General features: G+C 43.9%; 6 protein-coding genes across 10 annotated transcripts in view; 5 read left to right on the top strand and 1 right to left on the bottom strand.

Moving 5' to 3' along the window:
- The first annotated feature begins 14,633 nt into the window (after positions 1-14,633).
- Positions 14,634-26,983, top strand: parn (poly(A)-specific ribonuclease (deadenylation nuclease)). Its single transcript, XM_076013353.1, has 26 exons — positions 14,634-14,764; positions 15,008-15,085; positions 16,082-16,161; positions 16,263-16,330; positions 17,061-17,142; positions 17,238-17,298; positions 18,015-18,183; positions 18,272-18,334; positions 18,461-18,499; positions 18,592-18,634; positions 18,739-18,819; positions 19,867-19,923; positions 20,024-20,101; positions 20,196-20,239; positions 20,339-20,381; positions 20,500-20,575; positions 20,677-20,787; positions 21,855-21,924; positions 22,120-22,175; positions 22,812-22,898; positions 22,998-23,072; positions 23,558-23,726; positions 24,692-24,822; positions 25,500-25,566; positions 25,653-25,852; positions 26,548-26,983. Exons 1-26 carry the CDS (start codon positions 14,746-14,748, stop codon positions 26,592-26,594), a joined length of 2,094 nt encoding a protein of 697 aa, XP_075869468.1. The 5' UTR covers positions 14,634-14,745; the 3' UTR covers positions 26,595-26,983.
- A 1,578-nt stretch (positions 26,984-28,561) lies between these two features.
- rexo5 (RNA exonuclease 5) lies at positions 28,562-37,616 on the bottom strand. 2 transcript variants are annotated; one of them, XM_076013190.1, is made up of 20 exons: positions 37,492-37,616; positions 36,443-36,697; positions 36,196-36,322; positions 35,987-36,107; positions 35,395-35,499; positions 35,068-35,156; positions 34,636-34,751; positions 34,372-34,510; positions 33,693-33,787; positions 33,505-33,610; positions 33,143-33,231; positions 32,051-32,162; positions 31,312-31,428; positions 31,031-31,168; positions 30,353-30,445; positions 29,993-30,257; positions 29,244-29,365; positions 29,076-29,201; positions 28,761-28,870; positions 28,562-28,681 (listed from the first exon to the last, which is right to left on the bottom strand). In XM_076013190.1, exons 2-20 carry the CDS (start codon positions 36,682-36,684, stop codon positions 28,627-28,629), a joined length of 2,367 nt encoding a protein of 788 aa, XP_075869305.1. In that variant the 5' UTR covers positions 36,685-36,697; positions 37,492-37,616; the 3' UTR covers positions 28,562-28,626. The 2 variants fall into 2 exon arrangements, with proteins under 2 accessions (XP_075869305.1, XP_075869296.1); XM_076013181.1 differs by having other exon boundaries at positions 29,076-29,365.
- A 140-nt stretch (positions 37,617-37,756) lies between these two features.
- On the top strand, positions 37,757-39,799 carry LOC142879874 (uncharacterized). Of its 2 annotated transcripts, XM_076013406.1 has the most exons (3): positions 37,757-38,057; positions 38,200-39,268; positions 39,351-39,799. In XM_076013406.1, the coding sequence occupies exons 1-3, from the start codon at positions 37,901-37,903 to the stop codon at positions 39,469-39,471; spliced, it is 1,347 nt and encodes a 448-aa protein (XP_075869521.1). In that variant the 5' UTR covers positions 37,757-37,900; the 3' UTR covers positions 39,472-39,799. The 2 variants fall into 2 exon arrangements, with proteins under 2 accessions (XP_075869521.1, XP_075869529.1); XM_076013414.1 differs by having other exon boundaries at positions 38,200-39,448.
- An 821-nt stretch (positions 39,800-40,620) lies between these two features.
- On the top strand, positions 40,621-44,428 carry eri2 (ERI1 exoribonuclease family member 2). 2 transcript variants are annotated; one of them, XM_076013334.1, is made up of 9 exons: positions 40,621-40,787; positions 40,980-41,044; positions 41,149-41,229; positions 41,325-41,452; positions 41,531-41,690; positions 41,946-42,046; positions 42,266-42,347; positions 42,450-42,538; positions 42,945-44,428. In XM_076013334.1, the coding sequence occupies exons 1-9, from the start codon at positions 40,765-40,767 to the stop codon at positions 44,355-44,357; spliced, it is 2,142 nt and encodes a 713-aa protein (XP_075869449.1). In that variant the 5' UTR covers positions 40,621-40,764; the 3' UTR covers positions 44,358-44,428. The 2 variants fall into 2 exon arrangements, with proteins under 2 accessions (XP_075869449.1, XP_075869457.1); XM_076013342.1 differs by lacking the exons at positions 40,621-40,787; positions 40,980-41,044 and having other exon boundaries at positions 41,151-41,229; positions 41,308-41,452.
- Positions 44,429-44,956: 528 nt separating this feature from the next.
- Positions 44,957-48,621, top strand: thumpd1 (THUMP domain containing 1). The gene is made up of 5 exons (XM_076013473.1): positions 44,957-45,499; positions 45,624-45,798; positions 45,907-45,992; positions 47,015-47,177; positions 47,993-48,621. The coding sequence occupies exons 1-5, from the start codon at positions 45,293-45,295 to the stop codon at positions 48,349-48,351; spliced, it is 990 nt and encodes a 329-aa protein (XP_075869588.1). The 5' UTR covers positions 44,957-45,292; the 3' UTR covers positions 48,352-48,621.
- A 13,341-nt stretch (positions 48,622-61,962) lies between these two features.
- LOC142879795 (axin-1-like) overlaps positions 61,963-69,414 on the top strand; it is a 14,000-nt gene continuing 6,548 nt past the window's right edge. For both annotated transcript variants that reach the window (XM_076013285.1, XM_076013278.1), the window contains exons 1-4: positions 61,963-62,172; positions 64,135-64,828; positions 67,379-67,572; positions 68,810-68,965. In XM_076013285.1, coding sequence (XP_075869400.1) covers positions 64,205-64,828; positions 67,379-67,572; positions 68,810-68,965 — 974 coding nt within the window. In that variant the 5' untranslated portion in view covers positions 61,963-62,172; positions 64,135-64,204. The remainder of the gene's footprint in view (positions 62,173-64,134; positions 64,829-67,378; positions 67,573-68,809; positions 68,966-69,414) is intronic.

Below are 69,414 nucleotides of genomic sequence, written 5' to 3'. Positions count from 1 at the left end.
GTGTTTTAATTTTGAAGTATACATTTGCACAATTGCTGTATTCTTTTATTATTCTTTGTTTTACATGCACTTTGCATCAATAATCACGGTTGCGAGATGCAAGTAATCCTTGCTAGAGTTCAGCCGCAGTAAAGATCGCAGTAAGACTGTGTGTGCGTCTTGGGTATTGTGTATCCATGTAACTTGGAAATAAAATCTTTACAAAATCTTTCGACATTAATCAACAGCGACGTTCAGGTCTTATCCTCTTCTTTCTGAATATCAACTTCAAACTGAGAGAAACCCTCAGTGCTTCTGTTAGGTACCAGGGGAGGCTGGAGGCTGGAACAGCAGCAGTAACAGGCAAATCAGGCTGGAGTGTCATGCAAGGAAGAGGAACAATCTGGCAAAGAGGAGGCTGCAGGGGGGCAGGGGTGGCTGTAACCTGGCTGGTGATCAGGTGTGAGTGGTACATACTGATTGCAGTGAGGATCGGCTGATTGGCTTAGGAGTGGAAGTGTAGTGGCGGTGCCTTCATGGGGAAACTGAGAAACCAGAGGAGATCAGATAGCAAACCGTGACATAGGCTGTGTCTCAGTTCAGGGTCTGCATCCTTGGAAGGAAGCGTCCTCCGTCTGAAGGAAACGTCCTCCCAAGGACCCGGCCGAGAAGGACGAACCAAACCCCGCCTCCCTGGTAACCACACGGGACGGTCTAGCCTTGGGTGTATTTCCTGGTTGTGTCACCGCCGGTCCCTCCTGCTGGCCAAAACTGGAAGTGACGTTTTCATAGCATCAAGCTAACCATTGGTTCGCCATCCAACCATGGCGTTGGATGTTCAAATAAGTAAAAACCCTGCATTAAAAACTGAATATTTTATGTGAAATTTCAATACTTCAATTTACATGTTGTGTCTTTGCCAGTAAATGGCGCTAATTTCAGCTGACTTCCCAGGATCCCAGGATACTTCGCAGCGGCACGCAAAGCATCCTGGGATACCGAAGGAAGTGAAGGATAGTAGCGGTAGAGCTTTGGAATCGGCTAACAGTAGGACGCATTTTCGAGGGCGCATTTGGAGCGTCCTTTGGACTTTTGGGAATCGGTTTCAAGCCTTCGCGCAGTGCTGTGACGCAACTGGCCTTCAAATGCAGCCTCGGAAGGATGCAGAGCCTGAATTGAGACGCAGCCATAGCCAGTCATTGCCATTCTGCAGAGAGAGGACTGTATTTTGTCTCTCATATGTACCATATGGCGATAAACAAGAAAATATGCCTTAATGAACAAAATGAAAATGAATCAATCACTCAATCAATTTAACTTTCATGGTGAAAGCGTTAGATCACAACCAGAGGGGTCTCAAAATGCTCTGCACAATCAGAGCAATCAAGAGCAGAGCAAGGTGAGACAGCGGCCAGGGAGAAACCTGGCGCAGATCCAGACTCTAGAGGGCGCTCATCTGCTTGGACCAGTTGGGGTGTCAGAGTGGCAGACAGGCCAGAGTGGGTTGCAGGGTGAACAACCAAATACAAAGCTCACACAGTACAGATATAGATATTAATACGAGTATAAATAAATAGTTCACAAATACAAATATAGAAAGACATGTATAACTACATGTACATATATATATATATATATATATATATATACATATATATATATATATATATATATATATATATATATATATACATATATATATATACATATATATATATACATATATATGTATATATATATACAAATATAAATATGTATATGTAAATAAACAAATGTTATTGTATAATTTTACCACACTACAGTTGTTCTAAAAACTTAAATGGACTTCAACGTATAATAGTGGACAGTTTTTTTACTGCTTGTGTTAATTCAAATTGTGTGTACGTACAATGATGTAACACATCATTCCAAAAGTCCTATTTAGCAGTGTTTTGGGTTTCACACACACAATTTTCTTTCTTTATCAACCTTCCAATGCAGAGGGATTAATCTGATTCCCTGTTGTGAAATCTGCTTCTCCTTGTTGAAAGAAAACTGCAAAGCATTTTTTTCTTTGAAAGTTGCTTTCAGCCGGTTGAAGTTAACCACCCTTTAAGATAAATGAAGTGGTAAGTGAACCCCCTGACAAACAATAGCACTTTATACAAACATATTTAACACTTCTCTGTCAATAAGACCAAGAGAAAAAAGAGAAAATATCAATCTATTCCTGACTGGCTGTGGTAAGAGCTCAGTTGTGACGTCCTGCTGTTACTCAGTCTGTTACTCCGTGGTGTAGAAATCTGTTTGTTGTGACAGTTACTGTCTTTGTGAATCACTGACTTTACACATACTTCCTGTCGGCACTCCCGTGGACTCAGTACATTCCTTAATTTGTAAAACACTTCGTGAGGTAAAAAATAAATGTCAGCAGAAGAAGAAGTCGTGTGGCGTGTGAAACTTGTGCCATTCGCTGGTGCGTCTGTGCAGTATGATGATGAGAGACACTGGGGGGTGTGTTGTGTCTGTTTAAGAGTCGACCTCACAGAGAATCACTATTATTAACAGACATGGTTTGTTTGCAGCATGCAACAGCAACTCAATGTCAGACAACATCTGTTTCTGTCAGTGTTGTCGGCAAACAGCTGGGGACAGAAGACAGAAAACAACACATGCACATTTGTCAGTATTTTGCAGGAGCTGAACCGCTTGCAGTGCGTGCAGCTATCAGCAAACTGGACTGAATCCAGCGTGGCTACTGGGACGACTTGTTTTTCTCCCCCTGCAACTGTTCCGGTGTCAGGGCGGTTTTCTCTCTCCACTGTTTTGTGATATCTCTGCAGATGCGAGATGACGCAACCGCGTGCAGCCGAAAAAGCTGCTGAAAAGCTGCTGTCACCGAGCCAACACGCCAAAACACACGTAGACTACGAGGGAGTGAGAGGAACGCAGATGGTGTGAAATTTATTTTTGAAAAATCGCCCTGTGCGTTTGTTTTTACCACTCAGCCGTCCACATGGTGAAGCGTAGCAACGTAAAGTCTTCAAGACAAGTTGAAGATTAATGTCTTTATGTTTTTTTTTTTTAGAATCCAATTATTTTTTTCTTTCGCTCATCCACTGCACTTCTTTTTATAGAGTCAAGGTTTATGTTTTTCAGCCTTCGTGCATCACAGCGCTTTATCCTACACTGATGCTGGCCTTGCATTGCATTGCATTGCATTGCATTGCATTGCACCGCTGTCTGGGGAACATTTTGCTGTGGCTTGTTCTATCGCAAACCAACTATCAAATGACATGAGACACGTGCGCGCTGTCATCGTGCGAACTGACATTTTAAAACACCTGTTTTCTATTCCCACTATGTGCTGTTTTTTTTTTGTTTTTTTTCAGCTTTCATGTGCCCCTGCAACAACATGATTGGCATCTGCTGCATAGAAATGCAAGAAAGCATAACATTACCTGAAGTCAACATCACTCCTATAATTATTGTACAGTGTACAAAGCAAAGGATTTATTCATTTATTTATTTATTTATTTATTTTCTGGCTGCGCAGCGTACAGACGGGTAAGTACAGCCAAAACAATTTCATTTCTTTTTTTGCATGTATCTACCCTGACTGGGACTCACTTTGACGCGTCTGACACTTAAAAGCACCGTATTTGCATATTTGCCTTTTGAGGTGGCGCTCACATCTCGCCGCGTACGACAGTTCACACAAATTTCAAGGTTCTGCCGGCTTCACCGTGCGTTTCCCTCTCGCATGTGCCACTACGCACGCTCCAGTTCACAAGCAGCGAGGGGAACGGCTGCTCCGAGGGGTGGGAACACGACTGGCGAGTCTGTGGGCACGAGAAAACCGAAATAGCGCGAGCGAAGAGAGGAGGGCGCTTCGCCGTTACTGAGCCCAGCCGGCCAAAGCTCAGCAAAAGTTTTGTACGTTTATATGTTTGCTTGTGTCAATGTTTTTGTTGGTAGAATAAAGCCGTTTATTAGTAGTAGTAGTAGTAGTAGTAGTAGTAGTAGCAGTAGTATTTGCTACTTGTATTAGCTTCTGCCTCAACCTGTTCAGTCAGAGAAAGACGCACAGTCGGTTGAGTTAAAACCATCCTCATTGTTTGTATCTCTGTGCTTGGAAACGACTGAATAAATTCAATCAATCAATCAATTGCAGTCAATAGTTATTCATCCTTAGCCACTGACAATTGACTATTGTTTGACTTTGTATCAATCTTCTATGAATTTAGTGGACGAGTGCAGCTAAATATAGTCAATCATGAAATAACTTTTTTTTTTATCAACCTTTTAAAAGGAAATTGCTTTTATTGAATAATTACAATTGTTGTTTTTTTTTTTCATTGAACCCACAACGATTCTTTGCATTTCATCAGGTTGTGCAAATAATTGCGCAATAGCTGACGGTACGGATGTGAAAGAGAGAATACAGAGGACAATGGGGGGAGCTGTGAAGCAGCGATGCCCTGGATGCAGCCTCTCATCAGGGATGAGAAAGCAGCCGCTCTGGGACTTCAGTCAAGCCCCGGCTTCGCTCACCTTCCACTGCTGTGAACAAGGACTCCTTTGTATGGAGGGAATTCAGAACTGCTCTCTGACTTTGTGTTTGCGTGTTTCCTCGCTCCCGGCTGCAGTTCAGCCTGCTCTCTGCACAGGCACCAGTGGTGTCATAATTAAAAGAGGCCCGAGCCTGAAGCCCTGGCCAGTGTGACTCGGACTGGGCCGAGCTGTGACTGAGGTCTGTGGCCAGTGGACTAGAATAGGTGCTGCTTTCATTCACAGCTAATCCTATAGCGCTAGTCTGTCAGGAAGTCATTGAAAGTGATGCTTGCAAAATTCCAATTTTTCTATCTTCACTTCAAGTTTATAGCACTCTGTCACTTCTCTGGCTGCGTTTCCATGACCCCCTAGAATTGCACAGAACCTAAATATGGCAATGGAAACTGGTGATGGAAACAGCTCAACTTGGAAGAACCTCTCACATATGGCTGAGAGGTGTTGACACTCTCACGAGGTGCTTTTTCATGCGTATCCATATAGGAGCTATAAAAAGTGTCATGGAAACACTTTTTTCACATTTATACGTCAGCGGACGTGACGTGCGGGGTCACATGACCAGTTCACTGGTCATGTGGTGAGATTGTGCATTTTTTTCAGAAACAAGTCAGTTTGTCTCTTCTACAGGTACTACCTAGAAAATTAGAATATCCGGAAAAGGTTTTTGTATTTCTGCAATTCAACTTAAAAGGTGAATTTAACATATTATATAAAGGAATATGCAGGCGTTTTGGATTACTTGCCTGATTAGAATTTGACTCTTTGAAGCTACAAAACTTAAGCTTTTCACAGTGTTCTAATTTTCTGAGTTTGTGGCTTTGTGGTTTTAATAAGCTGAATTTTTTAATCAGCAAAGTTACAACAAGGAACTGCTTGAGACGTCAACTTGCGTGCAATGGCTCAATCAAATGTGTTGCTTTCATCTTTTATGTTAAATTGCCAAAATAAAACAACTTTTACTGGATATTCTCATTTTCTGTGTACTTCCTGTATGTGTACGATCTCTAGTGTCACATGCGTTCCTGTGTTGGGCAGGCCACCGAAACACAACTTTGTTGTTGTGCTCAGCTCAGGGCTGCGTGTCAAGGTCCAGGTGTGTCAGGTGTCACAATCTATCACTCCTTCAATATGAACAAAAAAAGAAACTACTGCTGTGTTTGTGGACATGAGCAAACCAGCTGCTAATACACACAAGCAAGAGGCAGTGGCATGACGTCAGACAGCAGCACAATGTGTTTGGTTAAGCAGTGGTCATATTTAAAAAAAAAAAAAGAAAATGATAACAAAAAGAGCAGCCGAGACGCTCTCATGATCCCTTCTTGCTCTCCTCCTCTGCCTCCATCCCTCCATCTTCTCCTTTCTTTGCCTTCAAGGCTGAACTGAATCTTCCTCCCAATCCTTCCCAACAAGGCCGAACAAGATTAAGTGTCTGTTTGTGTGTGTGCGCGCGCGCGTGTGTGTGTGTGTGTGTGCATGCGCGCGCACGCCTGTGATGCTTACAATACATTCCCTCTGCTCTCCCCTCTCTCCCTCTGCCTCTGTTTTCATCACTCACTCTGATAGACAGATAGATGATCTTATTTTTAACTTCATCCGGACCCACAAACGCCTTTTTGTTGCACCTCTGCGAAAAATAAATAAATATGAACAGCTCGAAAAGACACCGTCTTCATGCTTTGCTCTTGTCTTTTATTTGTTTCCGTGAAAACTACTCTGACTGTGAAATACTTCAGTGACTTTCCTCAAAACTGCAGAGACGCTGACAAAAACCAATGGATCAATGGACTGTATTTTAAAGCAGATAAAACCTTGGTCCTATTGACCCCGATTCATAACACAAAGAGACGACAAAATCATGAGGCACAGTAGACTTGACACGACTGCATGTCCATACCCACAGAGTAGTTCTTCTTTATATATAAGAATATACATAGATCAAGGGTCTTGCTGCCTGTTAGCTGCCATCTTGCACCGGCATATTTCTAAGGAAGCCCGGTAGGGACAATCAAGCTGCGTTTCATATTTAGGGTGAGCGCTCGCGTCTTTGAATAAGCCAACAAAGAAGAAGGTGGACGAGGCCTCCAGGGTTGTGCTCACAGGCCAACGAAGTTCACCATCCTCATCATCACCACCATCATCATCTTCATCAACCATCATCATCATCATCAATGTTACATGTCAAGCAGATAGCGTGCGTTTTTGTGTCTTCCCTACCCCCTCCCCTTTGTGTTTTTCCTTTTCTTTCAGGTGCTTGCCTGCGGCAGCAGGCCACGCCTCCTATTGGCCTCCTGTCTTTCGAGCAGGCCTATCAAGACGGAGGCTACCTTATAAAATGGAGGAGGTCTGCGGCCTTCAAGCTCTCTTGCTCCTGCTGTTTGATTTGTTTGCTCAGACACATGATTTTTATTTGTCTGATTCGTGGTGGGAGGTTTGAGGGAGTAGGTCAGTTGGGGTACCCTATACATTTTGCACGCACGTAGTTGATTTGTTGTTATCCCACTAGATTTATTGGTTGTGCCACACTTGTACGTTTTTAGAGACCCTTTTTTAGATAAGCCAGTGAGGCATCTCTGTTTGTTTGTTTTTCTTTAGAGTTCAGCCAGGCAGGCCTACTTTTTTTATATTGATTTAATTTATTTAGGCACAGTCACCCTGCCCCGTCCTCCCCCACCTTGTGTTCATTCATCACAATAAATCCTTTGTTCACTTTCATTGAGACTCGTTTCATTTTCTGATTGTCTCATGTTTGTCCACCAACTGCGTTCACCAGGTGGACGGAACAATCAATCATCATCACCATCTTCATCATCTTCACATTATCATCATCATAATTAATTGACTTGGCATCTATGCCATTGGCAGAGCGCCCCCTGCTGGCATGCAAAAAAACAAACAAACAAAAAAAGAAACTTTTGGTTGGCTGTTCAGCAGGCAGGTGTGCCAGCAGGGGGCGCAGTGCCGAGAGCGGTGGCGCTAGTCTGCTTCTGTACAAGTCAATGAAACATGAAGACGACTTTACAACAACTGGCATCATTAAATGTGAGTGGGAACTAAAGTATGTAACAAAAAGCAATGAATGTGCGTGTTTACAGCAGGTGATGATGTTGGTGATGATGATGAGGGTGATGATGCTGGCAAGCTCGGGAGAGGGAGGGTACGGAGGCCCTAAAGGGACATAAGCCGAGAAGCGCTGCAAAACAACATTTTCAAGACAATTTGAAAAAGACAAAGTGCTGATGTTCAAACAGGAAGTGGTATCCTGACATTAAACCAGTCAAATCAGTAGCAGCAGTACATTTCCCATGCTAACAGCAGGTTTTAATTAGCTTAAGCCCAGAAGGTCATGCTTGAGTCAGAGGCATCAAACTTGTTGTTGAAGGGCACTGTGGACATGTACATGGCCTGTCTCAAACCGTCACTCTCAAAGGTTTATTGGCAATTTTGTATCACATACAACGGTGATGCACAGCCTATTACTGTGCATGCATCAAATGTTATGTAAGGCCGCACAAAGGGCAGAAGCAAAGCTGAAATAGAAAGTGAGGAGGAGAACAGAAAGATTGTCACAGACCAATGAAATAAAGTCAGAGGCTGATCTTCCATTCGCCCGTTTGAGATCCCATGGGGGGGGGGGATTTGTCCAAGCTGCCATGTTGTAAATTGGGAGCCCGGGCAGATATATGAAATGGACAAATTGGTTTGTACTCCAAAAAGAAGCACACAACTAAAGTGAAAGCCACTTTTTGCAGAGAGCATCTGTTTGAGTTGATATACCAACAGCATTCCAAAAAGCCCACTTTTGGATTGTTTTTCTCAGCTTGTCCACGGTGCCCTAAACACGCCGGATGAAATGTCCCTTAATTCCTTTGACTTAAATGTATCCATCTGCGGAAGCATGAATAAACAGTGCTTGGAGAACCAAGCAGACCAATCACATTGGTTTAACCAGCTGGGAGCCTCCCACTGGTCTGAAGCGTGACGTAGGCCATGCATTGGCAATCTGTGGGTAGGCGGTGTATACCAAGCAAAGCAGAAATGTTGTTAAATTGTTATTTTAATATGAAAACGCTGTCCAGTTATAATACAATGGGTAGCAGTACTACCGAACCCAATCTCTTCAAAATCATCCATCAGCATCCGTTTCAATTGGTTATTGCTTCTGAAGCCTGTTGATTGATTGATTGATTGATTGATTGACCGACCAGCTTGGAGTTTTAACCTTGGGCTCATCAATCTTTTTCTGTCAAGTAAGATGACTGGTGACTGGTTATGAAGACTATTGTCCTCATGTGTGAAGTCTATTGGTTCTTTGCTATCAAGTACACACTGTAGATATCAGTGTTGAAATCTACACAAGAAGGTAAAGGATAACCTAAGAAAGATAGAAGAACTCACATATATCCCAAAGACCGTCTGTATAGCTACAATTTCTTGAGCATCAAAATGTTGAAATAGCATAAAACTAGGACGTGGAATAACACGAAGTGACCCTTCCTCAGTTTCCGATGATTGCACCGTTGATCATCCCCCAGAATTGATTATATTGCTGAACAGTGAAACACCACCACCACTTCATGCCAGCTTGAGCGCAGGCTCCTTATCCTTGCTGACAGTCTTTTGGCAGCTCTTCTGTGCAGCCACTTATCTTCCTCCATATGAACTTTAGGTCCTCTCCATCTGTATTCTGGCTCATACGGCCAAGTGCGTTTGCCTTTTCAAAATTTGTTTATCTGTCCTTCGTTATGGGCAGGTTTAAACGTACGTATTGACTATATACTGTTAGGAAAAGCCTCATTTACCGTTTACTATTACTATTTCCAAGAAAATCATGAACATAGAATAAAACACTTGCAACTTGTATCACAGCAACTTTTCCAAAGGGGACAAATAAAATAAACAAATTAGCACAACAACAAAAAAAGCATTGCCGTGTGGCTTAACAATACACCAGTGGCATAAACGCCAACGGATGTGGCTGTTTCTGACAGACTTTATGTTACAAACAGCTCGTGAGGAGAAAGGGAAGTAAAATAAAAACCAGGTGTAACGTGGTTAAACAAAAATTATTTATTACAAAAAATAAGAATGGCGGCTATAAACAAAGGTTGAGGTCGACAAGGAACTTAATGAGTGCAGCTCAAAATAGGGGGAGAAGAAAGAACAAAAAGAGACTTCCTAGAAGTTTTTAAAGTAGCTTAGCTAGCTAGCTCGTCCAAAAAGAGGAAACCAAAAACCTAATTGTCTACCCCTAACTAACCTAAAAGGAAATACAGAACAAAACAGCACCCACCACTAGTGAGGCTAACAAAAGAGCTAAGGTGAGTGCATGAGGAAATGTGCCGATAAACTAAAAGTTCCCCTTGCGTCCTCAACCCACAACCAAACTAGTGCCTTAAAGTTTTAACACCCAAATGCGTTACAAAGTTACTGGGGCCCTCGAGCTCAGCCGCCTACAGCCAGCTCCAGAATGCAGGTCGGCCAGCCTCTTTATTTCCTCCCTCTTTTCCGGCGCCTTCACGTGATTGGTGGAGAGGACTCTTCGGGCAGGTTTGGCCCTCTGCAGCCCAGGTGCACGGCATCTGGGTAACGCATTCACAGCCACGCCCACACTCGTACACCCACACACACACACACACATACACAGAGCAAGAGAGAGAGACACACACACACAGTACCCCGGAAACGGCAGCGGCCGTAACACCTGACTTCATTTCTCTATTGTGGGAACAGACATAGAGTTCTCTATGTGTGAAGGTGAGGGTTTGTGTTCATTAGTACAATGGAAGAAAGACTGAATAAGAGTAAAATAGCTCGAGTGCATGTGTACATTGGACTTAGATTTTAGGGTTGACTATGTATCTATCTACAGTATCTATCTGTCTATCTATCTATGTCTCTGCCTTCCTGTGTCATTAAGGAGCTACATGGAGATAGTATGAAATAGGAATAACAGACAGCGTATTTATAAAAGGGTAATGCCTCTATCTTGTAGAGTCACAAGCCTGGGAATTTGGAAGTGATTCATAAAATGACTTTGGCAGCGAGGGCCATCGCAGTCGCATCGAGTGAGATTATTATCATCCTGTGTTCTGCAGTGTGTATGCATTTGCATTGGTGCATACTCATAGCGTGTGTGTGTGTGTGTGTGTGTGTGTGTGTGTGTGTGTGTGTGTGTGTGTGTGTGTGTGTGTGTGTGTGTGTGAGTGTGTGTGTGTGTGTGTGTGTGTGGGACGGGAGGATCTAGCAGCGCAGGCGACTGGAGATCAGTGCATATCCTAAAAAATGGACGGGAGCCAAAGAATTTTGCATACGGAAACAAAATCCTAAGAGCAATCCAGCAGACACAAAAATGTTTCTCATTTCTGCATAGACCGACTGCAAGTGTTTATTAATTCTTCCTTCAGTCAGTCAGTCACTCCACCGACACTCGTGCCTTTGGCTCTGTGTCTAAATGCGAGGCAGACAGTGAAAAACAGCTCTGTCTGCTTCTCCTCCTGCTGATGGCGAGCGCTGACCAAATGTCACACTCTCCTGACCCGCAGTCGCTAATAGCAGGTCACGTGCACAAAGGGACTGGTGGACCAAAAAAAAAGAAAAAAAAGAACCTGCTGTCATTGGAAGCTCCTGCTCAAATGCTGTGGATGTAAAATTATGACAGGATGCAGTCCAAATTCCTAAACTGATGTTTTCCCACCTACATTTACATGTAAATGTAAGTGGAAAAACAATCCACTTATGCTCAAGGTGACATATTCATTTTCCATATTCATTCAAGTGAAGGCGGTAAGTAGTTTGTGGTTTTATCTGGGCACAGATAAAGGTTGTATTTTTGTGTTTTGCAATTGCAAGTGAAAAACACTTCTGAAGTGAAAACTGTCGAATCTGTCAAGATTTTTGTGGCAAAATTCCAACGTGCTACACATAAATATGTTTGTGTGGAATCGCTGTAAAATAAAAGATTGTTTGGTTTTCGGGGGGGGGGGGGGTTCCTACCCATAGAGCAGTGCTTTTTACATATGCACTTTATGTAGCATGGGTCCTGCTCACATATAAGCTCCATCCAGCACCGCCATGGTCTACAGTAAGGCAGCCTGTACTGGCAATCCAGCCCTAGAGAGCCTTTTGCATTCAGGGTCTGCACGTTCGCATCGCCCTCAAATTAAGCAGACGCTCAGAACAAATGCTTAGTCATGATTACTGCTACTGCTAAATGCAGTGGAAACTTTTGCACACACATTTATGCCCAAAATACAGTGCTGACGGAAAGTGTAAAACCTATTTTTACAATTCACCTTTCACTGAGTCCCATCCCCTGTAGTTACTGTTGCTATGCCCAGCGAGATTTTACTGGCTGGGCCGAGAAACGGCACGTCAACCTGGATTTATCAGCGATTTTGGTGAAAGACATTACGATAGGGAGAGCTAGACAGGAAAGGGTTGAGAGGGCTGAGACAATATCTTCCTTGTGTGACAACGACTTCAAGTTTTGCCAAAAGGGGTCAAAAAGATGGTTGGAATAGGTGCATTCATGGGAAACATGGTAATTAAATGGAAAACTCAGCATCCTTTTTGGTTTTTACACACTACTACACCATTAAAGTTTGAGCGTGTAATATATAGAGCGTTTCAGAAGAAACAGCGACATCAAGTGGTTACATGTTAGGTTGCAGCGCTCTACGGCAGGGCTTGGCAAACTGTTTGACTGGTGGGGCCTCAATGGGAGTTGTAAAGAACGAGGGGGATATGCAGAAAAGACATCATGTTGTTTCAACGTCTATTGAAAATGAACCAATGCAAAGTTACAACGAAAATCAGTGTCTTTGAAGCCCCAAGGTGTTTAGCTTACGAAACGCACTGCCAGAGACAGCTGGATTGTCCACACCAGGCTTCCTTAGAAATATGGACCCTTTGCTCTATGTCTATTCTTATGCATAAATAAGAACTGTTGTTTGAGTAGGAAAACCAAATGACTTTAAATTCATTCATCTTTATATAGACCTTATATATACAGTATGTATGGTAAAACCATGTCTCGTTTTTTGCTTCATTGACATGACAGGGCTAAATTATTCTCGACAAAAACAAAAAACGTTAAGTTGAGTGTTTTTTTTAATTGGATATATTGCTTGTTTTTATTATTTAGTCAGAGTCCTGGGCGACTGACTTCCTAAGTTTACTAATTTTACAGCAACATTGTTTGCAACAATGTGATTTTTTTTTCCCCTTGGAGGTGAGAGTGTACAGGGGCATTTAACTAAATCAAGTTTTCTCCTTATTACACACAGATCAAATTTAAAACTGTTTGTTTTGTATTGGCAAATATGGCTTGTAGAATTCTGTGCATCAAGTCTTCAAAGTCAGGATTCATTGCAGTCCTTCCTTTCATCTCTGTCAAAGCCCTTGTCCTCCCACAAGCTCTTTATAAACAAAGAAGAAGACCAGAGAGAGGCAGGCAGGCAGGCCGCAAAGCCAATCTGCGTGTACGGCTATCGAGTCTTTTGTTTATTCGCGCTGATCTGTTACGCTCCCGCAACTCTGAGGAAACTTTTATGCCCCTCAGCTCTCAGCGTCTCAGTGTCTCGGCGTCTTCAGTTTCCGTTCATTTCCAACCCTGCAATCATGGAGCGATAACCCCCACTCAGCCCCCACAGCTAGCACCCTCTACCCCCTTTAAAGCAAATGAATTCTAAATTCTATATTGAGGAGAAGTTGACAGGCAGTGTTTTGAGAGAGCATAAATGTGCGCATGCCTGGAAATGCAATAGAATGAGGAGTGAACTGCAGCTTTCTTTTTTGCCACCCAATGTCACGCTTGATTACAACAGCAATGACACAACTGTCCGAGCAGGTTACAAAAACGTCAGCTGCTGTAAGTGTGTGTGTGTGTGTGTGTGTGTGTGTGTGTGTGTGTGTGTGTGTGTGTGTGTGTGTGTGTGTGTTTGCCCCTTTGACAGTCATGACCCACTGTCACAGTGCAGTTGCACCTTTTCTTTTTCTTTTTTTTACCCCCACCCAAGGCTCAAGTGTTCATAGTCGGAGATCTTGATGGGCAATCTTGCTCGATTTTCACTTGCATCCATCCTTTTGTCATTGCCATCGATCCTTTGCCATGTACGATCCTCCTTTGAGGGAAATGGCCTCATCTCACTCCATTTTGTCATGTTTTTGTACCGTTTCTCCTCCCCATTACAGTACTTTCCTTTTTTTTTTTTTACTCCTTTTGTTGGTATTTTTGCACTCTTTGACTTTCTCACTGTGGTCATTCCCATTGTGGAGCTGTGATGTATTGTGAAAAAAGGACTTTTTGTTGAATGTGTGTGTGTGTGTGTGTGTGTGTGTGTGTGTGTGTGTGTGTGTGTGTGTGTGTGTGTGTGTGTGTGTGTGTGAGAGAGAGAGAGAGAGAGAGAGATATTCACCAGCAGGGCGTAGCACCCCCTTGTGGAGACTAAAAGGGACCGCCTGCTGTATAAAATGTCTTCCCTACTAAAGCAAAGTTTTGTCATAATAAAAAAATAAATAAATAAATTTAAAAAAAAGTCGTCGTCGTCCTCCTCCTCCTCCACTACCACTGTGGCTGGGTTCCTTTCTATGAAAGAGCGAACCCAGCCTTTCCGTTAGTGTTGTGCTCATTAAACAGTTCGCGATAAGATGAAATTTGGCTAACTGAAAAAAATCGCACCAAAATAATGTAAATATGTCAAATCAGAGTTCAAACGTTAAAAAAAAAAAATACACCAAGGAATACATTATAATTTTATAACTCTCCATCTCACTCATAGATAGATAGATAGATAGATAGATAGATAGATAGATAGATAGATAGATAGATAGATAGATAGGGGTTTATTCTATTATTCTATCGGTACGTATATTAACTCAAAAGGTAAGAAATCCTGCAAAATAAAGAGCTAAATCCAAGGAAAAGGGGGCAGATGGTATTTGTCTGCGTTAATTGAGCTGAACATTTTATTTTATCATTTTTATAATTTAAAAAAAATATATACATACATTTTTTTTTTTTTTTTTTTTTTAAGTTTAAAGCCTGCACATATTGCCAATCACAATATGGTCCATGTGAATGGGAAATGCTCCCATTCTTCTCAAAGTCGGCATAAAAACTGGACTTGCACCGGAAGTGCTTGAGAAATGGTTAAAAGCCCGGTGACGGAGGCGAGCTATCGTTAGCTGTCAGCCGGGTTCAGTCATTGTTGAGGGATGGAAGTGACACGCCGAAGTAAGTAGGAAAGTGCAGTTTTGTCCGCGGGTTTCGCAGCTTGCACCGTGTGCCGTGGCCGTACACCGCAAAGTGTCCTCTGTATGCATGCGGTTCAAACGCGTTGAAACTGCCGTTGCTCGGCGTGCAACTGTTAGCTTAGCCTGCTAGCTCGGCGCGTAGCGCCAGCTCACTTTCTCGCAAGGCACGTTATTCTATTCTCGCGTTAATGCACGCGCCCCTCTCTCTGTCTCTCTCTTCCAGATTTTAAAGACTGTTTAAAGACAGTGTACAGCGCGATTGAGGAGGCCGACTTTCTTGCCATTGATGGGGAATTTTCAGGTAAGCCATGTCCATGGCTGACCCGGCGTGTCAAATTGGCTTGAGCCGCCAGACGCGGTGGTTTCTAGATCAGGTTCTAGAGCACCAACCCTTTAGAACGTGAGGGCTGCTTCATGGGTTCTGCATCATATGAAGGGGCAACCACTTTGCCACACGCTTCTGAATTATTTTTTTTGAAATCTCAGTTTGCACTTTGCTATTTATTAATGATACTGAAGACCTTAATGGGTTGTCAATAATTATAAACAGTGACTTAACAACGCTGAGTAAAACTGAATTATAGACGCAGCTCAACGAGTTATGCCATTTTTTTTCTAGAACAGGCATGTGGGCTACTCATGTGGTACTTGGGGGGGGTCTACCTGGTGCCTGTGGGCAATACAGGTACGACCCAGAACATTAGAATATCCTGAAAAGGTTGTTGTGTTTCTGCAATTCAACTTAAAAGGTGAATGTGACATATTATATAAAGGAATAATATGCAAATTAATTTTTTTCAAGTTTTTATTTCTTTGGATTTTCAATTTTCATATCAGGTCTTGCAGCTTAAAAAATAAAACCCTCAAATTTTATAATTTTCTGAGTTTGTGGTTTTAATAAGCTGAAAATCTTAATCAGCAAAGTTACAACAAGGAACTGCTTGAGACGTCAATTTGCGTGGAATGGCTCAATAAAATGTGTTGCTTTCATCTTTGATGTTAAATTGCCAAAATAAAACAACTTTTACTTGATATTCTCATTTTTCGGGTAGTACCTGTATGTTGGTAGCCCCTGTTCTAGATTGATTGATTGATTGATGTACTTTATTGATGCCAAATCGGGAAACTACACTGTTTCAGCACTAAAAAAAAAACAAAAAAAACATATATCCAGTAGTTGCAAAAACACTCAAATCAAACCATGTCCAATAAACAACTAAAGTAGAGGTTCTATCAACCATTAGTGCATTACTTGAGTTCTAGAAGGTTCTGACTCGTTGTCTGTGTGTTTTTAAAGGGATCAGTGACGGGCCGAACGTCAGTGCACTGACCAACGGGCTCGACACGCCAGAGGAGAGATACACCAAACTCAAAAAGGTTTACAGGCCTTGGTTATTTATTTTTTTTGCATTCACTTATTCTGGCCTGCCTGGGTCAACACAGACATTGAATCGATCTCCTGTTTATTGTCCCATCAGCACTCTATGGATTTTCTACTCTTCCAGTTCGGCTTATGCACGTTCAAGTACGACCAGGCGACGTCAAAGTGAGTAATGGCAGCATGGAAGAAGGCCACACCTTGGATTGAATGAAAACTGATGTATTGGGGTGAATGTGAAAGTACTGTGGTCTTACGAGTGGCAGTGCAGGCGTTCATATTTGCACTAAATAAAAGCAAGTCACGGTTGATGCAACATTTTCTTTCCTAATAAAAGTAGGACCAACATTTGGACTCCTTGGATATTAATATTAACTTTTGCTGAATTACCCGAGTTCATTTTTTTTTGTAATATGCTAAAGTCATGTGCCGGCCTATTTTGAAACGATAGCAGTTGTAGCCATTTGTCATCACTTGTCTTGCACTGCAGTCTGTTAAAGTGTGTTCGTGTGTCTGGCATGAAGGCAGAATTTTTCACACTGCACTGTTGGCTTTTAATTTGAAGGCCTCGTTAGTTTATTGGTGGCCACAGCCGTTGGTTTGTTGTTTTTTTTTAATGTTTTGTAGAAAAATTGCATTGTTGTCCCCTTTTTTGTCAGCACAAATCCAAAATTGTGATTTTTATATATATATATATATATATATATATATATATATACATATACATATATATATATATATATATATATATATATATATATATATATATACATATACATATATATATATATATATATATATATATATATATATATATATATATATATATGTATACATATATATATATGTATATATATTTATTTTTTTATTTTTTTTTTTGTCTTCCCCTTTCCTGCAGGTACATCATCAAGCCTTTTAATTTTTATATTTTCCCAAGACCGTTCAGCAGGACGTCACCTGACATTAAGTTTATCTGTCAAGTGAGTCAGATGGACGGCTTTTGATACGATCACGATGTTCCATGTGTTTGGTGTCACTGCGAGACTGAAAGAATTCATGCATTTTATCATTTCAGAGTTCCAGTATTGATTTCCTGGCCAGTCAGGGCTTTGATTTCAACAAGGTGTTCTGTTATGGTGAGTACTGCTGGAGTGTCCGGTCTCACAGGCAGCCTGAGGCATTACCAGTCCAGGATTTCACAGTTGGTTTTGTCATAGGGAATTAGACATGGAAATATTCATACTGACAGGGGTTAGGGCTGGGCGATTTTGCTCAAAAAATTAATTCCCGATTTATTTATTTATTTTTATTTATTTTATTTTTTTCTTCTCTGAAAACTCGAAAACAATCCTCACCGCCCAAATGTTTTGTCATCCATCCAACAAGTGGCATCCTGATTTGGGCTCTAAAATTGCCTCATCTAGTGTCAATTTGTGAAGTGGAATCAACGATCATGAATCCTCTTATTGAAGCTTCAACAGCTTGAGAGTTCCTGAGAGGATGTTGAAAATCCTCTCAACTCTGCAGTCTTGCTTGAAAGGACCTCCATCCAGCGCCGCGTGGACAACTCGCACCTACGAGGTTGCTGTAGGTTTCTGTTGGCCACGCCCTCTGGAGAAATGCAAAGTCCACTGGGCCGAACCTCAAGCAACAGTGGCACTTGTTACAAATTTTTTTTTTTTTTTTTTTTAGAATTTTTAATGATCTATTTCTGAATGTGTTTCAGGGGCGATGTGTTCTTGTGTGCATTTCTCTTGCTACTGGACACCTGCATTTCTCCTACGGGAGATTAATAACGAATCAATCAATCAATCAATCCAATACTATGTCACTGTTTGTTTGCCCACTCGAGGAATCCCATACTTGAACCAAGAGGAGGAAGCCCAGCTGAGGGAGCAGACGGAGGAGAGGAGGAACCAGCATGCCAACGGCATCGGGACGCCGTCCTTCATCTCCCCGTCCTCTTCCAAAGGCCCTGCTCATGTTCCAGAGGAGCACAGAGAATTCATCAACAGGGTTGTGTAGGTGTCGGGACACACTTTCTCGTGTCGAGTGTCGTTGTCGCTAGGTGTTTGTGTTGTGACCGTGAATGCTGGGTTTTGCCTCCAGCGAGAAGGTGGAGGGCCTCACCAGCAGCTCGGAGAAGACCTTGGACTTGGATCCGTGCACTGGGTAACTTCTCAGATTTACTCGGGCTTTGAAATGAGTGATGTTTAGTGTGTGTGTCTCTTCTCTGTACTGGCTTTGTGTTCCTGCGTTCACCTCCTATTGACGTCGTTCCGTTCCATTGATCTCCAGGTTTCAGCGGAAGCTGATTTATCAAACGCTCAACTGGAAGCAAGTACCCCTTTTATTTTCACCACCCGCCTGTAGATTGTGCGTCGGCTCGGCGTCGCGAACATTTTTCAACCTTGTGTTTTATTCCACAGGTTTCCCAAAGGGCTTCACGTGGAGACCATCGAGACGGAGAAGGTGAGGAGTGCGACCGCTCGTTTTTTGATGCGTTCGTGTGTGTGTGTCCCCTCACCCCCCAGAGGAAAATTTTAAACGTTGATGTGGGAACTGTGTGCACGCAGAAGGAGCGCTACATCCAGGTCAGCAGAGTCGACGACGACGAGCGCAAAAGAAGGGAACAGCAGAAACTGGAGAAAGAGCAGGTCGGTTTCACAGGAATTTAAGCCGTTTCATAGGAAGGAATTTCGTATTTTCCCGACTAAAGAGCCAAGTTTTGGTTTGTTTTTTGTTTTTTTTTAAATTGGAAATGTACATGTATAAGCCGCACCGGGCTATAAGCCGCCGATATCTAGGTTGTGAAATGAGATATATATTGGATAGATGGATGGATAAAGACACTGAAAGTGTCGGGAGTTGAACAGCCTCACGAGAGCTTCGTCACAAACCTTTGCTGTGTCTCAATTCGGGCTCTGCATCCTTGCAGTGCGCATTTTGAAAGGAAGTTGCGTCATAGCACTGCGCGAAGGCTCCTCCCAATTCCCAAGGGTGCTTAGGACGCTCCAAATGCGTACTCGTTTTAGCTGAATCGAAGGCTGCACCGCTACTATCCTTCGTGTTCTTGTGTATCCCAGGATGTTTTGCGTGCTGCTGCAAAGCATCCTGGGATCCTGGGAAGTCAGCTCAAACTCGCGCCATCTACTGGCAAAGACACAACATATAAATTTAAATATTGAAGTTTCGCATAGTAAAGTATCCAGTTTTACTTCTTTGAACATCCAACGCCATCGTTGGATGGCGAACCAATGGTTAGCTTGATGCTATGAAAACGTCACTTCCGGGGTTGGCCAGCAGGAGGGAACGGTGGTGATGCAACCAGGAAATACGCCCAAGGCTAGACCGTCCCGTGTGGTTACCGGGGAGGCGGGGTTTGGGTCGGTCCTTCTGGGCCGGGTCTTTGGGAGGACGCTTCCTTCAGACGGAGGACGCTCGGTCCGAAGGGTGCAGACCCTGAATTGAGACACAGCAAATCTCAGTGTTGCTCGCCGTGTCGCCGCTCATCTCGGGTTTTTTTGCACTTCCTGCTGAAGCGCCCCCTGGTGGCTGAAGTCAAAATCCACAGAAAAGCCGCACCTTTGCAATAAGCCGCATGGTTCAAAGCGTGGAGGGAAAAGAAGTAGCGGCTTATAGTCGGGGGGCAGGGGGGGAAATACGGTAGTTTGATTGTAAATGATTTAACGTCCACCCAACAGGAGGAGCTGAACGATGCGGTCGGTTTCTCCAGAGTCGTCCACGCCATCTCCAAATCCGTGAGTCGCCCTGGAAAAAACCCCGAGCCTCCCGTTTCAAAATGTACTGGTGGCGTCTGGCTTTGGCTCCGTTGTAACCCCTCGTTTTGCCGCTCCGCAGGCCAAACTCGTGGTCGGTCACAACATGTTGCTGGATGTAATGCACACCATTCATCAGTTCTACTGCCCCTTGCCGGAGGTATGAGCTCTTTTTAAAACGGTTGAGATGAGCTGTGTGTTTGCGGGGGGGCCGATGTCACTCTGAGTCGTGTCGTTGCACTTTTTGTGCCCAGGAACTTCAAGACTTCAAAGAAGTCACAATGTGTGTTTTCCCAAGGTAAAGACACCCCAACAGAGGCGCATCAGTGGGGTTTTTTGTGGGGCTGTTTTTTTTTGTTGTTTTTTTTAAACATTCTGATATTTTTTCCTTTTGCAGACTTTTGGACACAAAGTTGATGGCCTCAACGCAGCCTTTCAAGGTAGGAAGGCTTTCACTCCAGACATTCCTCCATCATGGGAGACGTTTTAGAAAACACAGACACCCACCCCCCCGCCAGTTGAAAGTGGTGTTGTAATCTTCTCAACACCACGTCTCAGGAGCAGATAACCAACACGTCGTTGGCAGAGCTGGAGAAGCGATTAAAAGAAGGCCCGTTCAAGTCGCCACAAGTCGGTGAGTCCGGCCGTCGACCCGACGTGTGTGTGTGAGTCTCTGTGCTCCCGCAGAGCCGCCCACAGCTTCCGTTTGTTGTCCCCCCCCCCACCCCCCAACAGAAACGGCGGAGGGCTTCCCCAGTTACGACACGGCCCAGGAGCAGCTGCACGAGGCTGGCTACGACGCCTACATCACCGGCCTCTGCTTCATTTCCATGGCCAACTACTTGGGTACGATCTACTGCAGGGGGAAGGGGGCTGAGGGGGTGGGATATGTTACAGCATGTGTAGAAAATGAACAAAAGCGTTGGAACAAAATCAGTGTGTTTGAAGCGCCAGGGTGTTCGGCTTGGGGCTGAAGGATGAATGAATGGCATTTGCGATGATATCGCGATAGGACAAGGTTTCTAACCGCAAACGCTGCGATTTGATTGACGCGAGTTCCGGTCACGTGACTTGCGAGCGGCACCAAGCAAAGCAAAGCAGGTAGTGGGAGGAGTCGATGCTGCGACGAGCTGGACGCACGGAGCGACGCGCCAGGAAAAGAAGGTCTTCCTGGTTGCCGCCAACTGGTGGCCGTAGTTTAGCAAAACAGTGTCGGGAGAGATAATAAAAAATAATAATACTGCCGAACGAACTACCGAAGCAACAAGGAGCACAACAGTCGGAGTTGTGTTCGCTGGCAGTGAACCGCTGCCTCGTAACTTCGCACCTTATAGCGGTTTTCGCGCTGCTAGCGTGTTAGCATCGGTTGAATGAAGCCGTCGCTGTTTTGTGCTTTGTGTGGACGCAAAACAAAATCATTCTGAGCCCGATTAAAATGTCTTGCAAAAAACAAAACTTAAACACTGGTAGATAAATAAAGGCTCTTTCATATTAATTCATGCTTCATTGCGTTTATCTAAGCATTAGCCTAGCCTATAAAAAATAACAATTTGTGTATAACAAATCTGATATGTTAATACATAAAAGGTTTGTTTGTAAAAAAAAAAAAAAAAAAATGAGAGAAAGATAAAAAATAATCGCAAATTAAATCGCAATATTGAGGGGGGGTGGGGGAATCGCAATTAGATTATTTTCCATAATCGTTCAGCTCTTTATTGAAATGACTCTCGTAGCACTGAAACTAATTGATTGACTATTAATGTCATTTCTTAAAGTTCAGCGGGCCGGATTAAAAAGCTTAAAAGGCCGCATATGGCCCCCGGGCCATAGTTTGCTCACGTCTGATCTGGACTGAGGAGTCTGTCTGTCTGCAAACATGTAGACCAATGTGAATTCTGCTTCCCACTTTCCAGGTTCTTTCTTGACGCCACCCAAAGCTTACATCTCATCTCGCTCCAAGTTGATTGAGCCCTTTTACAACAAGTAAGCCATGCAGTTTTATTTTCCTTGTAATTAACCATGGGGAAAAAACGTTTTTTGTTTTTTTTTTGGAATATTTTATTTTCGCCGATGGGAAAATGATGCAATACCCTCACAGTCTTCTCTCTCTCTCTCTCTCGCTCTCTCTCTCTCTCTCTCTCTCTCTCTCTCTCTCTCTCTCTCTCTGTGGTGCCCAAGGCTTTTCCTGATGAGGATAATTGACATTCCCTACCTCAACGTCACAGGACCAGACCGTGAGTTTGTCAATGCAACACAGCAGCAACCTGACGTTGCCGACAACACACAGTCCATGAATCACAGCAATGTGTCGTCGCTACAACGCAGGCTTGAAGTGTTTCTCCACTCACAGTCGGTTTGTGTCGACGTCCCAATTCCTTGCTATTTTTCCCATTCCAATACGATGCCTCGAATACACAAGTTGGTTGTTTTTTTTTTTTAAATACGACACGGAGTGGACTCCATTTTAAAAGCAGCATTCAGCTTTACAGGCGCTGAAAGGTGTCCTCGGCGTGCCCTACATCACTGACAGTTTAGAACACCACCAGCTGGCCAGTAGCAGATTAGATGAACACGACTGCTGCAGCCCGTTCACGTCCTGTCCTGTTGTGTGTATGGGAGCCAGAATCAGAGTCGTCCGAGGCTGCGCGATGCCAACACATATCGGCCTTATTGAAACGCAGCAGATTGGATTAGTCGGCGCCTCCTCGTTGAAACATTTCCCCCTAGATTTTAATTTTGGGAGTCGACGAATTTGAAACGTCGCCTTTTGTCCAAATGCTCTCCAGAAATCGCCTTTGCTTCATCCTCCCAAAATGTCTCTTGTTGTTGTTTCCCCCCCCCCCCCCCCCCCCAAAACCCGGTGTCTTCAGTGCAACCCAATAGAGATCACGTCCTGTACGTCACCTTCCCCAAAGAATGGAAGACCAGTGACCTCTACCAGCTGTTCAGTGCCTTTGGTGAGACGGCGGCGTTGCCCGAAAACACGCTGGAGTTCTCGCTAAACTCGCCTCTGACTTTTCTTTTTTTTTTTCCCCCCATTTGTTCGTCGTCCTCAGGAAACATCCAGGTGTCTTGGATAGACGACACTTCAGCGTTTGTGTCCCTGAGTCAGACGGATCAGGTCCAGATTGGTGAGTTTTAACTTGGCTTGACGTATACACAGGTGCTACCCAGAACATTAGAACATCCTGAAAAGGTTTCTGTGTTTCTGCAATTCAACTTAAAAGGTGAATGTGACATATTATATAAAGGAATAATATGCAAATCAATATATTTCAAGTTTTTATTTCTTTGGATTTTGCTGATCAGGTCTTGCAGCTTGAAGAAAACAAAAACTCATTCAAAATTTCAGAAAATTTGAATATTAAATAAATTCAAATCTTTATGAAAATCTTAATCAGCAAAGTTACAACAAGGAACTGCTTGAGACGTCAATTTGCGTGGAATGGCTCAATAAAATGTGTTGCTTTCATCTTTTATGTTAAATTACCGAAATAAAACAACTTTTACTTGATATTCTAATTGTTCGGGTACTACCTCTGCCTGTCAACTCTGGAACAGGAATCTGTTCCTGCTTTGCTATGTTCTTCTAATGTGCTTTTTAAATTGCCTTCAGCTATGAACACCAGCCGCTACGCCGAGAGCTACAAGATCCAAACGTACGCAGACTACATCCAGAGCAGGCAGGACAAGGACAAGTCGGGTCAGACGGCCAAGTCCTGGGGCGAGGACGGCTGGATGAAATCCCGCTACACCTCCTCCACCTCTGCTTTTGGATACCCCAGGTACGTCTGAGCCCACAGGCTCCCCCCCCCCCCCCTTTTGTCCCTCAGGGTCAAGCGTGTGATATTCTGAGATTTTAAAGAAGGAAGTGCGACGCTGAAGTGCCTCCATGTCAGACTGCAGCAGCTTTCACCCTCTTCCTTTCTTTAAATGTTGCCTATAGCGGCAATAATCAACACGATTGGGTGGTGCACTGCGGCTAGAAGTGAGAGTCTTTGCAGCGGCCAATCAAACACGTCTGTGTGGGGTTCGGGGGCGTGGCGTGGCCTTCCCCATTTCCTCCTAGGGAAAAAAAAATCTCTCTCTCTCTCTCTCTCCTCCGGAGCTTGCCGGCGAACTACGGTGGCCTGCGCACCCAAACCTCCCCTCCCCTCTCCTCGTACACCTCCTTCCTCGAAGACGCCAGCGGTCAACCTCAATACGAGGAGACGTGCTTGTCAGGCAGCTGGATTGTCCATGCCGGGCTTCCTTAGAAATATGAGGGTGCAGGATGGCAGCTAACTGGCAGCAAGACTCCTGCGCTGTGGAGATTCTCTTATTCTACGCTTATCCTACACTTGTACGCTGTTCCTCACGGCAAAAGTAATCCAACTGGATTGCGTGAATGTCATCCGGTGCTGCTGTGGACGCACAACAGACCAGCAAACTGAGATTGGCAGTTTGTGAGCAGCGAGCGTGGCGAGAAGTAGGAAACTGGAACTGTGAGAACCCTTCAGAAAAAGCTTTCTACTGCCATTACACTTTTATCAATGGATTTGTGGGAATTATAATAAATTATAAAAAATCTAAAAATCATAAATCAAGCCAAATATTTTTTTTTTCTCTTTTTTTTTCCCTTTTTTTCCAAGCCAAATATTATTACACGCTGGACCTTTTAAGTACAGCAAAAAAAATGTTTTCATTTGCCATATTTAATGCATTGTCTTCCGCTCCCCGCCACCCACTCTCCCCCTCACCCCCCACACAGATGTTTGAGGAAGCGCAGCATCAGTCCTGTCCAGGGAGGAGAGCCGGGCACTGGAGAGGCTGCGGTCACAGATGGCTGGAGTCATTACTCGTATCCAGACAGCGCCGGCAGCAAGAAGATGAGAACTGACGGTATGGAAATCAGATCCTCGTTAACGGCCCGGCCCGGTCGGATCGGCTGGATCTCTGAGTGGCAGCAGTACCAGTTGTGGGGGGGGGGGAGATTCTCACAGGTGGGGGGCGCTCACAGTGAACGGCCACTCACCACCTGGTGCACTCAGTAATTGAAAATGAATCTAAACTGTGGAGGTAAACTCAGGAGGTTTCTCACACGCGTCCATACAGAGGAATATCACTAACGTGTCATGGAAACACTTTTTTTTTAGCGTTGACACGTCAGCGGACGTGACGTACGGGGTCACGTGACCAGTTCACTGAGTGAGTGATAGTGAAATGGCGCGTTATGATTGGACGAGAGGAGGAGACGCAATATTTTTTTTTCTAGGTCATCAAAGAGAAAAATGTAAAGATTCTTGACAGCAAACAAACAAAAGAAAAGTTAACTAAAAATCAAACCTTAACATTACGCGCCCCCCCCCCCCCCCCCCCGAACCATCATGCGTAAGGTCAGGTATGGAATGGTTAATATCTCTCTGTTAGCATGATAATCCCTCGCCTTGGAAGTGATGAGCACCGGTTTGCTTTTTGATGTGAAGAAAAACATTTGAGAGATTCTTGGCCTAGAAGCTCTCGTTGCACCGTCTTTTGTACCCGCAATGTGTTTGACCGAGCTGCACTTCCTGTTCTAGACGCCGGTGGTCAGACAAACGCTGACGCTGTCGAAAGCAAGACTTCGGAGGGATGGCTGAAGACCACGTACGTAAAGTGACTCTCGTCCTGCCTGCTGGGCTCTCCTCTTCCTGCCGCTTCCTCTAAGAGCCGGCTCTCTGTTTGTGCTGCAGAGATTCCAACTCTGCAAGGCTGAGTCCAACCCCTGAGGAGGAGGAGGAGGAGGAGGAAGAGGAGGAGGAAGAGGAAGAGGAGGAGGAGGACGACGACAAGGATCCCGAGAGCGTTGAGCCAACCGACAATGCCGAGGGGACGGGGAACTGGCTGCAAGCATCGGCGAAGAAGAGTCAGAACAAGAAGAAGAAATCTAAAGGTGCGTTTGAGCAAACCAGTCGTCAAAGAAGTCAACGACGTCTTTGTATGAGAGCAAGCTGACGATGGCTGATGGCTCAACCTGCAGAGTAAAGTCACAAGTCTGACCTGAGCAGTGTCCTTCTGAAGCTGCCAATGGCTGAGTTGGTTCAGATTGACCAAGTCAACTCTAAGATTTATAACGACTGCAGCAGCTCTGTTAACCGTCCCTCAAATCAACACTGTGCTCTCATGGAGTCGAAGCAAAACTACAAAGTTTTCAAATCCATCAAACTAAGACCCCTGTTCAACAATGCTGGGGTGCTATGTTAAAAAAAAAAATCTCTTTATTGGCAAATTGGAGCTCATTATTTAACCTAAGACTGCTGTTTAAAGATCCAGTGTTTGTTTTATTTATTTATTTTTTTCTAAGACCGTTTGTTCCAAGTGACTTTATCGTATTGCCAGTATTCACTTTTATCAATGTTTCTATGGGCAGTGTGTTTAGCTTTTAACATTATTTAAAAAAAAAAAAAGCCACATTTCACACACTGGACTTTTAACACGTTGCTGTTTAAAAACATCATCTGCTCTGAAGTTATTTACAGCCCATACATACTAACAGTTTTAGGATTTGAGAATGATGGCTAGAATAATTTTGAAAAATGGCCCTTGATGTGTGCCCCCCCTACCACCCCTCCCCACCCTCTCCTCTAGGTGCTGAATCCACAAAAACCCTCTTTGAGGTGCCAGAGGTGTGGTAGCGAGCGAGGCTGCCGTCTCGCCACCCGAGCTCCGGCTGACTTTTGTTTGGAAGCACTTGGAAGAAAAAAAAAAACCTCTCCGGTGAGCTCGGACTCGCATCCACTCCAGCAGCTGTGGAACTTCACCTCAGCCAGGCGCTTAGACTACACAATCAAGTGAGCGAGAGAGAGAAACCACAAACCACAAGCCATAAGAATAATAACAATAACAACAACTTCAGCTGCCGTGTTTCCATCCTGCGAACAAGCAGGTGGGAAAGACACGCTGGCTAATCAATGTTCAAACACACCTCTGTAATACCAGAAACGCACACACACACACACACGCACACACGTCAAAGCATGTTCATGTATATTGTTGCTCCGAATGGAATCTGCCACCGGTCCGCATCACAGTTTGTTTGTTTTTTGTTTTTTTACATGACCGCTACACAATCAAGTCGTATTTGGCGTGAGTGGATTGTGTGTGTGTGTGTGTGTGTGTGTGTGTTTGTTTTTTTGAGTGGAGGAGATTTTACATTTTCTTCCAACTTTTGTATGTGTATCTCTTAAAAGTGTGGAGACGGCAACACCACTTGACAGGTCCTGTAGTTTACAATGTCTTGATTTATTTAGTATTTTAATGCCGCGCAATTTTTTTTTTTTTTCATCTTTTAAAAAAAAAAAGAAAAGGAAAGAAAAGAAAAAAGCCTCATCTCCTCGTTTTATCGAACGTATAAACTTCTCAGTGACAATGTGATGTTTCTTATGGTGGCATTTTGATCAACTATAAGAGGTGACAGTTGAGTGGGATGTGCGGGGGAGCGGGTTGGGGGGGGGGGGGGCTGTACAAAATACCATTGTGTTAAATGTTTTGTAACTGTCGTTGTGCGAGTATGTCCACATGCAAAATGTGTCAACGTTAATATGATGTGTACATTTGTTTTTTTTTTTTGTATAAGATGTGAAATATTTCCTTGGCAAGGGGGGAAAAAAAATTAAAGTGTTTCTTAGTACGTTGGTCTCTGCTTCACGTCCATCTGATGTCACCAATTCTCTTTTGTGTCATTTTTATTGATTTATTTTTTTCCGTGACAAAACAACGTGATGATGATGGGGACCCAGTGGCAGTCGCTGACGCCATATTTACGCCACCCTAAATGAATCCACCTCGTAATCTCCTCAATGGGACTCCAATCTATTCAGAATGCCGCTGACGCATCGCATCACCGTCCTATTGGAGAGCTGGTGGAGCCAAATGGTAGTTTCTGGATCATTTAAATTATAATCAAGACTCAGTGACTGAGCCCCCCCCCCCCGATGCTGTCAAAACTTAAGCGAGTCCTCTGCAAAGTTTTAAGAAGTCCACAGAACACCAAACTGTGAGCTTCTTCTCTCACCAGCAGAGCGGACCTCGGTGGCCCAGGCTCAATAGTTTAGAAAGCTTGGGACAAAGAATGCCAGGGATTTATTTATTTGTTGTTTTTTTGTTTTGTTTTTTTTTTGGGGGGGGGGGGGTTAAAAGGGAAAAAGGCGACACGGTGGCGCAGTGGTCAGCGCTGCCGCCTCACAGCAAGAAGGTCGTGGGTTCGATTCCGGGCCTGGGACCTTCCTGTGTGGAGTCTGCATGTTCTCCCTGTGTCTGCGTGGGTTCTCTCCGGGTTCTCCGGCTTCCTCCCACACTCCAAAAACATGCATGTGAGGTCAACTGAATACTCTAAATTGTTCGTAGGTGTGCATGTGAGTGTGAATGGTTGTTTGTCTCTATGTGGCCCTGCGATGAAGTGGTGACTTGTCCAGGGTGTCCCCTGCCTTCGCCCTAAGACAGCTGGGAGAGGCTCCAGCAGAGCCCTGTGACCCTGACCTCAGTAAGAAGCAGGTATGGAAAAAATGAATGAATGATTTATTTTTATTTATTTTTTTAAACATTTTTATTAATGTGACAGCCCTCACAGACTGGAATAAACAGCTACTTTTTTTCCTCTTTCTTTTCTTTTAAAAAAAAGCTGCTTGTGAATGCAGAGGGTTTGCGGTGCATCCCAGGTTTCAGTCCTCAAGAAGCTTGTTTGACTTCCAGGAAGCACAAACCGGGAACGTGTCCGTGACCGCTGGGAGGAGAAAGAGAAAAAGCATTGAGAAATATTGAGCCGAGAGGGAATCTTTCTCCCACGTGACGCCAGTCCTCACCTCAGAAGCACCGCTGACAGGGTTCCGTCTGGCAGAGATCTGAAAAGCTTCCCCAGTCGCCGGTCCAGCTTCTGCATCCTGAGACCCACTTCCAGATCCACTTCTAGATCCTGTGTAGAACACTCATTTATTGTGCTGTGTATTATGGTGGCTTTATGATTTTATATTGGTAAAAGCTTCATATACTGCCCATATAATACATTCATAAAAATGTACAATTGTAGCATTTGGCAGCTAAAGAACTCTAAAGCGTTGAGGATTAGTTCATGATAATGCATCAAATGTACATATTCATAGATCCAAGTCATGAAGCACCTGAGGGCTGCAATCAATCACTTTTCTCTCCTCGCTGTCCCTTCCAGTGTTCTGCTCTGGATCCACCGCCGCTGCTGCAGGTGCTGCTGCTGCTGCAGGTGCAGGTGGTGGTGCTGCTGCTGCTGCAGGTGCAGGTGGTGGTGCTGCTGCTGCAGGTGCAGGTGGTGCTGCCACGGCAACCCAGGAGGTCAGGTGGGGCGGAGTGACGGCGGGACAGACCAGGTAGTTCTGCGTCTTCAGCTCCTCGGAGTAGCTGAGGGCCACCTGCTTGTCCTGTGACCGCTCAAACACTGGGACATCCATCCATCCATCCATCAATCAATCAATCAATCAATCAGCATTTATTATTTATATTTCAGCACTAAATCCCAATCAAAGGTGCCTCAGAGTGCTTTGCAAAATCAGAGCAAAACCAACTGGTCCCCCAGAGCAGTAGAGGGCGACGGTGGGCAGGAAAAACTCAGGGTCGGCCAGGTCCTTTCTTCCATTGGACCCGGCCGACCAAAGACCCGCCTCCCCGGTAACCACACGGGACGGGGACGGTCTAGCCTTGGGCGTATTTCCTGGTTGCGTCACCGCCGTTCTCTCCTGCTGGCCAACCCCGGAAGTGACGTTTTTTATAGCATCAAGCTAACCATCAAATTATCATAACATTTAAATAGGCTTAAATGTTAAGTAGTTAAGTAGCGTGCTGCTTTCACTGCTGTCCGTGTAGAATGTGTTTTTCACGTGTTGGGGGGGGTCAGAGGTCAAAGTTCGTGGTGGCACACGATCCACCGTTAAATCAAGTCCTGGATCCTGATCTTGGTGGTACGGTTGAAGCAATGGCACCGAGACTCTTGCACACGCACACACACACACGCACACACACACACACACACACACACACACACACACACACACAGTGAGTGACTCACCAATCTGTGCGTGTCCCGCTCGTCTTCCCGCCTCGCTGGCCAACACGACGCCGCTGACGGGGCCGAAGCGGGCAAACGCCTCCCTGATCTTCTCCTCGCGCGGTGTCCCGTTGGCCGTGACGGGGGCCGGGACGTGACCTTTGACCTCGGCAGAAGCGTCGAATCCTACAACGGCGTGGAGCCGACCGGAGTTGAGGCCATCGCACGCCAGAGCGTCCAGGGTCGCGTCCAGGTCCAGCGTGGACTCGTCGACGGGTCTGCGGACCTGCAGGGGAACCCGGGAGGGACGCGCGCAGTGGAGCCAACCAGCGGTGAACCGGATGAGTGGGACGAGCGAGGCGGAGGGAGAGAGAGTCTGACCTTGATGCTGTGTCCCTCCACGTCCAGGCCGTTGAAGGCCGCCAGGGCCAGCAAGGCTCCCTCCAGCAGCTGGAACTCGATCCTGGCGTGAGCCTGAGGGGGAAGTCGCTGTCAGATCTTTCTTCAGGGTCATCTTAGGTCAGTGCTTCTCCACCGGTGGGAGGCTCAGCACCCACAGTTCCCTGATTTATAAAGTTGCCGTCCAGATTTATTCAACAGCGCTCCAGTTTAATCCACAAAAATTAAAAAAAAAAAAACCAATCCCACTTTCTATCATATCTAGAAAATACATGAGTGAAATTATTCAACTGAATTGTGTGTCCTGCAAAACAAATGGCCAACATGTAGATATAAAATAATATTATGAAAAACAAAAAAACTAAAGGGAAACTGCCCGCAAGGCTACGACCCCATCAAAACAGCACCACGACCCACTGTGGGTCGCGACTGTTTTCACATAGATGAATCATCATCATCATCATCATCATCATTATTATTATTATTATTATTATTATCATTATTATTATTATTATTATTATTATTATTATTATTATTATTATTACTAATGTATAACTCGAGGCTAACTGAGCTAATGTGTCATTTCAGCAGAGTGCAGCAAACTGGACTGCCTGCTGCAGACGCAGTCAACCAGCAGATGGCGGCAGAGGGCGGACGTACTCTGACGGCGGTGAGCAACATGTGGACCCTGTGGATGGGTCCGCAGCGGGCGAACAGCCGCCTCACCTCCCCCTCGGAGAAACAGGCGGGGAAGGGGCCGGCGAACACGGAGCTCATCCTCCTCAGACTGCCACACACCTGCAGCGCAACACACACACACACACACACACACACACACACACACACACACACACACACACACACACACACACACACACACAATCAGCCAGCGCCTGAGGTGCAGCAGCAGCAGCAGCAGCAGCAGAAGCAGAGGTCCTCACTCTCTGGTGGTGCTGCTCCCACTGGGGGAAGAACCTCTCCAGGCGGCACCAGGACGACGAGAACTGCAGCACCGAGAGGAAGGAGGGACCAGCCCGAGTTCTGAAGGAGGACAAGACCTGAGGAGGAGGAGAGAGGGAGGGACGGGGAGTAGAGAAAGGACGAGGAACAAAGGAAGATAGAAAGAAAGAAAGAAAGATATATAGAGAGAAAGAAAGAAAGGAGGATAGGAAAGAAGGAAAGAAAGACAGAAGGGAGAGAGAATAGTAAGAAAGGAAAAAAGAAAGAAAGAAAGAAGAAGGGTGGATATAAAGGTAAAGAAAAAAGAAAGAGAGGGAGGAAGAAAGAAGGAAGGAAGGAAGGAAGGAAGTATGGAAAGAAAGAAAGAATGAAAGAAATAAAAAGCAAGCAGGGAGAGAGGAGAGTAAGGAAAGAAATAAGAAAAAACAAAGAAAGAAGGGTGGATATAAAGGAAAGAAAAAAGAAAGAGAGGAAGGAAGAAGAAAGGAAGCATGGAAAGAAAGAAAGAAAGAAAGAAAGAAAGAAAGAAAGAAAGGAAGGGCAGTCAACAGTCAAAGGAAGACAGAGGAGGAAGATGAGGTCAGCGTCACTGCAAAACTGGACTGACAGCGTTCCATGAGATTTCCATGACCTCCCCCAAAGCTAGGCTTTATTAGGCTTTATTACTGAAAGCCAAGAAGCTGAAGGTGGGCGTCCTCACTCTGATTGGCCCAGTCTCACCTGCTGGTCTGACTGGAGCCACAGCTGATTGGACGGATCCAGCTGGACGTGATGGGACCTCCTGCCCATGAAGACCACCGAGCGGCCCAGTGAGGCCAGGACGTCAGCGAAGCTGCAGCAGCAGCAGCACACACACACACACACACACACACACAGCAGAGTCAGCAGAGTACAAATACTTTGTCACTGCACTCAAGTCTATTTTTTTTTTAGTGTATCTGTACTTAACTTGAATATTTTGAATGCTTCTTTGTACACAAATATCTGTACTTTGTACATCATACTCATTTAGGAAAACACGCTGGTTTGCTTTTGTGTTTAAAGTGTTGAAAAGATAGAAATTGTGTTGGAAGTCATGTAGTTCCATGCAGTGGGCTGAGGTGGAGCCTGCACTGTCATCTTGGAGAGGGAGATTTATTCTAGAGAACCCCCGCTTATCAACAAAGACACCGTTTCATTTATTACAACAAAAAAAAATACAATTCAATAAAATAACAAAATAAAGGTAATTTAACAATAATAATAATAATAATAATAATAATAATAATAATAATAATAGAATAACAATGAGTTTTTTGGTTTTTTTTTTTACATTTTACTCAAGTACATTGAAGAACCGGTACTTTGTTTTTACTTTCACCGGAGTTCAACAAGTGCTTCCACTTGGATCAGAGTATTTTACTTACACAAGTATCCCTACTTTTACTCACGTACAGAATGTGAGTACTATTACCACCTCTGACAGTCATTCTGTCCTTACTGTTGCTCAGAAACAACTGCAGGGAAACTGGGCAGGTGACAAAAGCTGTTTAAATGACGACTGACAGCTGTGACATTGCTGCCTGTGTTTGTTTGGCCGCTGCATCCTGTGAAGACTTTCTACTGGTCTGGCAGAGACTGCAGGTCAACTGATCACAATGCAACCGATGGTGTTTTGTAAAACTATGGTTAAACAAAGGTTCGGCCTTCCTGCAATCCTCCCTCAAACACACGTCATCAATAATAAGAGATGAAGGCTGTGTTGTTTGATGATGATTGATTGATTGATTGGCTTTGAATCAGCGGGAGGAGTTCTGGTGTGTGCGGCGGTACCTTTGACTCGCAGCCGGTCCAGGTGAGGGATCAGAATCCTCCTCCTCTAACTTGTAACCCCACAGCTTCTCCAGGTGGAGCGCCACCACCTGGCAGAGTGGTGCACACATTGAGTCAGTTATGAACTAAATTATGAACTTTATTTATTCATTTTCATTTTCAGACCATAAAGATACATAACCACCCGAACAGTTACCCCCCCCTCCACCCCCCAAAGCAGGTTGGGACGAGAAAAAAAAAAAAAAAAGGTAACGTGAAAGCTGTACGTTACACTAAGAAGAAATTAAAGACAAATAAAGGTCAAAAGAAGATGGGCGTGACCCAACACGGCAACCACGTGTGTGTGTGCGTGCGTGCGTTACCTGCCGAGGTCCTGCTTTGATAAAGTATTGTGCCAGCTCCAAGGCTGCCACGGCGTCCTCAGTGGGATCGTGACCCTTCCCACCTTCGTCCATCTGGATCTGCCTCCTGAGATTGGAGGGACAGTGGATTTTCAAACGGCTGTCGCAGGTGGATGAGACAGAAGAGGGACGAGTGGGAGGCGACTTACTGCAGCACCACCTCAGCCAGAACCTTCAGCTTGAATTTTTGCCCAAACTCTCGCCTGTACAGCAATGAGGTGTCGATAATATGAGGGTGGATCAACTGCAAAACAGGAAAACATACATTAACCTAATATATATATAATATACATATGTGTGTATATATATATATATATATATATATATATATATATATATATATATATATATATATACATATATATTTATTTATACTGGCAAATCTCATGGCAATGCCAATGATGACCAGCTTCTTTTTTTTTTTTTTCTGATGCAATCGTGAACAATAGCCAGGTAAGATAATGTGTCCACTACCCATTGGCCAGTCATGCGGTTCACTGCAGCTCAGCAGTGAACCCATTTTAGAGCCCATTTTCTGACAGATCAAAGAAGCAATGTCAAAGAAATTGATTTAAAACTAAAGATTAGAGAACTTATGATGCATTTCCATCAAACGTCCGAAAGGTCTTTGTACCAACAGTTTAATTACAAACGATGTCAATTTCAATTTAGTCCATAATAACTACGAATTAGGGATTTAGAACAGGCAGACGGTGCAGTAATGTGCTGACTGAGGCAGCAGCATGCAGTGAACAGTGTTTCCAGCGTTGAACTCAGAGGTTACTTGAGGTCATGCCACGTTCCTCTTCATGCACGTCAGTTTCCCACCTTTAGAGCCACGAGGTCGTTGTTGACCGAGTGGCCCACCAGCACCGCATCGGCCGGCAGCAGACTCTGAAGCTTCACCTGAACATCTCTCAGGCTTGTTGTGATTGGTCGCAGCATCTTCGCAGTTATACCAGAGAACCTGGCCAAAACACAAGTAACTACACAGTAATTATTGTTGTTTTTAAAAAAAATAAAAAATCCTTAAAAGGTCCAGTGTGTAATATTTGGCTTGAGTTGATGATGACGACGTGTGTGCATGTGTACTTTGTAAGGTAGTTGAACACTCTGTTGGGGGGTTTCACCAACTCGTCCAGGATGCATTTCCCATCACTGTCCACCAGGGACACCCGAGCCAACTCGTAGCCCTTCTCTGTCAAACACTGCGGCGCAGAAACTGCATTAGAGGGACCGACCACTGGTTACTTACAATGTTACTGAAGAGGTATGACTGTTGAAGCGGTGTGACAACGTAAATACTGTTTAACACAAGCACTGTTTCTTTTGAAGAAAATCCATTTTAGAAGATCCACAAAAGCGCCATAATAAAGTGTTTATTACCTGCCAGGGTGCTTTTCACATTTCCCTGATGATTATTGTGGGCATAACTGTGCCTGACTGTTTAAAGCAATATTTCACCATGCAGCTGGACTGCAATATTAACGGTCTAATAGTTGCTGATCATATTGAGCATCTCACCATCTCACAGTCAAGTCCGTAAAGAGGGCTGCTGTCTGTCACCTGGTCAGTGCTGTCTGTGCACACAAATTCCTCAAAGCCTGGCATCCCTTTGTTGGAAATAAGCACAAGAAAAAAAAAGAAGCGCAGGAGTAGAGATGACACTGTTATAAACTTCTACAACACGTATTCAGTATCTTTTGTACAAATGTGAAGGCACTGATTGGTAGGTTTATGGATCTTATTGTTCTTAAGCAACAGCAATACCTGTGCATTATATACAATGCCCACGTCAGGTACATGTGTAGTAAGAACAACATCTTGGAAAGTGCTGATCTAGAAACTCACCTTTAACTGGGTAATGTTTGATTTTCTCCTCCTGCGTGAGAAGATAGGCTGTCAGCCCTCGCGTCTGTGTTCCAAACTTCAGTACCACTGGGTGACTCCTCAGCGCTGCAGCAGTGCACAAACAGAAAGGCCGGCAAAAGCAGTCAATCGTTTAGGGTTTCTTGCTCAAATCTTGGGGATTATAAATCATTTATTTTTTTTATCTTTATGTGTATTTATGAGAAAAAAAGAGAATTACTGAGTGGCTAGAAATGGAAAAACTCCTCAGTGCTTCTGAGGCGCTTCCAAGGCTTTTGATCGTGCAAACTACGGAAAGTTATTTAAAAAAAGATTGAGCTAAGCAGGTGCTCCTAAATACATCGTAAGAATCCTCTTGTGTTGGTATGCACACCAAACATACCACACAATACCACACACATAACACAACCTTGAGTCTGTTCATAAAATCCATCTATCTACCATGAGCCTCCATAACATCCATATCCATGGTCTGCTGTGATTGGCCACAGCAGACCTTTTCCAAATAACGGCAACTCCAATTTTACTTGCAAAACCAAAGTGCACGCAGGAAGGAAGAGGTGTGCTTCCTCACCTTTGTGCAACTGACTGCTCTCACTGGGTCCCTGCGACGCAGACAGTGCATCTGACTGAGGCACCGGACTGGAGAAGATGTCGGACGCCAGCGCTGTGGACGACGGAGTGAAGGTGACCCTCTAATGGGAGGAAAATCAAACACCTCTGTTAACCCAAGAGCATCGGCCACCCGACGGCGGTTTCTCTCAGCGGGCAGGGACCACTCACTGTGCTGTAGTTGGTCCTGAGACGTGGCAGAGACAGGAAGTGGTTGTAGAAGTCACTCTGGGTGAGACCATCCACAATCACGACATTTAAGGCCTTGATCCTCCTCTGGTGACGGAGTCTGCACCAACTACAAGTAGCGTACACGCAGACACAAAGGAGCACAGTGAACTTTAAGCACATCATTCATTGGAGCAAAAAATAATAAATACCTGACAGTATGAAAACATTTTCTATCCCATGACATCACCTGGGTTGTTTAATGCCGCCCTTTTTCCCAAGGGCGGCATAATGCAGCAGCTCTATCAGCTCGTTAAGAGCGACTGGTTGTTGACTCGGTTGAACACAGATCTTCGGTGGGTGAGAGGAGCATCCACTCTCGGCCTCATCGTGTTCACGCACTGTTTTCAATCTCTTGGCGTCATCGTGGGCTTCAGGGGAAACACTCTGTCTTTTCCTGGTGCTATGTGTTGCTGATGACAGTTCCATCATTCAGCAACAGTCCCTACAGAGAAACATGGGGAAAAAAAACAAAAACAAAAAAAATGACATTGTCTTGCTGTTACTTTCATTCTTCTTTCATTAATTTGCACATTGGAACATTATTTGTAGTTTTTTTTTTAATTATTATTATTATTACTCTTGTGTGTTTGTGTGTTTTATTTATTGTCCTGAGTGTTTTATTCTTAGCGTTTCATTTTGTGTGTTTTGTTGTTGTTGTTCTCTTACCTGAGAACTACCTCAAACGAAAATTTCGTAATGTGCACATCATAACAAATAAACAATCTTGAATTTTCATATTTATATGCACATAGGACGTTTTATTACTAAAAATGTAAGTTGAACGCTTAATTTGTCAAGAAAAAGAGCCAATAAGAAATAAGAGCCACTCGTTTAATTTTCATCACCCAATGTCACAACCGTGTCATATAGCAGTAATGACTTAGTACTACAACAGATAGGACTGTGGGATGGGAATAAGGAGACAGACACACTGCAACAGCCAGGTCAATAAAGTAAATAAACTGTTCGACTCTTCTAATGGGATTCGGGGGTTGGCTCGACTTTGGTTAAAGATACGTGACTTTGTAGCGAAACAAAAATAAATTAATTAATTAAAAAAAAAAAAACTTTATACGTAGCGGTGTTAAAAAGTTGGAGTTAATACATTGTAAAGTTTGGTCAACGTTACGTATCGCCTCCCTTTCGAAAGGCTTCTTCAAATATATGTGTAGACTTAGCACCTCTGGGAATGGAACTACGAGACAATGCGAGTAAATATAAAACACATGACTATACCGTTGATCGTTGGTCCAGCCGGGTCTTCGTTCACGTTGTCGAGGTTTCGGCACGCAGGCTAACTCCGCCTACTTCCTGGTAGCGTCATTCTACGAACTACGGAATCCGAGTTTGGACAAATGTCATTACAAGCGTTAACGTGCGAAAAACTTGAAACCATAGTAAAAGGGGTGGGACCCGGTCGTGTAGCCCCGCCCCCAGGCCCGGCTCTGACTTGTTCGGCCAATGAATTACATGCAGGCCGGGGGTGGAGTCAAGTAAAACACCGTTTCCGTGGGATGCAGGAAGTACAAGGTAGCGGTGCAGCGAGAGACCTACAAAGCTTTCGATGCGGGTAATTGTGTGTCGCTGCTCTGGAGGGCCCCGAAAATTATTATAATAGGTCTCCTTTAAACCCAGGAAACCAACAATGCCTTGGTCCAAGGTTTTTGGATATTTTATTAGAAATACAGTCGCAACGGCAACCGAGGAAACATTTGCAGTTTCTCCGGAAGTCGTCGACGAAGATAAAATAGAGCGATTGTATAAAAAATCCTGGAATCCGAAAGTGAAATTGCAACGTTTAGGTAAGTCACCGGTTTCATTGTAATTTTTTTTCCTGATAATCGGATGCTTAAGTCCTGCACAGCATACAGTATAAGGCAGTGTTGTGTTCGAACGCTTTCAGCAAACGATCGTTCACTGGACCTGAGTTTTGTGTCCCTCCAGAGCTCTTACAGCAGCGTGTCCGTAAGAGAGAAATGCTTGTGGATGATCAACCATCGGTGAACCAAGTCAGGAAGTCTAGTCTGAAGCACGAGGAGTGTGGGCATGCACAGATTAAAGAAGAACCGGAAGAATTCCCTCGCCGTGAGCTCAGTCTGAAGCAGGAGCCTCGTGACCCCAAGTGGAGTTCTGTCAAAGAGGAAAGTCACAGGACTGAAGATCCAACCGTGGACAGGAATCCTGAGGAATCTTCACAGGAGTTTGGAGTTATTGTGTCTGTGGTGTCATTAGCCAACTGTCAACTGCTGAGACTTACTGTCAACTCTGATGATTCCCAGAGTCAAGATCAGAAAGGAGGTAAACGGAAAGACCCAGCAAGTAAAGGTCTGACAAGGAGACGCCATAAAGGGCAAGCTAACATAGTCAGAACCACCATCCCATCCTCTTCCACTTGTGACAAATGTGGCAAAGATTTTGAAGACGGGTCACGTTTGCTTGCGCACCTTCTGAGCCACATTGATAAGAATCAGGTTGCATGCAAAACATGTAAGATTGTGTTTCCGAGGCACAACTCCCTGCTGCATCACATAAAGACTCACACAGTAGAGAGGCCACACCTTTGCCACGCCTGTGGGAAAACCTTTTTGTTCAGGTCTGGTCTGATATATCACATGAGGCAACACACAGGCGAGAGGCCACACGTGTGCAAAACATGCGGAAAGGGTTTTTCAAAATTCTCACATTTAAAATCACATCAGACAACACACACAGGTGAGAGGCCACATGTCTGCAAAACATGCGGTAAGGGTTTTTCACAAATCTCACATTTAAAATCACATCAGACAACACACACAGGTGAGAGGCCACACGTCTGCAAAACATGCGGGAGGGATTTTTCATTTAGGTCATCCTTAAGATCACATGTGGCAACACACACAGGTGAGAGGCCACACGTCTGCAAAACATGCGGTAAGGGTTTTCCACAAATCTCACATTTAAAATCACATCAGACAACACACACAGGTGAGAGGCCACACGTCTGCAAAACATGCGGGAGGGATTTTTCATTTAGGTCATCCTTAAGATCACATGTGGCAACACACAGGTGAGAGGCCACACGTCTGCAAAACATGCGGGAGGGATTTTTCATGTAGGTCATCCTTAAGATCACATGTGGCAACACGCACAGGTGACAAGTCACATGTCTGCAAAACATGCAGGAAGGGTTTTTCAAAAATCTCAAATTTAATAAGAAATCAGGCAAAACACAGGTGAGAGGCCATATGTGTGCAACGCGTGGTGAGGGTTTTCTACAAATGCAAAATTTAACAGTACATTCGACAACATGCGGGAAAAGTTTTGCACTAAGGTTGTTCTAAAAAGACACAAGCTAACACACAAGTGAGAGGCCATAGTTGTGCCAAATATGTGGGAAAAAAAGATTTTAGGTTTTAGTCGGACACTCCAGGGGAGGGAACGTGCATATGTATATACTCATTATATTCTCTCGTTAATTCAGTGTTAAAACTGTGAACCCTTGTATGTGTTGAACATTCCAGCATGGACGCTGTTTCGACCACTGCAAAATAAAGCCTTCGTCTGCAAGAGATCAAACTTTGTCTGACGTTGTCATGTATACATTCATACGTGTGTGTGTGTGTGTGTGTGTGTGTGTAAGGAACTAACTCGAACGAAGACATACAAAGAAGAAAAAGAGGAAAATAAATAAATGAAGTTTACAAAGTTATTATACATGAATAAATAATCAAACAATGAAACAAAGTCCCCCCAAAAAATACCATGGAATAAAGAGATGCAGCGTTTTGTTCCCTTAAGCCTGGGTTTGGAGTCGGTCCATTTTTCCCTAAAAAGAAGCAGCTGTACAAAAAAAAACTCTTTTTCTTTCTGTTTTTCTTCAACCTGAATTTATGAAAGAATTCTGTCATAGTGATAGCTGATTAATTTTGTTTTATATTGTTAAGAATATAACTTCATTGTTTTGTTTACGATTGGATGCATACATATTTATAATAATAAACTGTCTGGAAATGATCAACTTCTGCAAGATGGATAATCAATCTACCATTACATGTGAAAAGTGATTGATAATGTTCCCTTTAAACTTTCCCTGTAATACAGCGACCACTGCTGGTGTGTTGCTACACATACGGTATATTTCAGTTGTAGGTGTGAATAATGTTTGTGCGCACAGTATTGACACAAATTTAGTCATGTATCACAGAGATGAGTCATTGTATCAACAAGTTTGGCTTAAATAGCTTTCCTGCTTAGCCGTTATATTGTCTCTGTTAAATTATACATTTTAATTTGTGAAAGCGGAAAAAATGTTTCCGCTTCCGTTTCTTGGCTGCTCGTCAATCGATGATTTCGGTGATTGTTTGGATTGACTAGCAGGCCGAACGAATCAAACGGGAAAGTACGGATGAGATTTAAAATTTACAAAGCGCGATGTTGTTGTTTCGACATAAAAGCTATTGACTTCACCTCATTAGTTCCTACTCTTTGTGTTCCGTACCTGATTTCAGCTCTCAGGACAAAAGTAGCGTTATGTCAACTAGACAACTGGCAACGTAAGTTACTATGTCAACATAGCCCTTTCGCACGGGTTTAGAGCGATAACAACCTTTGCGATGTATTGACCTGATTGTTGTACCAGCTACGTCACGTATCTCAATCATTTCAAACACGTGTTAGGTGTACAATTGTAGTTTACTATCGTTAATTAGTAACACATTTCCCTCGATGTCTTATTGTTTTCAAAGAGAACTGGGATTATTGAGGCAGCGGAGTCACTCGTCTCGTGGAAGACAGAAACCATTATTATCGAGTAAGTGGAGCCACTGATCTGTGTGGGTTGTCTTAACACCATGGCATGCTGGAATAATGTTAAGAGTTCTAAGTGACGGATTTATACTTTCTTGTTCTTGTAAGACCAGATATTTTCATATCTGATTGTCATTGATTTTGAATCCACCTGCTGGAGAGAGAAAAACGCCTACAGCCAGGAAATCAGTAAGAGCGTTTTGTGTATCGCACATCATTGTTTCTCGTTGTTGTTGTTGTTGCCCATGACATCAATCCCTGAACAAGTTATTCCCTCTGTGCAGTTGAGTTTCCTGCTGTTCTGCTGAACACATCAACAGGGGCGGTTGAGTCAGAATTTCATACTTATGTCCAACCTCAGGAGCGCCCCATCCTGTCAGACTTCTGCACCGAGCTGACAGGAATCACACAGGTAGTGAATGGGAACCTGTGTAGTTACCGCAGCCTTGCGCCCTGTATGTGTCCCCGATATTAATTATTTTCCTTACAGATGCAGGTTGAAGGAGGGATGCCCCTTCACATCTGTCTTTCTCGCTTTACCCGCTGGCTACAAAACCTTCAGCTCAATATGGGTGTGATGTTTCGCTCTAAACAGACATCTTCTGCACCGTCGGCTTCTCAGAAATTATGTGCTTTCCTCACATGGTCAGGTAAAGTTCATGTTATGTCTTTGTTTTAGTCCCCATTATCCTTTTGACGTCACCATAGGTCTCTGACAGCTTTTGTGAGTGGTGAAAACAAAAGTTCTTAAATTTGTCCCTTTGGATCAAAAGTAAATTTCCCAAATGAACCAAATATTTTGTTTTATTAAAAAAGAAAAATCAACTTATTATTTTTATTAAACACTTAGCCACATAGAGTGGGCCCTGTTTATTCCAACGTTCCCTTTCTGCTCTGATAAACAGATTGGGATCTTGGAGTTTGTTTGCAATACGAGTGTAAACGCAAGCAGCTCCATAAACCTGATGAGCTCAACAGTTGGATTGATCTGAGAAGCACCTACAGGGTAAGTATGAATTTACGAAATTTGTATGAACTACTCATTATTATTGTCTTTTTTCTTTTTTTTTCATAAATTCTCATTCATGGCAATTACTAGCTGTGTTAAATGTTACAAAAACGATAAAACAAAGAAAAGTTGAAAGACACGTAAGAGTAATTTGGGAATACTTATACTAGATAACTAGATATAATTTTATTTAATTATTATATCCGTTTGTTTCAGATGTTTTACAACAAGAAACCAAAGGGCCTCAATGGAGCACTGCAAGATTTGGGAATACAATTTGAAGGAAGAGAACATTCTGGTACTCAAAAAGTCCTGAATCTCTCCCCAAAAAAAAACTAAACCCAAATCTAAAAAAAGAAGAAGAAGATTGATTCATTCTGTTTGGCTTCTCCTTTTGTAGGTTTGGACGACTCCCGGAACACGGCTCAGCTGGCTGCAAGGATGATGAGGGATGGATGTGTGATGAAGATCACCAGGAGTCTGGGGAGGGTGAGCGGCTGTTGTCCGTCGATGCGTCCTGCTTCATAAAACCGCCTGCCTCTCTTCAGCTTGTGGAGCCGATGCTATTTCCAATGATGATGTGGATATTTTAGAGGATATAGCATGACCATTTCTATTTTTCTCTATGTAGAATTTTAATGTTTTGCATGAAACCTTTTTTTTTACTTCAATAAACAAATTTGGTAAATGAACATGACATGGAGTTCTACACCTTTGAAATTAATATCTCGAATCTTCAACAAAAAAAAAATACTCTAAATATCTGGCGCTGACACTACTAACCAATTTTATTTTATTTTTTTACAAAACTATATCATAAAAAAATCAGGAATGATTTACAGTTTATGAACTACTCATGTTGCTTCTCTTTTTTTCTTTTTTTTTGTCGTTGTAGACGTCATCAACTACCAAGCCCACGTCAGGTCACACAGCTGCGGACGACAAAGGTGGAAGATGCAACACAGTCACAGAAGACAAAATTCTCACAACAGCGACGTCGTCGTCATCATCCGGTCACCCTCAAACATCTTGTCTGGTTAGGAAGCGTGCTCAAAGTGTTTTAAATAATGTTGACACAAAGGACAGTGAGTGCCAAAGTTTGGTGTCACCAAAAACACTTCTGAATGGCACAGAAATGCCACCGGGGCTGAGCACCACCAGAGCAAAGGCGCTGACCGAAACCTCACCTTGGGCGCGAGGAGGCCGTGCTTTGCCGCGCAGCAGCGTCGGCACAAACCATTTCCAACTGTCTTCCACCACTTTCAGTTGCCTTTCCAATCAAATTCCACTACGCCGCCCCACACAAACGGCAGCGGCGGAATGTTTTTCACTGGAAATGGACGATAGGCGTGGTTCGTACGATGACGTCGTGCTAGAAGGTGACGATGACGTCGCCTTGGAAGCGGAGGGTCAATCTGATAGTGGTTACGCAGAGTTTGACCACGGCCGTTCTGCGTGGGAAGGGCCCAGAGATACGCATTCACGTGACGGTCTCGTCACATCAGAACGCAAGAAGGCAAAGGGCTCTGAAGGCAACTTCATCCGTCGAGCAGCCATCAGTGAGTCCTCGATGATGTCTAAATCTACAGCAATAATCAGGCGGCAGTCGCTCATCCCCGGGCAGAGTCCTTTTGCCGTGCCCAGAAGCGTCGCTCATAATATTACAAACGACCGTCATAACTCTGGGAAACTACTGGCAAAGTCGCATGGTCCCATTGGTGAAATCTCAAACAATACAAAATCTCTAAATGCATCTTCACAATTTAGGAACATTCACTTCATACCTGACAAGAGCTCCACTCCTACTTCCTCTGTGGCTCAGCTCAGAACCTTGGTCCCACCACACACGGGCCACAAGGGGGCTCCAAAGCCTTATTTCAAAATCTTCAGTGAAAATCCCCCGCGCTCCTCCTCCAGCAGATCTTCGTGCGCCCCCGCAAACGCTCTCTCTTGTCGGTCAGTGAACACGCCCTACGCGCGTGGCAACGCTTCCTCCATCCCTGTGGCAACGACAAGTGGGCAGAAAATCACTTCTCCGCTGTGTTTATGTGGCCGTCGCGCAAAACGCCAGCTCGTGTCCAACGGTGGCCCGAACCACGGAAGAGGCTTTTACTGTTGTCCAGTCCGCCGCTCGGTGAGTGGAGGCCGGGTGCAAAAGGGCTGCGAGTTCTTCAAGTGGGAGTCGGCGCTGATGAAGAGCTGCTCGGTGGGCTCTCCTGCCGTCAGCTCGTGCGCCTCGCTCTCTCACATCAAGTCGTCTCGGAGGAGTTGTCCACCCCAAAGTTCAATTCAAAGAAAAAGCTTTTGAAACAGTTGATGACTTAAATCATATTTGTGCCAAGCCAGTGCTTTGGTAGGTGTTTTTGTTGTTGTTTTTTAATGTATTTAAAACATTTTACATGTATTTATAAATTAAATGTATTTGTTATTTTTGTTTAATGTGTTGTACTGTATATCATGCTATTACTATATGAACTATGTAGTGTACTGTTTTTAAAGAAGATTCTAAAATCAATGGCGTGGTAAATGACCAAAATTAAAAATGGGCACCCTCCCCCCCAAAAAAAATAAAACAAATATACCAACTAAAACAACTTTGTGTGTTCACACTGTTGTTTCATCACTACCAACTCTTTTGAAATCAGGAGTACGATATTTTGCTACTTCACAGATGACAAACCAAATACAATAAGTTTAAAGAAAAAAGAAAAGAAAAAAACACCCTTTTATCTGTTTTATTCCTTTAATTTGGTTTGAGAATTTGACTGTAAACAATTACACAATGGTATGAAAGGTCTCTAAAGCATATATTTCCTACTTATGCCCTTTAAAAAAAAAAAAAATCATCATAATAATATTACGGTAGGTCCTAAACTAAGTGTAGAATATTTTGCAAACGTCGTGACTGTTTCGCAAACGCCACAAACATCGCTCGAGAAAGTTAACTACTTTTGACTCTCCGCGGACGCCGTAGAGACACACGGAAAACGTGCTATACAGTCGCCAAATGCGACTTGTGTATGTGTGTGTGCTGTAGTTCCCAAAGCGTATACTTCGACTTTTTCTGCTTTCGGAGACCTCTTTCCGTCACAACTGAGTCCCTGCAGCTCTAAAAACAAAAAACAAACAACAAACAACAACCTGGTGATATTATTTCAAGCGGCGGGTGTTTAGCCGAACAGCTAGCCAAGCCGAAGGGCCAGTCACCCCCAAAACAAGTGGCGGTCGATCGCCGCTGCTAGCATGTCGACTGTGGCCAGCGACTCGAGGAAAAGGAGCAAGAAGCGGTACGCAGCCGGACACAACAACAAGCGATGGAGAGGTTGCCGGGAGCTGGACGTGGGCATGCAGGGCATTCTCATTACATGCAACATGAACCAGAGGAAGTGCACCGCAGAGGCCTTCAACCTGCTCAATGAGTACGCCGACAAGTTGTACGGACCAGAGAAGGTGAGCGAACGACGGATGGAGTTTTTGAAATTAAATTTGGCCCACTGTTGTGTTTGGGTTTGACGGAGACGACTGCAAAAAGGCCTGAACCCTTCACTCGGTGACTTGTTTTGTTTCCCCACAGTTTGAACAGAATGGTGGAAGCAACAGTGAAGAAGAGGAGGAGGAGGAGGATGTTGATGCTGCACTGAAAAAGGAAGTAGCTCAGCTGAAAGCCTCTGGGGCCAAACAAGAGAGGCGCTTCCAAGCTTTGGAGAGTGGAGCAAACAACGTCATCTTCATCAAAACTCACAACCTGGGTATGTTTCTCCAGATGTTTCTCCAGATGTTTCTTCAGGGGGTTGAGAGGCAGTGGTGAGATTTTGCCAGTGGATTCGGTGCCACGGTTTGTTTTGGATCCCTTGCAGAATCCGACAAGCTGGTCCATCACATCCTGACGGACCTTCACACAACCAAGAAGAAAAAGTCACGGGTGATACTTCGGATGCTGCCAGTAAGAGTCTTATCGTGGACAGGTAGTACCCGAACAATTAGAATATCAAGTAAAAGTTGTTTTATTTTGGCAATTGAACATCAAAGATGAAAGCAACACATTTTATTGAGCCATTCCACGCAAATTGACATCTCAAGCAGTTCCTTGTTGTAACTTTGCTGATTAAGATTTTCATAAAGATTTGACTTTATGTAATATAGCTAAACACCCGCAGCTTGAAATAATATCACCAGATTGTTTTTGTTTTTTAAGCTGCAAGACCTGATCAGCAAAATCCAAAGAAATAAAAACTTGAAATATATTGATTTGCATATTATTACTTTATATAATATGTCAAATTCACCTTTTAAGTTGAATTGCAGAAATACAGCAACCTTTTCAGGATATTCTCATTTTCTGGGTAGAACCTGTAGTTTAGATGTTTGTTTTAATTTTTTAATGAATGGCATTCAATTAACCTGTACTGATCATACCAATAATTTGGGACATTCTTATTGTTTACAAGGTAGTTTGTAGAATGTGTCAGCGGTTATTTTGTCTGAAAGTCAGCACAAGTATAATGCACAGGTCTTGAAGTGCTGAGCTGGAGACTGGACGTCTGTCTTGGCTTCGTGAAGATATTTCACCTTTCAACCAAAAAGCTTTTCCAGTTGCAAGCATTTTGGATGAAGGAGAAACTGTCTTCAAGCGACCAAGAGAGAGGTCAATGATTGGAAAGCACAGCTGATGCGGTTGAATAATATCTATAATATAATATATGAGCTGCAACATCAACACGACAAACCTGGCCGAATTCATGCAGTTCATTTCGGCCGTCGGATAATAAAACAGATTTCACGTCGAATCTTCGACAACAAAATGCAGGTCTGCTCTGAATACAATTACACAGAGCGTCGTACAGTTTTGCAACCCTTGCGCGAACTGATCGAGGGCCACAGGATGCTCCGATGGCGCCGCTGAAGCTCTCAGTGGGTGAGGTGGGCGAGACACCGAGCCATCCTCATTCTCCCGTCTGCCCCCAGGTGACTGGAACATGCAAAGCTTTCCAAGAGGACATGATGAGATACCTCAGCACTTTTCTGGAGCCGTGGTTCAAGGCCCCGAACAAAGCAACGTACAAGATCGCCTTCAAGGCTCGCAACAGCAGTCACAACAAGCGAGATGAAATCATCAAGTCCGTCGCAGGTACAATGACGCAAAACCTTAAATATGGCAATAATAAAAAAAACTGGTGATGGAAAAACAGCTCCACTTGGAAAAACCTCTCAGATATGGCTGAAAGGTTTTGAGGCTCTCATGAGGAGGTTTTTCCACACGCATCCACATCGAGGAATATCGCTAAAGTTTTGTTTTTTTTGCATTTACACGTCAGCGGACGTGACGTACAGGGTCACGTGACCAGTTTACTGACCAGTGAAAATGGCGCGTTATGATTGGACGGAGGAGGAGACGGTCATCAAAGAGAAAAATACAACAACTATTCTTGACAGCAAACAAACATAAAGAAACAAAAGCGAACGGAATTCGAAAAAACCACCTGCGAATTGCAATTGAGCTTTTTTTGTTGTTGAAATTTCAGAAATATCGCTTTTATTTTGTGATAAACTGTCATGGAAACGCAGCTCCAGTCAGCCTGAGGCCTATAGCGACTGTCAATAATGCTGACTGAGTCATGGTGGGATTTTATCAGACACTGACAAAAGCAAAGTGCAATTTAATTGCGCTCTTTCGGACTGGGGATGCACCAATACCAGTATCGGTACCGATATCAAAGTTAAATACAGCCGATACTGCGACACCGATACCAATTGTATATGTATGCATATGACAGTTTTGTTAAATGGTTGTTTGCGCTGCAGTGAAACTCGTTCTAGGAAAACGTGCCGCGGAACGTTGTTCAAACAACAGAACAAAGTCACTAAAAGTCCGTGCGTCCTTATTGTTGACGCTCGGTGAACTCCGGTGACCTTGATCTCTTTTTCCGCCTTTCGCCACACCAGGTCTCGTGGCGACGCTGAATCCCAAAAACAAGGTGGATCTGACAAAGCCAAATCTGACCATCATCATTGAGGTCATCAAGGCTGTGTGCTGCATTAGTGTGGTGAAAGACTACTCACTGTATAAAAAGTACAATGTCCAGGAAGTGATTAAAGAAGACGGGCCGTCGCCGGCGGCGCCGACAGAGTCCGAAGCGGCCGAGCAGGTGGAGACGACGGAGAAAGGAGAGAAAGATGGAGAGAAAGATGGAGAGAAAGATGGAGAGAAAGATGGAGAGAAAGATGGAGAGAACACTGACAGCAGAACTGCAGCCGAGGACGGCAAGCCGGAGGAGAAGGACGGATGTGACGCCGATCAGTAGTTTTAACACAAGTCGCTGTTTTTTTTTCTTCTTTTTAAACGGATTTATCGTGATCAGTAAACACGTCACTATTTTTTGTTTTAATTTGCCAGTCTAAGTTCAAGACTATTTCTCTGTGTACAAACAAAGAAAATGTTTGAATTGCATGCCGCGTGATACGAGATAAGATTTTTTAGATTTTCATTTGTACCTTTCTAAAGTCTACCTTTCCCACCAGACAATTTATTACCATATTAAAAAAAAAAAAAACAACATTGTTTTTTTTCCTCTCAAAGGTGTCCGTCTCCCTTTTTGTCTTTTGTGTTTTTTTTTTACTGAAAGCACTGCAGTTGCTTGCTGCTGCTCTTTGAACGTGATTATTCAATAGGAATGAATGGAGACAACGTGCAGTGGCGCCACGTTCCGTTGAGACGCTATTATTATATTACAGGTACCACCCAGAAAATTAGAATATCCTGAAAAGGTTGTTGTATTTTTATTCTTATAAAGGAATAATATGCAAATCAATATATTTCAAGTTTTTATTTCTTTGGATTTTGCTGATCGGGTCTTGCAGCTTAAAAAAAAAAAACCTCAAATTTTATAATTTTCTGAGTTTGTGGTTTTAATAAGCTGAAAATCTTAATCAGCAAAGTTACAACAAGGAACTGCTTGAGTCGTCAGTTTGCGTGGAATGGCTCAATAAAATGTGTTGCTTTCATCTTTTATGTTAAATTGCCAAAATAAAACAACTTTTACTGGATATTCAGATTTCTCGGGTGCTACCTGTGTGTTATATTGAAATGGTTGAAAATAGCAGTTCTCTAGGAAACCACAAGATGCAGCTTAGCAACCCCCTCCTCCAAGATGTACCAAAGTGCCACAGTTCACTATGAAGAGGTGTTTAATCTGCAGTCTTTTCCATAGGACCCCCCCACACCCCCGGGTGTAGCAAATAGCGTTGTCAGTTGTGTAGTCACATTGGTTTAGAAACCGTAGAAATCATTGAGTTGGTGACGTATCAAGTCAGTTTTCGCAGGTGAGCACGCGCCATTTAAATGTCCAGTTTGGTTATATGTTGATCTAATCTGTATACTCTTAATTCCAGGACAGTTTAGAAAATATATAAATTATATTATTACTCCCAATACAGGATATGTTGTGTGTGCTTGTGATTATCCAGCCGCCCTCGAGACAAGCGACCCTCAAGCAGCGAGAAAACAATAATATAGAAGAAGAGGCCTTTATTAATCCCACGTGGGCGAAATTTTCATAATTAGAGCGACATACAATAGAAAACCATAGAGATGGAAATAAAACAAATTAAAAAATTATGGGCTTAAAATGTTTTTAGCCCAACGGCGAACAAACAGCAGTCAAAAACAAGATATATAATAAATATATTGAATATGTACACACTGAAAAAAAAAATTATACCACATAAATCAACCATGGTCACATTTCAAAATACTGGCGTACTCACATGCTGCATGTTTCGCGTGCAAGTTTTCATTCTAGGTTGTTGTTTGTTTGTTTTTTATTGTGCAATAGGACAAACACAGTGACATCAACAGACAGACAGAGTGGATCACAACAACATTTTTCAACTAAAAGTTGACAAATGTTAGTATTGATATATAATTGTGTATACCACAATGATCACACAGAGAGGTTAACATTGGACAATAATGAACAAACGCAATGACAGATGACGGTGACAGCGTTGCATATAATCAGACCCAGGGCTTCCCAGAGAATTTCCGACGTTTGGTTATTTGAGTGAGATGTGTAAAAACATGACCAAATATTCCGTGTATTCTGTGTTGCTATGTTCTGTTATGTATTAATTTAATTTGTGCGCATCTTCATTCCCTTTTGCATGATATGTATTCTGAGTTAAACTGAAACCTGCCTCCAGTGTTTCTATCCTCTGTGCCTCTGTGTGCACACACAGAGGGTTTCTGCAACGGCTGCGTGTGGTTTATATGCGTCTTACCAGGAGAACTTAGCTGGACTCAAACATTTTAAAGAACAACCTATATCTAATTTTTTTATTTTTTTTTTAATAAATAAATAAATAGGAGGGAGACATCAGAATTAGTTATGCAGGCTAACCCACAGTGTTTTTCTTCTAGCTTTATTTATAATGATGAGTTCCATTTCCTCTGTCACATGCATGGCACACACTCACATAAGCATCATCGGCAGCTTTGTGAGTTTGTCTCTGCTCATTACACTTGGGCCGAGCCATTGTTGTGACCCGCCTGTCGTTATCTCTGACACGTTCTGCTAAAACTCACAAATTGCGTCGCAGCCGACTCGCAGGTGCCCCAATCAATGTGACCTGCTGACAGGCTTATAGAGCCCAGACACGGGGGAGAGTGGGGGGGGGGGGGGGGGGGGTGGTGGGGGGTGATGGGGGGCAGGGGGGGAGGAGGGGATCGGTGAGTTTTCAGCCTGCCACTGTGTTGTTACTACAATACTAATTAGATCTGCGCTGGTATAGGCCACCTAATGCCAAATGTACCGCAATCTCTTATTGTGAAGCATCTCGTATCCCAAGTAGCGCACGCATTCGTTTTCCCAATGAAGCGAAATCATTAAAATGTTTAGCAGAAAAAGTCATTGTTAAAGGTGTGGCTTATTAACTGACTGTATGATGTCATCAACGCTAAGACGACGACAACAAAACCAAAAACTCTGGGATTGTTTGTCTGCAGGAAAAATGAGCCTCTGCTGTCTGAAAAGAAAAGCCAAATGTTTAATGAATCTGCTCACGTCGTGTAATAATTTTCTTTCTTTCCGACTGAAACCTGACGGACACACACACACACACACACACACACACACACACACACACACACACGCTGCTCAGCCATCCAGGATTGTGCACTTAATCAGGTTTAAATGTCACAGTCGTGTGAAACAATTGAGTCCACAGGCACACGTGCTCAGGTTCCCTGGGGGTCAGGATTAACATCCATCGCTGTGGCTTCATATCTGACCTTTATGAGTGGCTAAGTAGTTCTCTCCAGGGTCTCATTTGTCTCACTTTACTCCGACAATGGCTTCCACCCCCGCGCCACCGTCGCCCCGCCCTCTCTCGCACTGGAGAATGGTCAAGTGGAGTTTTTTACAAGGCTTCGGGGGCTTCGCCTGTAGTCACACTTATTATGTAGACGTACTTTAATTAAGACGCTTGTGTTGTGCATTGTGTTTTTTTCCCCCCCCCGTAGTTACTCAAAACTCAATGAATTTACACGATATTAAAGTCTTTTTTAGGTCATTCCTGCCTGCAGCCATCAAGCTGAACAACTGCACTGCACACAGTGAAATCGTCTTCTCAGCGTTTGTGTTGTGTACATACACACACACACACTCACTTGAGATTTGTCCATGAAAATAGCATAACACGGTTGTGATAAAGATGCTATAGGCTCCAGCAAACCCCTGTAACTCTGAGCGCAGGAGGAAGCGGGTATGGATGGATGGATGGATGATGGATGGATGATGGATGGATGGATGATGGATGGATGGATGGATGGCTGGATAGTGATAGCTGTCTTTTGAACACTGTGACAGTCTTAATACAGAACTATGAAACATAATAAAACCCTTATTTTCAATGGTACTCATTTATATATATCTTTTTAAAACTCCACAATTTTAGCTCATTGTGTGAATATTGTGCATTGTATGTACATTTAACCAACTATAATTGCAACATGTAAGGGAAATCAGTTTTCTTACAGCACGAAACTTAAAATAATGGCTATTTTAGACATTGCAACTTATCAAAACACTCAAATATAGTGTTTTCATGATAGCAAATCATGACTTTTAAATTGACCGTCGAGTTAAGTGAGACTTTGTGATTGACAAGTGGTCGCAGTAAAACACGTTTTCTCACTTAGTTTGTCCACCGTCAGGAGGCTTCCCCCCCCTTTGGCTCCCACATACAGAGTGAGGAGATGCACACTGCAGTGATTTCTTTATTTATCCGCACCCATTGTTGCAGTAATGGTTTGGAGGACATCTGTTTCTCTGGGAGATGGTGTGTGTGTGTGTGTGTGTGTGAGTGTGTGTGTGTGTGTGTGTGTGTGTGTGTGTGTGTGTGTGTGTGTGTGTGTGTGTGTGTGTGAGAGTGTCTGTGTGTGTGTGTGTTGACGAGTGGCAGCCAGCAATGTGAATGGGGCTCAGTAATGAGAAATGCTTATCAAGCCTTTACAGCCTGTCAGCTCGGGTCTAATAGCCGTTGCGCCGCTAATCCTACAGGTAGACCAACAGTACGTTCATTGATTCCAAACATTGCCGTTTTTCCCTGCAGAAAACGGAGCAGTCGGCAGACGGATGTAGTTGATTGTGATTATTGGAAAGTAATTTGTAAGCGGTGGGAGTGGGGTGGGTTGGCAGTTATTTTTCATTGGTCTCTATTAACGTTGTGAAATGACTTTTTCTCGTACCTGGCTGAGGTTGCAGTTTGAATATAAATGCTGTTTAGGTTACAGAAGCATGAAGGAGCTTTGGTGAGTCGGGTGTGTGTGCTTAGCTGAGCAACTCCCTTCTCAAAATGAAGATGAGGATTGAAAGCGGAGGAGAGGAGAAGGAAACGCACACAGACATTCACATTGACTAAGTCATTGTCACGAGTGGTATAATCCTTGCCACGGGTCTTTTACATATCACTGGGCGCCTTCTGCCAGGCAGAACAAGAACAAGAACCTTGACAATTATTTTGACAGCGGAGGGGACTCGGGGGCAGAGAGGCAGCAGGACGGCAAGCAAGTTAAAAATGTGAATGGGAGCCTCAGAATAAATGGGAGAGCAGGCGACGACGAAAAAGAGGTGGAGCTGGGACATCAGCTGTATGACCCCTGGGGAGCTTTTATCCATAATGATCACTGGAAGTGGAAGCAAATTAAAAGTTACATTTCACTAATTAGCCGCGCATTTTTCTGTCATTCAGGTACAGCAGATAACGGAGGTATCAGGATGTATGGTATGTTGAATACTGCCTAAAAGTTTACATTTAATTGGAGGAAATTGATCTGCCTGTGGATCTGGAGGTCCATCCTTCCTCCTGCACCTGAGGCAGGGTCTCTCCACCGACCCGGAGGGGTCGAGAACCATGGCCTCGGACTTGGAGGTGCTGATTCTCATCCCAGCCGCTTCACACTAGGCTGAAAACCACCCCAGAGCACATTAGAGGTCCTGCGTCGATGAAGCCAACATGACCACATCATCTGCGGAAAGCAGGGACGCAATCACGTGGTACCCAAACTGGACCCCCTCCGGCCCCTGGATGCTTCTGAGAAATTCTGTCCATGAAAATATTCAATTGAACCGTTGGCAGCCCTGCTGGAGTCCAACATGCACTTGGAATAAGTTTGACTTACTGCCGGCAGCATAGACTCCTACCCCGATCATACAGGGAGAGAACGGATCCTTAACAGAGGGGCCCAGATCCCATACTCCTGGAGCACCCCCAACAAGATGCCTCAAGGGACACGGTTAAACGCCTTCTGAGCTGGTCCAGTTTTCCACGACCTGGACGGAACCTGCTTTGTTCCTCCTGAATGCGATCAGCCTATCCGATTGGCTTATCCACCTCTCCAGCACCCTTGAGGAGACATTACCTCAGGAGTGTGATCCCACTATAATTAGAGCCCGCCCTCCAGTCCCCCTTCTTGAAAAGAGGAACCACCACCCCGGTCTGCCAATCCAGAGGCACTGTCCCCGACCGCCAAGCAATGTTACAGAAACATGTCAGCCATGACAGTCCCAGAACACGTTTTTTCTGCAATGTAAAATGAAGATGTTTTAGTGGAAATTAAGAATGTTGTAATAGGCAGAGTTTATGATTGATGATGTTTTAATAGGCCAACATTATATACCTGCGTTGTAAGAGCAAAATGTATTGGAGTGCTGAGTGAATGTAGACACGTCTTAAATCAAGCAACACTACACTATTTGTACTGCGCATGTGCATCACCTTAACCGATACCTGCATTGAAATATGGGATATTACCGACAAGAACACCTTTGTAATATCCTTTTAATGATATTACAAAGCAAGCAAATTTCAAAATAGAGCAAGGTTACAGATAATAAATCCTGCAGGGAGTCTCAATAATACCAATCTTGTATTTCTTTTAAATCAGAGATTTTAAAATTCATGGATTTTCTATGTTGGGTTATGGAAGTAAACCATAAACATGAATACTCTGCTTTGTTATCAAACAGAATAAAGTTTTGCTGTGTTCCATGATCACCTAAAAAAATATTTTTATTTTTGTTACTATCTATTATCAATACTATTATACTATTGTCAAGTCAAGCCCGGGTAAGGATAAAATGTATTCAATGTTTAAGACTTTAAGTTAACTTTAAATCATTTCCATTTTTCTGACGCGTTCTAATGTGCTCACGTCTGATTCGCTTGTTTTCATTATTTCTTTATTTCATGGAACTAAAATAAACCTCATCAGCAGTTTTAAGGTGAACTTTGTTACTTGCAAACATTATTATCCACAAATGTTGTCCTTTGCAGGTCAGATGCATTAATATTTATGCTAACTATTTAAAAACGATGTTATAACTACTATAGCACAAAATAAAGTGTATTTGGAAGGTGCGTCTAATTGGAGAGGAAAAAGCAGCTGCCACAGAGGATTGAGAGTGTGACAGTGAAACACTAAGATGTGATTTTCAGGCCGATGACAGACGCACAGAAGGCCTCCATGACCAGGACATACAACTTTAACAGGATTGTAAATGGTAGCCGCCAGCTGTGAGGAGCAAGAGGGAAGGAGCAGGGGATGAGGAGGAAGGAGGGGTGACAAAGAAAGGGAGCAGTTGCTAGCAGATCAGTTTTTAGGAGGAATTAACTGCCATTTGGCCAGACAGTTGAGCGCGGGACGCACTTGCGTCGCCCTTGGAAAAACGGCCGAGAAAAAGCGGACTTGGTTTGAAAGAAACGAGCTCCGGGTTAAATGAATCCGTGAAGGCGCATCTTCAAACGCGGCAGGCACAGCAGGGGGTCGCGGGACACAACCGGCTGAGAGTTGGGTGGTGTGGGTGTGTACGCGTGCGTGCGTGCGCCGGCCTAATAAACCATGCGTCTGGTGGGGGGGGGGGAGCAGGAGGCTCGGGGTTACGCCACTCTACGTGCTCCATATTTACAATCCTTTTCAAATGCACCGCAGACCAACGAGGGACGCGCGGCCCAGCACGGGCCCTGCGAGGCACGGCGCTGGCGGCTCTTTTGATGCCTGTCGATACCACTGCGTGATGATGTCACGCGGCGGCGGAGAGCGAGGGAGGGTGGGAGGTAAGATCAAAGGCAAAGAGGGAGGGAAGAAGAAGCGGAGGAGAGGATATCCAAGACAACAACGGGACAAAGATGGCGACCGTTTGTGCGGCGGGACGTCCACCGGTGTCCGGACCGCCGGGTCCAGGCTCGTCACCCGTTTGCGGCGCCCCTCGTTCCGGGAAGATGGCCACCGCCAAGGCGACACCCCGGAACCACCGAGTCGAGCCCGGCCATCTCCGCCGCTCGCCTAGCACGGTAAGAGCCCCCCGTCTGCCTGCACCTCGGCCGTCAAACCCTTGAATGGCCGACGTCTGATTACCGTCACTCCGTCCCAAGTGTTTGTCAAGAGTTGCCATTCTTTCTAATTATTTTCCAGGCATTTTCTTTTCTTTCTTTTTTTAATACCCCTCCACCTCCCTCCCCCCCCCCCGCCCTTTCATCATGGTCTTTTGGCTGTTAATGTAGGCCTCTCTTTGCCATCAAAGGCAGCACATCAATTGCCTTGACTCCCAAGTGTACGCGTGAGGGTGAATGGGAGAAAAGAGAGAAGGGGGGGAAAAAAAGAAGAAAACCTCGTATCAAAGATCAAGGCACTTTTCATGCCCGATTTTGGCCTTGGTCCGGATTTCTCTTTCCATCATTCCATCGTCCGACCGCCTCTCTCCCGCGATCTACGGGCTACAGTTGCTACGTGGAGCCGCCAGCGTTTCCTCCCGACCCCTCGGCGGTACAAAATGCTCATTTGCAACAACAACAAAAAAAAAAATCGAAACCTTTTTTGTCTCGAAAATAGAAGCAAAGACAATTTCTTTCTTTTTTTTTTTTCTCCGCTCATTTTTTTCTTTGAGAATATTCCGCAGCTTGCAGGCTACTGAGCCGGGGCGCTGCCTCAAAGATGACAATACGTGAAACAATATTTGAATAAGCAGCAGGAGGGCAGTCAGCTAATCCAGTGTGGCTAATCCAGCATTGGTGCAGGCCATATTGGTAGCTGGAGTATTCAAGCCCACCACAATACACATCAGCAGGGCGCCATGGCAGATATAGTGACACTCTTTACCACAGGCACGGCTGGGAAAGGCCAGCAGATGGATAGGTAGGCTAGGGTGGCTGGATGGGCGATAAAGAGGTGATGGTACCCACGATTAAATGCACTTCTATCATCACGCATTGTTTCTACACAGCTATCGTCTCACGTCGCTTCACCGGAGTAGCTCCTGGATTGTGCAACCGTGTGATGAACATGTCAGCCGTTCATAACCTTCGTCTCCTCACCGCAGCGTCTCAATTTAAAGGAAATAACTCTTGTGAAGTATTGATACCCCGCCACTCCCCTTCATTCAAGCGTTATTAAAGTCCCGTCCGAGATTCTCTGTTTCCTTTTGTTTTTGAGTTTCTTTCGGGGGACCGGGCACAGAATGTTTGTCTCCGATTAATTAGCTGAGGAGAAGAGGTCTGTTTTCTCTTCAAGACGTGTATAATGAAGATTTCACTCCCCGCGAGTATCTAAATGGGCCTTTGTGCTGAGAGGCCCCTGTGAGATAAGCCTGTTTCTGACAGGCCTCCGTACAGACGCCCAAATCGGCTGTGGCAGCTGGAACAAAGGGACCCTCGAGCCGGTCCGGCGCTCGAACAAAAGGCTCCATCTCAGTCGTCTCAGCAGAGGCTGCCTCAATTTCAGAGTTGAGAGCTCACCGTCACCTGCGGTGGCTGTTTTAAGCACATCCTCGGCCATTCTCTTGACAGCAAAGATCTTGGGGGGTGGGGGGTGGGGGGGATTTGTGCGCTTAGATCCCGTTTCAGGTATCCTGATAACATAATCAGTGATTTAGTTGTACTACGTATTATTACTTATGATTTAGCCACAGCTAAGTTTGGACAACACAGCCACTTTGAATGTGTAGTTTTTGTGCGTTGTTGATGAGTTGAAGAAACACGTCAACAATGCAATGTTAAACATTACTTCATGTGTCATTCTGAACTATTGAAAATAAGGAATTTCTCTAATGGGTCTTATTCATTCATGTCGCTGTGAACAGACATCCCAAACCTTCTCAATACTTGGGTAAAATAAAAACCAGAAAAACAACACAAGTTATTGCAGCAAAATACGTACATCTTATTTTATTTTTATTTATTTATTTATTTATGGAGCAAGACCCTTATTGCTTTGTGTATATTCTTATTCAAATAACAAAGTTCTAAGGGCAGGAAAACCAAATGACTTTTATATTGATTGTACTGTGAGTATACACTTTCATTCATGTGTTATTCAAAATGAAGCCACATTTTACACATTGGACCTTTGGTACCTATTTTAAGTTGACGACAACCCCTAGAGAAGGTTGAGCACTGGTTCTAAAAGTTCCAACAAGATATTTTGCAACAAAATTTCTCTTTTTTAATAAAATAAATATAGTTTTATCTGTAATCAATGCTTGGTCAAAACATGTTTTTCAAGCTGTTTTAATAAGGAGCAGCCAGCTGCCTGCTTAATCTACTGTGGGATTCTTGACACACAGTAGATTTAGCATTTGATGACATTTGTTAAATATGAAGTTGCTTGAATTTATAAGCTCTGCCTGTGGATATCTTAATAGCTGTAACACAGAAACAAGTATCACATCAAGTTTATTAGGGTATTGACAACGGCCTTTAAAGGTCGAGTGTGTGAAACCTTTAAGGAAGCCTGTCTGAGAGTGTGTTTTGCATTTAGGACGCTGCCAGCCAGACTTCCTTATAAAAAAAAAAAAAAGGTGTTGCAAGGTGGCAGCTACCTAGGAGCAGGACCCTGATTGCTCTATGTGTATTCTTATAAATATGAAAACCGTTCCAAGGGTAGGAAATCCAAATGACTTATATATTTTATGCATTTTATACGCTTTCATTAATGTATTCATGGGCAATGTGTTCAGCTTTAACGATATAAAAAAAATCATAAATCAAACCAAAATTTGACCAAATTTTATTTTACAAAAATAAACATGCTAATTATCTCAAGGTTCTTGTATCTTGTGCTGGGTTCAGCCAGCCTGTTGCCCAGGCAGATAATCAATTCACCAATTCCCCTGTACGTATACGGAAAAGTGAGTTACCAGTTGTGTAAGGGGTATCAGCGAAAAAGCAAGAGGCACCAAGTCTAATACATAGGTTTCTATGTGCGGGGGGGGCGGGGGCGTGGGGGGTGGCGGGGGGGCATACAGCCAGGTGGGTCCAAGTCCCCCCGCTGTGCGGTGACCTTTCTTTAGCTCTGAGACCAGACCTCAACAATACTTGCACATACACAGACACCCATAGAGTGGAGGCTCATTATAGATTCATAAGTAGCAACGTGCCCCCCCACCCCTCCTCACCAAGACATCATAAAGGTCAAGTTCATCTTCCTCAGTATTCTCTCTCAGTCTCCCTGCTCGCTCTCCTCATTGTCTCTGAGGGCACTGCAGCAACCAGAACAACACAAGCATGTTGCAGCAGGAACCTGCGTGTGTGTGTGTGTGTGTGTGTGTGTGTGTGTGTGTGTGTGTGTGTGTGTGTGTGTGTGCGTGCGTGCGTGCGCGCAATTGTATGTGTTGATGTAAGCCAAAGTGATGTGAATACATTTACATAATGAAGCCTACTTAACTTGGCTTGGTGGGGGGGGCGGGGGGGTCTGAAATATTGCAAAACAGAAACATTGTGAAATAAGAGAAATGTCCATGTCAAGCGGCAATCATCAGGCAGACCAGCGTCAGCAGCCAATCAGGTCCGCCCCTACGCAGCCAGGTCAAGGTGTTTGCATAATGATGGAACATTAGGACAACAGCAAACATTTCTAAAGGATAATAATGTCCATCACTCCATGCACAACAGAGCTGTAAATGCATTCCATCACTTTCAGCGTTGTTTTTTTTCTATTACAAATTAATTATTACATAAATACAAAAACATTGTTTGCGCCTAATGAAATGTGACCAATATTGTGCTGTTATTCACTTGAAATGACTGATTTTGAGGTGAATTTCCCAGCGGCAAATTGATAAAAAAAATATATATATATATATACAGTATAACTTAAAGCAGGTCTTCATGTTCAATTTCTTCTTCTTCTTCTTTTTCTTCTTCTTCTTCTTCAATTTGAAGAGTGTCATTGGGTGTCTGTCCATCCAGGCCTGGGCAGCGATGAGGACCAGGGCACTGAACTCACCTGAGCCACCTGATCCAGTTCACTCCAGATGGCAGAAGAAGCGTCAGCGGTTGAAAGGAGGCACGACGTTTCAACCACTTGTTACTGATTTTAAACTTCTTCATTTGAAGGTTTCTGAACCTTTTTTTTTTTTTTTTTTTCTTAAAAGAAAGTATATATTACAAAAATGTATAATAATGCAGTCAGGGATCAATTGGGGACAAAATTTGCACCGGGATTTTTGGGTCGGGACCAGCTGACTTGAATGAGTTGTTTCCCAACGACGACCTACTATAGCTTTGTGCACCCAGGTTCTCGCAGTTCCATCTGTCATGTGTACTGCGAAGGAGAGCTTTGCTTCCTTCTTAATGATGTTAAAAACAACAACATTAGTGAGGTGTTCAGTTGAGGGTTTTTCTTTTTCTGACATCGTCGCAAAGAGCTGAAGAAGTGGAGAAAAGAAGAGAAGGGGTGGACTTTCCTCCTTTCGGTGGGGTTCACTAAAGGGCTGGAGGGGGGAAATGAAATTAAAAGTTCAACAGAGAAGACAGAGTATTCAAAGACAAAGTACAGAGGGGGGAAAAGACAGCTTAAAATGCATAAATAGAGCAGTAGTAAAGGAGAATATAAATCAAAAGATGACAATAAAAAAAATATAATAATAACGTGAATAAAGGCACTCAATCATAGGCATAAGAAAAAAGAAGAGTATTTAAAGCATTGCCACTTGGGGCTGACTTCAACCTTTGTTTCTCATCGGGGTCTCTCTCTCTCTCACCCACCCACCCCACCACCCCCACCCAGCGGTGGGAGCGCGGTGCTCCTGACTGACAGCCCCGCGGAGGAGGATGACCAGCAGGATGCTCAGGTGGCGGAGGTGGCAGCAGCAGCAGCGGCGGCGGCGTGTTCTCTCCGTGCTGCCGGCGGTCCCTCTGCGCGAGCGAAGGGAGGCTCAACACCTGCCTGGAGGTAGGAGCGCCACCGTCTCCCGGCGAGTGTGAGGCGTCTACACATTTTTATCTCGTATACTTAGAGAATGTTGTCAGTCAGAGTGTCTGCAGGGGAAAGTGAGATCTACCTGGTCCCGCTGTCTGTCTGTCTGTCTGTCTGTCTGTCGTCGCGCCTCCTGTCTGTCTGTCTGTCCGCGTGTGTTTCTTTATTTTTATTATATAGTTTGCCCTGCTGATGCACTTTATGTCTTGTTAAGTCCGTCCGCATTGTAGTGGATACAAACGTTTGTGCGTTTATTCGTGTTTAAGCGTCTTAATTGTGCAGTTGCGTATTGTTGGTCGGTAGAGGCGCTGTGCACATTTTTGCACGGTGACATAGAAGTGAGACGCATAGAACGGCATCGCGTCCAATGTTTCTGTTCTATTCAAATCCAGAAATAACTCTGGGCACATTCTAAGAATTCCTAGAGCGGACTAATGTTGACAAAGTCGCGTACATATCAGAATGACACATGATTGGTGGAATTTAAAGCAAACGTGTTTGTCATGATAACGTTTGCAAAATTATTATTAATCATTCATTCATTCATTCATTCATTTTCCATACCCGCTTCTTCCCGAGCTCAGGGTCACGGGAATAATAATAATAATAATAATAATAATAATAATAATAATAATTATTATTATTATTATTATTATTATTATTATTATTATTATTATTATTATTATTATTATTGTTGCTGTTGTTGTTGTTGTTGTTGTTGTTGTACATATATGTATAAATGCGCGCGCGCGCACACACACACACACACACACACACACACACACACACACACACACACATATATATATATATATATATATATATATATATATATATATATATATATATATATATATATATATATATATATATATATATATATATATACACACACAGTGCGGCCTGAATTACCAATTTTCCACAAATATTTTATGTTTCGAAAATTTCACACGTAATTGACCAGTCACAAACATACTATGTAAATTAGAATATTCGTAGTAGTAGTAGTAGTAGTAGCTTTTTTTTATTATTATTTTTATTTATTTTTTTCCAAATGACATTCGTCACAGGAAAAGTGGAAATCTCAATGATGTGAAGGCTCGGACGCAACGGTTCTTTAATTCTATCCGCTGCAGTTCTAAGTGAACCACCACAGCGCGGCGTCGGCGTGCACGCACGTATTTTCTCGCTCGCTGCTGTGTATTATTGCTGTGAAACCAGGCAGCCACCATGGGGAGTTAAGGGGGCAGTCGACGGGACATTTTCCTCAATATTTATGATCGGAAAACATCCCTATGCTGCGTTTTGGAGTACACAGTTCGTGCCAGTATCCCCAATGCAGTGGATTACGGGGCTCGGGCTTCCAGAGACAGAGGTAGGAGAGACTCCCCAGCAGGAAACACACAACGTTCACGTACTTAGCTTAGCGTTAGCTCTCCGGCTAACATGCTAAGCAAATGTGGCTAACGCAGGAGCTAACTGGCGCTGGAGCCACTAGAGTGGAAAACGTGCCCTCGCTTTCTTGTTTTGATTGATCTGAGATCGCTCCGTTTGTCGGGGGTCGACAGTTGGAAAAGTTGATTTTACTTTAGCGAGAGTTTGATTGGCATGCGAAAACCAACAAAGTTGAGTCGGGTTGAAGTGTTTGTGCACTACAGGCCCGTCTTGTGTGTGCTTGTAGTTTGAGTTTGTTTCTGTACCCATCCCCCCACCGTCTTTGCAGGCCAAGATGAATGAGATTCTCACTTCAAAGCGCTGCCACTGCACTGCTGGTGGCATTGCAGCGAGGCTAGCTTGCTAGCTGCTTTCTTCGAGCCTTTGAATTGGACTTGGTCATGTGAGGAATTTCAATCTGGCCTGTCCAAGTGTTTCCTTTTATTTTGAGTAGCGTTAGCACAAAGCTAGCCTCAAAGCTAAGCCTCACAAAACACTCCACACAAACTTTATGTCCGTATTTTGGTTCGGCCCGAGCTCTCAGTACCGAGTCTGAACCATCTGGTGTTATTGATCACAGTCAATCTCGTTTTGTTTTCTAAAACATGTATTTGTTATAGTCGTCTGTAATTAACATGAAATACAACATAACAAGGCACACATCAACAATGTTAGAAACGTTTAGGGCTACATTCAATAACTTACAGTGGTAAACAAAAAAAAAAGGGAAAGCAAAGAAGAGAAAAATGGGGATAATATGGCCTCAATCCTTCCCATCATCCAGCCAACCATCACTACTCATGTTGTTGTTAGTAAGAAAGTTAGAAAACATATCCTATAATTTGCAGAACTCGTAAAGTTTGTTCTTTACAGTGTAAATTATCTTTTCTAAAGCGTAGTAAAAAAGTTGTTACCGTCAACCATTGTCCTATGGCACAATGTGTATCTGATTTCCACGAGCAGGCTTTACAACATTTGGCTTCCAACAAACTCATTTTCAGTAGAGACCTCACCTTTCTACAAGTATTGAAGTCCTCTGGTTATAAATGCAGTAAACACAATTTGGGACCGACAGGTTTTTTCAAACAGTACTGTACATCAGGGTTAATTGAAGATATATTTAAAGTAGTTATCTAAAACAATGAAATGTACGACTCAGTTATAGTCACAGTCCTCGTTGTAAATTTATTAGGGATGCACAATATGTGTTTTTTCAAGCCGATACAGATAACTTCCTGCTTTTCAAGGCCGAGACCAATAACCGATAACATATTTATGTTTATTCATTTTTCCATTTAGATTTACTTGTAGTTTGTGCACACGTGGAAGTAAGAAAAACTGTATTTAACAAATGTTACCTGTAGATTTCTCCAAACAAAATGTCAAGAGGTCACTGCGTCTAACAAAACAAAAACACTTCTGTTTCCAGAAATGCACATATTCATTTATTTTTTTTAAACAGACAAATGGCGTGTGAATAAGAATGAGCAGTGGATGCAAATGGCTGATATAAAATTCCAAAATAAAGGCTGATAGGAGTCCACAAACTCTTCTGCAAAAGGATTCAAGTAATGCACTAACGAGTAATACATTGGCTTTTAGTCGTCAACTATGGCAGATGAGACACAATTGGAGAGATAATTTGAGGCATCTTAAGGTGCGATGATGCTTGTCTGGACATTCACACTCACACATCATATTACATCATCATATACATCACTGCCTCGTTGGTTGTTGCTGGTTTGAAAGGGATACACTTCCCCTTGTGATGTGACACCATTTTTATTTGTGCTGTGACACAACCGTGATGATAATATAGTAATAGTGAAGCATGAATTGCATTTTAAGAGTAGGCTTTAAAATGATGATTTCTCACCACTAAACCCTATCGTTCTCATCGCAGGTGGAATTCTTTGCCAGCAAACTCATCGCAAGAGGGCAAAATCTGACCTCTGCCTTGTGCAATCAGAGACATGAGTGTCGTCAGAGAAATCCACGGGATCGGCTACCGGGGCGGCGGTGGAGTGGTGGCCTCTCTAAATGGCCCAGCCCACTTTACAGAAGACGCCCCGCGGCCGCCGGTTCCCGGCGAAGAGGGATCTGATGTGGACCAGGCAGTCCAGTCGGCAGGCACCCGTCCCAACCCCCTCTCCCAGACCCTGGGCTATTTCTCCTCTTCCTCGTCCTCGTCCAAAATGGTCGAAGCGTCGAGCTACACGGCCTCCTCCTCGTCTGCGACCCCGCGCCGTCCCGACCTGGACCTGGGCTACGAACCTGAGGGGTCGGCATCGCCGACTCCGCCGTACCTGAAGTGGGCGGAGTCTCTTCACTCTCTGCTCGACGATCAGGAAGGCATCCAGCTCTTCCGGAACTTCTTGTGCCAGGAAGGGTGCGCGGACCTTCTGGATTTCTGGTTTGCCTGCTCGGGCTTCAGGAAGACGAGTCAGGAGAAGAGGACAAAACTGGCCAAGGCCATCTACAGGAAGTACATCGTGGATGGCAGTGGCATCGTCTCCCGGCAGATCAAAGCGGCCACCAAGAGCTTCATCAGAGAGTGCGTGGGAAAGCCTCATCCAGATCCTGCCATGTTTGAACAGGTAATTTCAGCTGGCATGCAGTGGGTTTATGACGTTTCTGTCTTTATCACAGCTTAAAAAGTTTGCAGCGGTGCGCAGCTGAGGGCAAAATCTGTCGTTAATATATTTGCTGGTGTCAGCCATCGTGGATGAGACGCAACTGGAAAGATAACTCGAGGCATCTTAATGTACCATCGGTGACTGTGATGATGATCAAGCACATCAAGCACTCTGGCCTCTGAAGCTGTCATACTTTTAATGTGCATCATATTGCATCATCGTATACATCATTGCCTGTGTCATTTGATTGCCTTGCTGATTGTTGCTGGTGTGAAAGGGATGCACTTCCCTTGTGATGCGACACAGTTTGTATTTGTGTTATGACACATCTCCATCGCTGAAAGCAGAGCGACGCTGAAGCGTGAATAGCATTTGAAAGTAGGCTTTAGCAGTTAATGCCAGTGAGGTTCTGCTGGTCCTCATCCTGAAGGACATTTTGGGTGAATGAGGAAAGGCAAGGTGATACAAACTGTGGTTTCCAGTATGACACTTGTGCTGCACTTTCATGTTTCAGAACCTGCAACAACAAAGAGCAAGTGTCAACAATGTGATATCCTCCCACTTGGGCCATGTTTGTTGTTGACCTCAGTGACTTTGCCTTCAATCCTCTTTTGGAGCTTTGCTGAGCCTTTCATTGAAGCAGTGTTTTAGTTGTTCACAGAGAGTTTTCCCGCGTTCTCCGGAATCAATCAGTTGGTTTGAAAGTTGGTCCACTATTGAAATCAAATTTCAATGTTTTCTTCTTTTTTTCTTTATATCCAAAATCTAATTTTAATCTACACTACCAGTCAAAGACTCACCCTATGAATTGAACATTCATTCATTGACGTTGCAGTTTCTCACTGAACGCATCAAAACTGCATTTGAACATGCATGGAATGATGGAGGAAACAACCGTGTAAAATAACTCAAACACATTTTATATTTAAACTCTTCAAAATATCCGCCTTACTGTCAAAAGTCATCATCTACCGCAGCGAATATACGTAAGCAATACGTACCCGTGACCTAAGAAAACGGTACACGCCAGTTGTCGTCGAGCTCGGCTGCATTTCACCCGAATAAACAGCGAGCACGACTTTCTTCGGGTATTAGTAAATGAAGTCAGCATCCAGTTAACATTTTGACCTGGGCTGCCTGAGGCAACTGCTTTCCCTCGGGTATTACATTTTCTTTATTTTCATTAAAAAATTGCCGCCGGCAACGTGCGTGATTTTTTTTTTGACGATCAGCTGACTGCGACGCATCGGCTGTTCGATAAGGAAACCAATTACTCGTGTGAAACATTTGCAATGTGAGACACAGCAGGTGGATTTAAATTCTTCTCTCCACCTTTATTTAAGTTATTTAAATTATTTTGGGGTAGCAGTTTTATTTTGAAATGCTCCGTTCAAGTGATCGAGACATTTGCTGTGTCACAATTCAGGCTCTGCATCCTTGCAGTACGCATTTTGAAAGGAAGTTGCGCCACAGCACTGCGCGAAGGCTCCTCCCAATTCCCAAAAGTCCTTAGGACGCTCCAAGTGCGTACTTGGAATGCGGCCTCGTTTTAGCTGAATCGAAGGCTGCACCGCTACTATCCTTTGCGTACTTCTGTATCCCAGGATGCTTTGCGTGCTGCTGCAAAGCATCGTGGGATCCTGGGAAGTCAGCTGAAATAGCGCCATCTACTGGCAAAGACACTTCATATAAATTTAAGTATTGAAATTTCACATAAAATATTCAGTAGGGTTTTTATTTATTTGAACATCCAACGCCATCGTTAGATGGTGAACTAATGGTTAGCTTAAGGCTATGAAAACTTCCGGGGTTGGCCAGCAGGAGGGAACGGCGGTGACGCAACCAGGAAATACGCCGAAGGCTAGACCGTCCCGGGTGGTTACCGGGGAGGCGGGGTTTGGTCCGTCCTTCTCGGCCGGGTCCTTTGGAGGACACTTCCTTCAGACGGAGGACACTCGGTTCGAAGGGTGCAGACCCTGAATTGAGACACAGCCATTGTGTTGCTGTGCACCTGCGTTGGTTCAGTGTCGATATGGCAGCCGCTGCCAGGTGCAGCTCTTTCAACACAAACCTCTTGTTGGAAATAAAAGATTGCATATTGTTTTTCAGTGTCTGCATAGGCTCCTCATTGTCTGCAGCCTGTGTGACCAGCAAATCCAAAGCAGAAAGACACGAACACTGTACACTGAAGTATTTGTTTACTCGTCGCAAGTCATATCATGATCGCAACACGCAACAGCAATATTGCATGTTGCGTGTTTTTCTAATATCACGCAGCCCTACTGCAGAATTCCATGTATATCTTGCTCATATTTCTGACGTCTTCAGGGGTCCACCTGCAGTGTAGAAAGTACTAAAGATAAAGAGAAGACATTGCATTAGATAGTGCGTCCAAGCATCTGTTATGTTTTAAGTGCCAGGTCAAAGGTCATTCAAAAGAAACACAAGATTACCCGTGTACATTCTGTGTGACTGAGTAACAGTTGCGGCCCGACCCGCTGTTTGTTCTAGGCCCAGATCGAGATTCAGAGCATGATGGAGGAGAACACGTATCCATTGTTTCTGAAGTCGGACCTGTACCTGGAGTACACTCGGACCGGAGGAGAGAGCCCCAAGCCCAACCCCAGTGACCAGAGCCCCTCGTCAGGGCCGGTCAAAGCCGTGCCTGGGTACCTGCCCACACTTGCTGAGGACGAGGAGTGGAGGTGAGACAAAGCGTCCACGTCACATACACAACCGGGCTAAAGTTTGGACGCATACTTCTCATTTCGTGGTCTTCCTTTCCTTTCATTTTCTTGACTGTTGACATTGTAGATTGTCACTCAAGGCATCAAAACGATGAATGAACACTTTATGGAATATGGATTCAACAAAAAAGTGTGAAAAAACTCAAACAAGTTTTCTATTTTAGATGATCTAGATCAGGGGTGTCAAACTCGTTTTGGTTCACGGGCCACATAGAGGAAAATTTCTTCCCAAGTGGGCCGCACCGGTAAAATCATGGTATGGTGATAATAACGTAAAAAAAAAAAAAAATAACAACTTCCTGTTGTTTTCTTTGATTTACTTTGTTCGTGTTCTTTGAGCACTCTGCACTCTGCATCAGTGTTGCCAACTCCTCAGTGAGGAAAGTCGCTATTGGCTGTCCTGAAAGATGCTCGGAGTCGCCAAATCACGTCGCCTGATTTGCATAATTGACAATTTGCACTTGATCGCAACGTAATAACACCAGGAAAAGTCGCTAGATTTGTCGCTAGTCGCTTTTGACAACAACAAAAAAAAAAAGTCGCTATGGGGAGAATAGCGACTTTTTGGGGGGAGAAAGTCGCCACGTTGGTAACACTGCCCTGCATCAGCTTTGTCTGTTTAGACAGAGACATTTAGGGGGAATTGACGGTAGCCAGTAGGAGACGTTCTGGGGCACTGAGGGCAGCCAATAGGAGACGTGAGTGGATGTACTTGTGCCGATTTGCTCAGCCCCGGTATTGAGTTTGTTTGCGAAGCAGAAATTATATTGCGACACCAAGTGGACACATTGAGAACAGCACTTTCTTTCATTGATAAATTGCAGTTTGTATATTTTGCAAAATCATCTCGCGGGCCGGAAGAATACAGTTTGTGGGCCTGATGCGGCCCGCGGGCCGTATGTTTGACACCCCTGATCTCGAATAACCACCCTTCATTTAAAATATATGTAACATAACATATTTAGGTATCGAACAGTTTTTTCTTTTGCCACATGAATCCACATATCTTGCTCATATATTTGATATCTTATATCTTATATATATTTGAAACCGCTGTGTCCAGACTTATGACCGCTAGTGTTTATGGACGCACGCCTGGCCGAAGGAGCGGAACCGAGTGGCGCCCTGTCGGTCCGTCAGTGAGTGTGAGGCCTCCGGTGTTTGACCGCTGGCTGTGACTTTTTCTGCGTTTCAGAAGTGGAGGAGGAACGATGGCGGTGGAGGAGGAGAAAGAGGCGGAAGAAGAGTACGGAGACACACCAGCAGGGAGACTGACGCAGAGCCTATTGATGCAGACGGCATCACACAGATCCACAACCAACAGGAGAAGGCCTGAGAGCCGGGAGTACAGGTCGGTGTCCGTCTGTCCGTCCTGCTGCCTTTGTGCTCTGACTTCATTTTGCATTTTCAATTCCTCAAATTTCAGTGTGAACGCATTGTTGTTTCAGCAATGGTCAAATACACAACGTCATTGTTGGCCCCTGTGCAGGACTCGGTACTGGATTCGTAGCACCCACCGAAATGCTGAGACCCTATCAAATTTCAAGAAACGGCGCCATTTTCAGCGCCAAATTCTGATATGCAAAAAGTAAATCATTGCATCTGTGAGCCAGTCGTCCTTTGACATCTGTGTGTCAAGATTGGCTTTCACCTTTTAGAGGCGTGAATTGAAGATGCACTCTGGTGAAAGTGGAAATGAGCATTTTGCCGTAGAAAAATGGAAAATAAACTTTTGTCCTGTAATTGCAATGTATGTATGTTGTTGTTGTTCCAATTGGGTTCAATTAGACATTAAAGTCA

Source organism: Nelusetta ayraudi, unplaced genomic scaffold (assembly GCF_046127955.1).
Source record: "Nelusetta ayraudi isolate G7.1 ecotype Tasmania unplaced genomic scaffold, CSIRO-AGI_Nayr_v1 ptg000006l, whole genome shotgun sequence".
NCBI classification, from domain to species: domain Eukaryota; kingdom Metazoa; phylum Chordata; class Actinopteri; order Tetraodontiformes; family Monacanthidae; genus Nelusetta; species Nelusetta ayraudi.
The sequence above is the reverse complement of the archived record's forward strand: the minus strand, read 5'-3'. Positions and strand labels throughout refer to the sequence as shown.

Coding starts and splice junctions, on each gene's coding strand:
- rexo5 (XM_076013181.1), bottom strand. CDS start 36,684: ATGATGGAACTGTCATCAGCAACACATAGCACCAGGAAAAGACAGAGT. Junction 33,232..33,504: donor TCAAAGCAGGACCTCGGCAG/GTAACGCACGCA, acceptor CCACTCTGCCAG/GTGGTGGCGCTCCACCTGGA. Junction 28,871..29,075: donor TGATTGATTGCAGCCCTCAG/GTGCTTCATGAC, acceptor TGTTCTACACAG/GATCTAGAAGTGGATCTGGA.
- LOC142879874 (XM_076013406.1), top strand. CDS start 37,901: ATGCCTTGGTCCAAGGTTTTTGGATATTTTATTAGAAATACAGTCGCA. Junction 38,058..38,199: donor AGTGAAATTGCAACGTTTAG/GTAAGTCACCGG, acceptor GTGTCCCTCCAG/AGCTCTTACAGCAGCGTGTC. Junction 39,269..39,350: donor GGGAGGGATTTTTCATTTAG/GTCATCCTTAAG, acceptor TTTTTCATGTAG/GTCATCCTTAAGATCACATG.
- parn (XM_076013353.1), top strand. Junction 22,899..22,997: donor CCAGCTGTTCAGTGCCTTTG/GTGAGACGGCGG, acceptor CGTCGTCCTCAG/GAAACATCCAGGTGTCTTGG. Junction 24,823..25,499: donor CAAGAAGATGAGAACTGACG/GTATGGAAATCA, acceptor TTCCTGTTCTAG/ACGCCGGTGGTCAGACAAAC.
- eri2 (XM_076013334.1), top strand. CDS start 40,765: ATGTCAACTAGACAACTGGCAAC. Junction 40,788..40,979: donor TCAACTAGACAACTGGCAAC/GTAAGTTACTAT, acceptor TTGTTTTCAAAG/AGAACTGGGATTATTGAGGC. Junction 42,047..42,265: donor ATCTGAGAAGCACCTACAGG/GTAAGTATGAAT, acceptor CGTTTGTTTCAG/ATGTTTTACAACAAGAAACC.
- thumpd1 (XM_076013473.1), top strand. CDS start 45,293: ATGTCGACTGTGGCCAGCGACTCGAGGAAAAGGAGCAAGAAGCGGTAC. Junction 45,500..45,623: donor AGTTGTACGGACCAGAGAAG/GTGAGCGAACGA, acceptor GTTTCCCCACAG/TTTGAACAGAATGGTGGAAG. Junction 45,799..45,906: donor CATCAAAACTCACAACCTGG/GTATGTTTCTCC, acceptor GATCCCTTGCAG/AATCCGACAAGCTGGTCCAT.